Source organism: Lipophrys pholis (genome assembly GCF_963383615.2).
Source record: "Lipophrys pholis genome assembly, chromosome: 17".
NCBI classification, from domain to species: Eukaryota; Metazoa; Chordata; class Actinopteri; order Blenniiformes; family Blenniidae; genus Lipophrys; species Lipophrys pholis.
Genome location: NC_137643.1, coordinates 8,932,565 through 9,004,653, shown reverse-complemented (window position 1 = coordinate 9,004,653; position 72,089 = coordinate 8,932,565). Strand labels below are relative to the sequence as shown.

Here is a 72,089-nt window from a genome sequence, read left to right as displayed (position 1 = left end):
TACATTGCACACATTCTCAGTCAATTTCGTGTACGTTGTTGTCCTGTATTTGTGAAAACATTTAAGATAATTACAGATAATAATGAAAACTATCAGATATTTTAAATTGGACAGGGTTTGTCTATTTGTGCTGCTCAAGTAAAAACATATGAAATTCAAAAGAAGTGCTTCTAAACATGTTTCATGCATAGAAATCATTCAACAGGTCTAATCTGTTGAAGGTAGGATATGCTGTGGTTTAGCAATGTGTGATTGTATGGATGTCCATTCAATTAATGATTGAAAGAATTAAAAGAATTCCTTGACCATTTGTTAACCTGAATTTGTTGAATGCTTTCAGGACTTGTTCTGATGGTAGGACCCGAGGCTGAGTGGTGCATTTAAAGCTGTCAGTGAAGCTCCAACAGGGGGATGAGGCATGGAGAAGGAGTTTAGGGGATGACATAGAGGAGCGCGGGGTAGCCATATGGCCGCTGACAAGGAGAGGGGGCAAAGCTGACAGGGCAGAGGGAAAAGAGATGGCAGGAGGGAGGCAGAAGGAGGAAATCACACTGGAAGGACAACATGCTCCCCTTCTGCCAAGGAGGAAAAGCAGCACCAGCCTGTGCACGCACTGTTAGTGCATGCACCATTGAGTGACAATGCTGCTGATTGAATCCAACGTGGAGGCCTGTGTCCTGACAGCACTGATGCCACAAGCCTGGACACGGCCTGGAGTGTGCGAGTGACTGAGAGGGAGAAAGTGTGTGTGTGTGTGTGTGTGTGTGTGTGTGTGTGTGTGTGTGTGTGTGTGTGTGTGTGTGTGTGTGTGTGTGTGTGTGTGTGTGTGGCCCAGCATGGGTGTCAGCCAACTAGCCAGTCAGAGTCCTCTGTATGCCTAAGGAGCCTCTCTACCAGCTGGGTAAGCCAGGTGCTTGGTTGCCCCCTCACGCCCCCTGGCCCTCCCATTACTGCTGCCCCCCAGGCCTGCTCAGTCAACTGCCACTTGCTACCAGATCAATATTATCTCACACTGAGGACAACATGTCATTCCACCACTGAGGGGTCAGACGACCCACATTGTTCTGCAGCATCAGGTACAAACTGTTGGGAGAGGACGTTGTATCTTTATTGCCTCCCTGCAGATGAGACATTTGCATTCAGTCTCAACCCCACTTTTAATAGATTAAATTAAAAATATATACAATTAACATTGCTTTAATCATGCTAGACATACATTATTTATGAGTAAACTAAATGTATTGAATTTGTGTATTGTGTCTCTGGCTTTCCAATATTGACAATGAGAAAGTGCTTCTTCCTTTCTTGTGTCTAATCGTCCTTTATTAGCAGGCACACGATGGCAGTTAATCAATGCTTCACACAGCTGCAGATCCTGACAAGAATGTGTGCTTTTAGCTGCAGTGTTTGCATTAATTGATTAGCAACAAACACGGCCATATATGCGTTTTCCATAATAATAACTGTACCGTCTCATTGAGAGCGACTTGGCTGCAGGAACACTTTTGCTGACAAAGCTCCAAGGACACAGATGAGCTGTATGCTGAATGTGCACACCGGCAGTTCTGTACAGGAACGGCAATTCCAGCACCAAGATTGTTTTCATTCCTGCTTAAGTAGTGGCACAAAAGTGATAAGTAGGTAATGACTTCTAATTAGCGATGTCCCAAAAACATATCAACAATAATCAACGACATTCCATAATGTTTCTGAACATCTGCGTGTGGCTGAGCATTTCATCAGTGCACATTGAATGATGGCCTGTTTTAATGCGGCATCAAACTCTTAATAGCTGCTTTGTACCTTTTCACGTGCGGGTTCACTTTAGAGCCATCTAATTCAAAACAGGGATTCTCAATTATGCAACGTCCCATTTACATATGCTAATTAGGATCATATTAATTATCTTGAAATTGGGTAATTAGCCAATCTCAATTAAGGCATTGTTCATTACACTAAATGCACAGGAAAGGTGTTTGAAGTTTTTCCCCGTGCCTTCATTCATTTCTGCCCGTGTGTCTATGTGTGTGCGTGTGAGAGAGAACTGGGCTGCCTGCCACATCTGAATCAAGCCTCAGTGGTGTATTTAATAATTTAAGCATCCCAGCTCATACAAGGGATGCACCCACAGCTTTCATCGTTACCAAGCATATGGTTCTGTAATGAGCCTGCTTGCTTGTAAAATAGTAATGCCAGTACAGAGCAGAATAGAAGAGACAACAGCCAGCCTTTTCTCTTTTTAGCCACTCAAGCTACGGTGCCAGCGGTGGCCAATGCATTATACAAGCTTGTTTGGGTTCCCATGTTGCTAAGCTGACACTAGGAAGGCCAATTTGCAATAACCATGAAAGGAAATGGAGAAAAAAAAAAAGAGAAAGAAAAAAGAAAGAAGCATTGGAAGAAGTAATGGCACAGCAACAAAAGATGTCAAATGCATCTTTCTCCACCCAAAACAAACAGTTTACCTGGGGGGGGGGTGGGGTTAAATAAGGCTGTAAACTGGCTCACAGCTGTCAGTTGCATGCACAGCCAAGGTAAACATTTTATCATGCTACCTGACGGCTCGACATGTTTTGTTTGTTTGGCAGACAGATACACTTAACGGAACTGCGTGTGGATTTTAGATTCAAATGAAAAAAAAAAGATTAATAAGTAGCTCACGTGCCACTGTTAATGTCGCTGTGCTTTCCAGAGCGTTGTGTGAGTACCCTGTGCCCACCAGCACAGCTGGATTTTTACTTCCAGTTGGACGTCTGAAGGCGCTTCCTGTTACAGAGCCTCTGGCGTTTTGGGACATGAGCTCCCTTTCTCACTTATCTCAGTCTTCTCTGCCCCTTCTTCTAAACTCCTACAGAGATGCAGCATCCTGAATGAGTGTGTGTGTGTACATGCATGGTTCTGCGAGCTTGTGCATGCGCGCATGTGTGTGCTTTAGTCACAGTCACTGCGGGGGATATCATCTTTTGAGCACGAAGGAAAGATGATGAATGATGTTCTGCCCTTCAACTGTACTTGAATAGTAAATTACCTCTCAAACGGCTCCGGATAGAAAGAGAAGTCCTCATTCAGTGATGCTGAATAACAGGCGCGATGCAAGCAAGGTCAAAGGTTTAAATGCAGCGACCTTACATTCTTGCACATGTCTATAGGTGACGGCTGAATAATTAAATAATAAAATACAGCACTGATTGACTTTCAAGGCTTAAGGCTTTTGTGTGTGTGTGTGTGTGTGTGTGTGTGTGTGTGTGTGTGTGTGTGTGTGTGTGTGTGTGTGTGTGTGTGTGTGTGTGTGTGTGTGTGTGTGTGTGTGTGTGTGTGTGTGTGTGTGTGTGTGTGTGTGTGTGTGTGTGTGTGTGTGTGTGTGTGTGCCAAACAGAAAATAAAGCAAAAACTGATCCCAGCCTTGTCACATCAGACACAAACAACCTCTGAACATAAAGCAGCACATGTAGCAGAGCGGGAAGTCATTTTCTCACGCGAGTGCCGAAGTGTTCTATTTTGAAAAAGCTTATTTAACCTGGAAATGTCTCTGACCTGCTGGGACTCTTTCATTTTGTAATATTTGCCCTTGTGTCAAACTAGAGCGGCACTCCAGATAGCCGAGTGTCCCTCTGACTCCGGGCCCCTCTTGTTTGTCCAAGTATCCCTCTGATCTGTCGAAGTGCCCTTCTGCTTGTCCCAAATGTCCCTGTATTTAATGCAAGTGCCACTTTGGTGTCACCCCTCAGGGCAAAATTGAACCCTGTACATGGAAGAAGCACTCTTATGTGTTTCCCTCTCTGCTCTTCATAAAGCCTGGGAGTGAAGAGTTGTAGTGATGACAGTTTTTATTTATACGCAGTTTGAGTGCGGAAAATTATGTTCTGTTAAAATGTGCAATTTTGAATTTTTGATATTGAAATGTTGAATGCTCCCTTCAACAGTTTCAGCTTTAACTTTTCTAGAATTTTCAGTTAAGACTGATGATCTCTGCTGATTCACATTAGTAAATAATCTATCTCAGCACGTTAACAGCCAACTGTCACCAACATTTGAGCAAGTTGTGTGTGAACCCAAGAAGACTACTGCAGATACAGTTGACTAGATTTGTCCCCTCCACTAGGGGGAGCTGTGGTATACCATTACAGGGTATACGTGGTAATTTGGCAGTCTAATCAAGGCCTGGGAACTGCTTGGGGAGTCTTGAAACATAACACAACATAACATAACATAACATAACATAACATAACATAACATAACTAATAATTACATTACTTATATTGTACATGTATCTTCTAGTATAACACAATAAACATGCATGTGAGTGCTTACTGCCTTGTGGAAATAGGCCTTGTTCTGTTTTCCATAATTGCTGTTTCTGTACAGCTATCCAGTGGAGCTGGACCAGTGTTTACCTTTTGATCTGTGGGTTTTAACAATAGGAGAGGGAAAAAGATGGAGAAAGTGAACTCCGAGGTAACATTTGTCAGTGGCAGTCTGTCGCTCGCCTGATTGACTTCATGGAGAAAAACGCCGAGACTCCACTGAGGTGATGCTTGAGTGCTTCTGATCTTCATTTTCCACCGCCCCTGTTATTCTCCCTTTTCCATTTTTCTTTTCTCTCCCTCTCTCTCTCTCTCTCTCTCTTTCTGTCTTGTCCCTCTCATTTCATTGGACTCAGATCTCCTCATAGCTCTAACCTTTCATTATGACAAGACAAAGCTTTAATCTTTCACAAGCCATTTCCCCTTGTGACAGGCAGAGTGAGCGGTGACAGCTATGACACACACACACACTCACACACACACACACACACACACACACACACACACACACACACACACACACACACACACACACACACACACACACACACACACACACACACACACACACACACACACACACACACACACACACACACACACACACACACACACACAGAGGAGGTGTGTACATTTGATGCAGGTATGCCCACAAGTGACTCGAGGCAATGTGCCACATCGTGACAAAAGAAGAAATCGAGAGGAGGAAGTGATAAAGAGAAGGTGGTGGAGGAGAAATGTGCTGCACTGCAGGAAAACCTTATTCAGTTCTTTTTTTTTTTTTTTTTAGAGGAATAAAATACATTTCAAGCATATTAAAATGTCTTCCCTCAATATATCGCTCGAATTAGATACATTTTGAAAAACAAACAAAAAACATTCAGTCTGCCTTGGTCAAGTTAAACAATAATCCTTTTTTTTCTGTTCTGAGAGATGAAAGCCTGGAAAAAAATCTATGAACTGGTTAAGTTCAAAGCAAGCAGTACAGAGGTGTTATCAGTCATCATATAAAGATTACATGCACATGTACATCTCCTAATGTGATACATCAAACAATAAGCGGTCATTCAAACAGTGTGCCATCCTGTCCCGAGCTTGCCCCGTCCCTTATTTTGCATAGCAGCCTAAGAGCCACACTTCATAGGGACTTCATAATCACACCCCCTGCTGAGATGACAGCCTGATTGGATATCTGAGGGAGGCACCCGCATTAATTTGCATACTAATTGACAAATATGTCCCCCTCCCCTCCTTCACGCATACACACCCTTATCCTTTTGTCTCCTTTCCTACCACTCAGTAAGTTAACGTCATGGCGATGAGGTGCACAATCATCTTGTTATATATACACGTTTGATATCGAAGCAAGGCTCGCACTGGGGCCAAATATGAATGAAGATAAAGGTGAAATGAAAACGTGCAAACACAGTGAGGCCGAGGCAGAAAGCACGAGGCAGAGATAGGGCATTTTTTTTTATTGCTCTTTCATGCTGATCTGAGAGATGGTGGCAAAGAACATGTTGGGAACGTGTTAAGTTAGCAAAACAAGCCACCCTGGGACTTGACACCGAGCTGATCTGCCGCAGCCCGAGCAGACATTCACATCAGTGTGCTCCCACGCCGGCGGAGGACATACAGCACAATAAACGTGCACACATTCATACGATATCTGATGTGTTGTTGTCAACATACACTGAACCTCTCATGTTCAGTAATCCCCTGCGTATGCATTCACAGAAACACACACGTGCACACATACCTGATTTCCATTTCAACAGCCTCGGCTCTCTCACAGCTTGCCTGTGCTTTCTGCAGTTTTAATAGCATGTAGTGAGAGTGTCTGACCACGCGGCATCAAACTTCACCGTAGTTTGCATGTGTAAATAGCCCACAGTATGAAATGGGCAGTATGCAACAGAATTCTTTGGGCCCGATGCCAACAGGATTTTAGTTGTATTATGAAACAAAGCTGCAGAGAGGTGTGGAGGGGAAAAGCAGCAAAGTGAGGCAGAGCGGTGGAGTGAAACTTGGGGGAGATTTAATTATTTTTAACCAGAGGCACTTGGATAAAAAAAGGCCACAGACTTAATGACTTAATTTAGACGTTTAATTAGTTGAGCACGTATCTCTTTGGCTTCTGCCCTGCGCAATGTGTGATGAAGACTGTTGTTGAATGGTGTCAAACCTGTCTCCCTGCCTCTGTCTCTCTCCTTATCCCTCTTTTCCTTTATCTCCTGCATTTCTCGGACCACATAAATAATTCCCATTGCTTCTCTGAGCATGCACAGAGCAATAGAGATGAAATATGTATGGATACACGCCATGGTGCTTTTGAAAAGAACTATTTCAAAGGTACTGAGGTCTGCTGAAATCTTCATGAGTGCCTCCTCTCCCTCCCTTTTCCCTGCCAGACAGAATGGATTCTCTGCAAGGCTGCATCAGCTCCGCACCCTCGATAAATAACAGCACAGATATGAGAGCATGTTCCCCAAGATCAACTACATTTCCCGTGAAAAATACCTAGAAAGCCAAATGTCCATAAACAATATGTATATCACAAACTACAAGGTTTCCAACGACCGTGACACAGTGCAAACATTCTAGTATCTAAAACTGTATAAAAATGTCAAGAACAACATCTGGAGGAGACGGAAACAGTGGAATTCATTGTAGACGTTGAAATGGAAGGAAAAATATATATATAGGAAAGACTTGGATGTGTGATCTTGTGCACCACCCTTCACACATCTGCTGCAGCGAGCTAAAGATAAATCACAAGTGTTTCTGTTTACTATGAGCACAATGTTTAGATGGCATCCAGTTCAGGGAAGCTGATCGCAGCTGACTGGGTTAAGGCAGGATACAGCCTGGACGGTCCACCGCTCCATGACACTGACGACACACAATCACTAGTTACTCCAGTGACCAGAGAAAACCCAGAGAGAACATACAAATTCCACACAAAATATTAGAATATGGTATATTAAAGAGAGAAGAAACAGTCTATTTGGTGTTTGACACCTTTCAAGTTTATATATTGCTCTCAGCACATTCTCCTTTTGCATTCTACACTTAGATTACCTTATATCTTAAAAGTACTGAAAGAAAAAGTAGCTGATGAACTCGCACGACCATCCCAAACAAGTGTGACTTATAGTCCAGAAAACAAGGCAATTCAAGTGCGTGTTCCCTCCTCAAGAGTTTATTATTTTGAATCATGTTTCTTGACGTATTGTCTGAATTGATGAAATGACCGTATGTCGATATAGTTTTTAAAGTCCAAGCAAACCGTTGTGTGTATCGGCAAATTGGCCATCAAGCAAAAAGCAGAGGTCTGGTTGTGTAGAAAATAATAAAACAAGGCCGGGATTACATTTGATCATCGGTTTTTGAGGAAAATGTGTTTTGGGAGAAGTTTCTTAATGTATAACATGTCGATTAGGCTCAGGTATTTCAACTCTCCCACCAGATAGGATTTGAACCCAAGTTCTTGCATTTATAAAGTAAACTTTATAAACCTCCACATACCCACTGCTCACCTATAGTATAGTTTTTCCATTTTCTTTGCAGTCTTTCTTCCTCGTTCTAATCCTGCTGAGTTGAACTGTGCTGTAAGAAAAAACCTACAGTAAGACCCTTTTTTCAATAAACGGCTTTCATCCTTTCAGCTACCACTACATTTTATTGCATTCACATTCTTGAAGACCTTGACAACAAACAAGCCCCCATCTTCATCATCACCTCCTATATCCACTCGGCGGTTCATCTCCCTTCCCTGACCTCTCTCTCCTCGCTCCCCTGCGCCTCCTGTACTGCTACTTCTTTCTCCTTGTCCCACTCTCAGGGGAGCGGCAAGAATTGATGTGAACCTTTGTGTCACATCTCCCCTACAGGCTTTTTTTTTCTGCCTTGTTATTTGTTTTCGTCACTTCATTTCACAAGGTAAAGGAATGTTTTATAAAATAGGACACTTGATAATGGGAGGGGGAAAAAAAATAAAAAATGTTGAAGCATGGTGCGGCAGTTTCTCTCAGCGCTGTCACAGAGTGCAGTGTCCTTGAACCTCAAAAGAGAGGAAGAGACGGAGACAGAGACAGATGTAAACAGACGCATACTTTTTGCACAACACAAATGCCTTTGGCTAACAGCAAAATATCTCTTTTTATAATAAACAAATGCGAATAGTGTGGAATTCTCAATATTCCTCTGAGCAGGCAGCAGGCTTGAGGAGCGAGCTCGAGTTGTTGGTGTTTGGTGTGTGAGCAGAATGCTAAACACTTCCTGGGTCATGGGGGGGCTGGCGAAAGCATGTTGAATTTTAATGGTGCCCTCTGACTTGGCTGCAGGTAATGCTGCAGGGGGCCAACATCCTATCCACACTAGAGAGAGAGAGAGAGAGAGAGAGAGAGAGAGAGAGAGAGAGAGAGAGAGAGAGAGAGAGAGAGAGAGAGAGAGAGAGAGTTTTCTCATCACACTTGAGCTCCAGTCCGTGTGGTCTTGTGTCTGAGTGGGTTGTCGACACTCAAGTTACAGTGTTTTCAGTAATGAGACTTCTGCAACTCTGCAGTATACAGTACACACACACACACACACACACACACACACACACACACACACACACACACACACACACACACACACACTGGACTGTTGTTTTGGTGTTGGGAGGAGGTAAACAGGACTGCAGGCTGATGTCTGGAGGAAAACGGTAACTTATTCATCTCCACCTCAGTGGAAGTAGCTGTCGATGTGAATGCATCTCCAAAGAACCAAACATGCATGAGATGTATTCATCTAAATCAGACTATTACCAATTTTGTTCACAAGAGTGGAAGGAATCTGTCGAGGATATAAAATAAAATGAGTACAAAAACTGAGTAATATGTGTTTTATTTTTTTATTTCTTACTTTATTTTTTTTGAGATGGGGAATACTTTTTGCATTTGTGGGATGAGCATGTGGGTCATCCCCGCAAAGGATTGGCCAGATTTTCAGTAAACAAATATGAAATTAGGTGGAGGATGGTGTGTTCGATGAATCTGCCAGTGGAATTTGGACGGAGAACAAGAATGATGGTATTGCTGCACCTTTTTAGTAACATTTGAAAATCTCATGTGATGCTGAGTTTAAAAAAAACTGTCAGCAATTATGTTGATTAAATCGCATTCACTTTAGTTAGTGTTTGAGTTTATACTCAAATAAAGTGGTACAGACTTCAATAATTCATGATTTCTGTATCATTACTGGCATTCGTTTTTTTTTTTAAAAGATGTGCCTACTGAATCTGATTTGAAATGCAGATAGATAAAGATAAGAAAACAGATACAGCAGTGATCAAATTATTTACACTGATGCAGTTTAATAGTGTCTCTAATTGGAGCTTTTCAGAGACATTTATGCTAAAAATCTGACGTTTGAACCCTGGGGCAATATAATAACTCAAATTTTAACACCCCCTCCCCCCCACTGCGGGAGACACTAACTTTAAGACAGATTTAATCAATTTGGGAAACTTTGACGGCAAGAACTTGTACAGCAGTCTTGGAGTTGTATTGCCTCCGTTTCCACATTATAACAGCCTCAGGGAAATTTTGTTGTTGTTGTTGTTGTCGTTGCTGTTACCTCGCTGAGTTAAAATAATGATCTCAACGCCGAATAGGACTGTTTTAAATGGTTACTCATGTCCCAGGTGAGGAATCTCTTGACAGATTTCTGTTTTTATTTTCAGTTTTGGAATCTTTTTTCTAATACAATCCTTCTAAATTGTGTCCAGTCATTCCTGTATGACTAGTTAGGCAATATCCTGGTTTAGATTGTGGTAACTGCAACAGGGGTCTTCAATGTGAGGTGCTGAAGCCAGTTTATCTGAAATGGATCTCTGTGGCTTTCACAAAGTCGCATGTTAAAAAGCAGGTATTGTTGCTTTGTTTTGATTTCTCATTTCTTTCACTGGCAGGCAATCTTTCAAAGTGACTCGAGGTTACAAATGCAAGACATATGTTTTATTATTTCATTGACTAAAAAGTGTGTCACATTGAGTTATCTCACCTGTGGGACACTGTTCTCTGCCAGGGATTGATGTTGAATCTTTAACTCCAGCCCTGGGGAGATTAACCATGGGAAAACCCTAAAAAAGTAAATTCTCTGAATAGAATAAAGTTGTTCTGCACTGTAGTGTCGTGGCTTGCAGTCAGACAATATCCCAGGTTCCAGGGCATGTGTGGGTTTTTCCCCAAGGTATTCCAGTTTTCTCTCACGGTCCCAAAACGTACATTTCAGGCTATTTTTTTCCCCTGTAAATTACTGGTAGAAGTGAATCTGAGTGTGTGTGTGTGTGTGTGGATGTGTATCTTTATTTGTTTTGTGATGGACTGGCAACCTGTTCAGGATGTCTCCTACTTTCACCAGCAGTCAGCTGGATGAGGCGGATAAAACTGGAAACATCGATTCAATATGGCAAAACATTTTTTATTATTTCATGCTCAACAATGTTGGCTCACCTGTTGTTACATTCAAAACAATAATGTAATAGCAGTCATTTTTAATCGTGTTTTTAAAAGAAAAAATGTATTCTTCCTCATACAGTTTCATTTTGCGGGTTGAATGTGATTTGTTTCTCCGGAAAAGTTTTGATCCTTTTAATTGAGATGAGCTGCCCAACTTTTCAAACTTTATTCCAACTTAATACTGACTGGATAGACAAAATCTCTCACCTGAGTTAATCTCCAAAGTGTTTTCCTCATCTCTCCCTCTCTCTCTCTCTGACTCTGTGTGTGTGTGTGTGTGTACTTTAATGTCTGATGCTCATGAGGGTGTGCGTACGTGCACATGTCTCCTGCTCCTCTCTTTTATATTAGAAATTCAGCGGCTCGACATGATATTGTTCCCCCGCTTGGAGCTCTGGGGCTTTTGGGGAGAGGGGGGAGGTCGGCGTTGTGTTTGCATAGCAGAGGCTGTACTCTCACTCATGTAGGCCCCACGGGGATTTTCTTTGACACTGTCAGCCCTTTGAACTCCCTGTGACATCAAGCATCAGGTCACTTGTGTACAACCTCCACACAAAAGCGCTCGCACTAATTGGCCCGCGCGCACCTGAGAGACAGGCGGGACATCAAAGTGCCCGGCGGCCCGGTTGATAGCAGCTTTGATGGGGTGACTTTGAGACCGCAGATTTGTGGTTTGTACACTAAAGAGCTGCTGCACGATAGCTGTTAGCTGTGCCTTGCTGTTTGTGTGATCTTGAGGAGGAATTAGTTATGTATGCTGCTGTGAGTCTGTAATCAACTTCAATAAGTTTACAGCAGAGCCCGATGGGAGAATGACACGTGGTTATAATACAATACTGTCTGTGTGACTCCATCCCGTGTCTGTGTCCTTTTGCATCACATATTAATTAAAAATTCTGCATTATACACATTAAAGAAACAGACTCACAGCTTGTTAAAAAAAAAAAAAAAAAAAAGTGTGAAAAATCAATTTCGCACAGAAACCAGAGCAGCCTCTTAGGGTCACATTTTGCCTTCCAGACTTCTGGAAGTCCACTGTGTCTTTGTCTGACCCTTCATCAACTGGAAGGTGGACAGGTGGCGGCTACTGGTGGGCCTGGAGGGTCCTGTCAACCTCATACAGGCCGGCAGCTGACCACAGAGAGAGAGCGTTGGAGAGGAGTGGCCGGAAGACAAAGAAGCTTAGAAAATGAGAGGGTAAATAGATGAGAAGTGATGGATGTGGAGAGAGCTGAACGGGAGAGCCTCATGTCCCGAGCAGGAGCGAGCGATGCCCGCTGCCCGGAGTTTCAACAGGAGGCTCCGTCCCCTCTTGACTCCAACAGGCATGGCAAAGCGATTGGTCTCGCTCCAGTATAATGGCCGACTATGAATGCTGAGTGCGACTGCGGGGGACCATTAGGCCCACAATGGTCGACAAGACACTAAGCACTCCCCAGAGGTCTGAGGGGCCCTTTCATGCCTGTCCTGGGGCTGGGAGGGCTACTCGGAGCTGGTGGCCAGCTGGGTCTCTGGCCCCAGTGCAGCCTAATGCCACAGGGGTGCAAGGTCTGTGCGACAGATGTTTGCAAAAACAGACATAAACGGCTGCACCTGTTTTTCAAGTTTAACCAGAGCGGTGCTGGATGGTCCTGATGCTGCAGCAGGAAGCTGTTGAGATAAAAAACGTTTTATTATACGTTCGGATACCAGAGTTTATTAATATAATTGATATTCTTTAAACAATTTGAATTCCATTTTCTTCCTGATTTGAACATTTTGTTGAAGGACTCACGATTCCACAGATCGGACTGCCCCCCGCAGAAATAAACAGGTTCAGAGGTTATGTCCAGAGCACCACGAGGGGGAAAAGACCCACTGATGCAAATGCTGTCACACTTAATTGAAGTTGTTTCAGAAAGATGCTGTGACTGCCATGTCTTCCTCCCTCTCGGGTCCTAAATAGCGCGCTACTGCAGGCGGAAAACTTGTTTTGTCGACAGCCTGTTTGAAAGGCAAGCGTAATAAAAGGCTTTTCTTTTTGTGCCGGGCGGTGGCAATTTCACAGAGCCTTTCAGAGCTGAAAGAGGGCAAGATAAAGAAAAGTTTTACTAATTGACGTGGTAGCAGAAATTTAGCCGCTATTTCAGTCAGCCACGTTGAAAAGCCTATTAAGGGACGTTTTGTCAATTACTTCTGCTCACTTCTATACGCCGTGGCTCTTTTTAGAGGAACTCATTTGTGTCTTATTTATTTTCCTTGCTGGCATGTTTTGCTGGCACCGCACACAATGACAAATTAAAGCTTTAGTTTCATGGCAATGACATGGAAGGCCTCACGCTTTATTGCAGGCTTTGAAAGAACACCAGCAAAGTCAGTAGTTGATAGCTCGTCCTTGCCTCACCGGCTCAATTTTGCTTCGATTCATTAAAACATCCATTGAGTTCCAGTCGAGGCTTTTGCTCGAGCCCACGTTTACTTCAGAACACAGCTGTATAAAAAAATTATAGTTAAAAGTAAAATGATCCAACTCGAGGCATCTGCCAATGCAATTAATCTTGTTTACTGCCATACCTAAACAAAACTAGTAATTTACAATAAGAAATAAGTCCTTTGATTCAAACACATGCATTCATAAAAAGAAAACCTTCAATGCTCCACAGCAAAAGAAATCGTCATCAAATGTTTTACACAATAGTGCTTTGCACACTGAACTCTGACAAATGTGTTACTTTTCGTTTTTGCCGATTCACATGCAAATTCATTCTAAAGGAGAGTAATTTCGGTTGAATTTGTCAAAAACGGGTACGCGGCAGTCGACTCCGACGAAGGAACGCAGAGATCAGCAGTTTACTTGAAATAGTATCTTATTTCGTCTGGGTCTGCCTTGTCAGGATTGACTTGATTATATATCATTGGTTCCCACTCTGGCACACACTGACAAGTATCACTTAACCCCACCATTCTCATTTTAAAGAAATATTTTTCAGAGCTTTTATAGTGGAGTTTCTTTGAGTCTCCCTCTTTGCTTCTATTGTGAAATCCATCCCCCCTTGAAAACACCTCAATAGAAAATTTTCTGCAGGAAAATTGATTCCTGGCTGTCCTTCAAACATATGATCAGTTTCCTGTGAGAAACCTTGTGAATACACAAAAAAAAAAAAAAAAAAATGGCCTTTTCACTGCGATGCATTTTTGGGGAGACTGAATGAGACATGATGGTTGATAAAAAATAATCATGCCTGAGTACAGTTGGAGAAGAGCGCTCGCTAAATGTATCAGAGAAAGCATCAGCAGACAGACTGATCTGACAGAGGTCAGCTGATGTCGAGGCACATTGGTTTTATGAACCCCCATCCACCCCCCAACCCCCCCGCGAGCTCACTGCCACTCATGTGTTAAATGGGTCTTGTAGACAGAAGAAAATGCCTTTGTGCTGGAATAAATGGTGGGGAGAAAATGGGGTTAAGATGAGTCCTTTGAGGTGCATCAACCTACATCTGTTCACCTCCTCTCTGTCGCTTCAGTCCATTTTCTCGCCGAAAAAAAAAAAAAATAAAATCTTTATTGATAAGAAAAACGGACACAAAATTCCAAAGCATTTGTGATATTTGTTACAACTTCCTGTGTTTCTCCCTTCACCACTGAGAGGCATCGACATGCAACTTTCTCCTAAAAAGAAATCCTTAGAACATTCGTGGTGTCTTGATATTCAAAAATATTTAAAAAATACCATATACATATACCAACCATGACATTGGCACTAAACACCTCAGCAGCACAACCGTCCAACCACGGATATAACTCACCAGCATGTCACACATTTGGAAATAAGCTTCTCATTGTAAAAAACACACAGTAACATTGCCAGATACTCACTGCATGTTGCTATACAATAAAGAAATAAATCCCAGTGTCCATGTTGTAAGAGGGTTTAACTATCTAAAACAGTTGACTGTCAGTTGATTTCAGTGATAGCAAAGATTTAAAGATGTGGCATGATGTTCGTGCTTGTGTAAAATGTCACTCTTCTGCTAAAAAGCTGAATATAAGATAAATAAAAAAAAATAAAAAATCAATTTTCATTCCAGAAGAGATGAGTCGACCTGAGAGCAGGCTGTTGTGACAGATGTTGAGCGGAGAAAAACAAGGACGGTAGCAACACACACTCACAGACGCGCAGCACGGACACTTATGTATTTTTTCCTTTCCTTTTTTTTTTTTTTTTTTTTGAAAAACATAATTTTGTGCACACAACCGCTGTGTGAAAGACCACAACCCTGCAGGCACAAAAACACACACATGCAGGAGTCTGAACAAACGTCCTAATTTACTCTCTGTCCTCCTTCATGTGCACACTTTCTTCTCTTTCTCTGTCTCTGTAACACACACACACACACACACACACACACACACACACACACACACACACACACACACACACACACAGACACACACACACACACACACACACACACACACACACACACACACACACACACACACACACACACACACACACACACAGACAGAAGAAATTACTTTGAACTTGGTGTCAGGCAGCATGAATGCAGCTGGGAGCAACAGGGTCACAAAGCTCTTTGAGAGGTGAAATGAGGTCCAGCCTTTCCACTGTCCACTGTCTGCCTCCGCCCTGATGTGCTGATGGCCGACAGGGGTCGGGCAGCCTTTTTTTTTTTTTTGGGGGGGGGGGGGTGTTATATGTTAGATCAGCCCTGGCCATAAAGCTCCCTTTGTTACTGGCGGCACTTTGCCACTGCAGAAGGCTTTGATGCAGAACGCATTTACTGTTGCTAAGTTTCCAAAAACCTTTCAAATCGGACCGTTTTACTTTTGGAATTACCATGTTTCAAGGTTTTATTTTTATTTTTATTTTTATATTTATTTATTTATTTTTTGCTTTTTAAATGGCTAAAGTTGTCAGATGTGGGTTACTTTGGGGGTATTTTCATGACACATAAACAAAACATCTCCAGTCCACCGCAGGGCAGACAACCACTCACACTCACATTCAACCAGTGCATGTTTTTGGACCTTTTTTTTCCTTTTCTTCTTCTTCGAAAAAATCGGAGTAAATAAACTAAACCCACAAGCCGTTTTGTGAACCTATAATCTTCTTCCGATGGGTTGAGAGCGCTAACAAATACTTCATTGTGTATATCCTGAAAATCTATATAACATTTATTTCCCCTTCATTTATATTTGTATAATCGTCTCATGAAACACTTCAACACTGTGTGGCCGTCTTCTGATTGTAAAAACTTAAAATGTTTCCTAATGGTGGGTTCTCGATCATAAATATTTACTTATATACAATATTTGCCAATATCAAAGTAATTCTTCTAAGTGACAACAATACATGATAAAAGATGCTGCTGCCTGGTGCAACAAGAAACGTAAGACTTGGCTGTTCTGTGAGTTACCATACATTAACCACGACTTTTAATTACAGGATTGTAACAAACAAAAATACAATCAAATTGATGACTTAATTGATTTCAACTGTGAAAAGTTAGAGTGTGTCGTTCCAGGGTTGGTTAGCGGAGCTGCAACTGCTGCCAAGACATGTAATCATGTTTAATAAATTGCGGCAGACAAGACTGTATCTAATCTATTAATAGGCCCACATCATTGCATTGTGATTTGCAACTGGAAAGAGTCCAACCACGGACACACTGCTGTTGAACTGAGCTGAAATCCAATGTAAAAGCGAGCAGCCTTATCTCAAGGAGTGGTGATATGTTACCAACCAAGGGGGGGATGGAAGCCTGATTAAAAATAGCAGACTCCTAATGCATTATCTGCTGTAAGAGTAGCATTTAAAATTAACCCACATTGCCTCTGTCTGTTTATGCATATGCAAAACTGTAAGCGTGCAAATAGCCGATTTTATAGAACAATGTTGTCGAATGAAAACACAAGGCTGAAGATTAGTGGGGCCAAAACCAAAGGGAGCATCAATAATATAAAAAAAAAAAAAATGGAAGAGGCACGCATATGTGAGACACACACACACACACATACACACACACACACACACACACACACACACACACACACACACACACACACACACACACACACACACACACACACACACACACACACACACACACACACACACACCGTGATTAATTGTATTCTTCATTCATTGTGAGGCAGCCTGCTGCTAATTAGCTTAGGCATGGTTTTGCATATTGTATTTATTTAATTTCTCCACGAGCTGCACCAAAAGAAGGTGCAATTTGGGCCGAGAAAGGGGCCATTTCTTCCCATGGTTTGTACACACAAAGGGCTGGAAGTGCTGCGGCTGATTGCCGTTGCTGCGAGGATGCTTTAAATCGGTGCCAAATGTAAAACAAAACCCTAACAACATCCCACTGCTGTTTCACTCGTGATTCTTGGCATAAAAACAATACTATAAATCTAATGAACAGATTATGTTTACAGTTTCTATTTCATTGCATTTCAGATTAATTTTAACTACACAGTTCTTTTTTTTCCTTCCTCTCTTTGGTCTCTTTGTGAAGTTGCATTTCAATAACATTTGAGAGGAGAGACGGAGCAGGACTCTTTGGAGGTGCATATGAATTTGAAACAGCAGCAAGCAGAGCATCAGAAGATGGAATATTTTTTCGTGGATATGGAAAATCAGTCCTTAAAAGTTATTTCTCTGGCTGAAGTTGACAGTTTTGCTGAGGCATGAGCAGACACCTTCAGGTGATTGGGCATCCAGCTGAGTTTGGGTGAAAACACATTCCATATGTATTGAGTCTTTTCACTGCGTACGCTAAGCTGCTCCCATTTCTACCAGATTGCAGACATCAGACGTCAACTCCTGTTGAAGCGCGACTTTGCATCACTGCGTACGTGTGTTTTCTTGAGTGCATTTCTTTGTTTGACATATGCGCATACTTTGCAAGCATGTTTCTGAGCACCGCGTATACTTATAGATGTTCGCTGACATTTATACATGTATCAGGTGTTTGTTGTCTGAGTAACATCTAATTGAGAAAAAAAATTTTCCCCAGTCATGCTCACATCCTGCTGAAAGCAAGCAACAGATGGCAGGACCGGGCGCAGTGGCCGATTTAGTCTAGTTGTGTTTGCTAGGAAGTAATTGTGTTTTAACCTGGAGAAAAACTGAATATTACAGTCGTGCAGGCAAACAAATTATAGTCACCTCGCTGGCCGGCAGATGACTCTATTTGTCTCATGTCCAGATGGAGTTTGAAGAAAAATAAATTGGTCTGTGCTGCTGAATGGGCAGGGTGTGTATATATGTGTGGATCTCACTGTTTGCCCGGCTGTTTGCCTACTTCTCTACCTGTTTCCTTACTTGTTTATCTCCTCGGCAGCTGCATGTCTGTTTCTCTCATACATCAGCTTGTCTGTTTCTGTGTCGTGGCATATGTTTCAATGCTGCAGGTCCTAATACCCCCCCCCCCAAAAAAAAAAAAAAAAAAACTGCGGAAGTGGATTAGAGCCATACACTCACTTAGCATTGTGGCACAGATTGGCTTTTGATGCCAGACACTGGCCTGCGGGGACGTAAATACTCACTAGAGATTCATATGGTTACGTTGTAAGCGTTCATTAGCATGAGCATCAACGAAAAAAGTCTGCCACACTGATCTCTCCCCAAATGAAGTCACTTCGTCTGTGTCACACGTCTCCCCGATCTTCAACACTCGCTGCTTATGCGAAACATTCCTGAATGAAAATCTTCATTCACTGTCAATTCCCGCCCCACGTGCCAAATGTGCGCGTCAGAAAAATCCCCTGCAATCATTGTTTTGGCTAGTGTGAGGCGGGAAGTGATTACCCAGAGTGCTTTGGGAAGTTAATGTTCATGGTCTGCACAGCGGGATTCTCGGAGCGATGACAGAGGAAGTGCCTGAGGGCGAGCGTCTCTTCCCTGCCATCTCACTTTCACTGTTTCTGACAACACGTTTACCCCAACAGATGGCTCCAGCGCTCACACGGAGACACTGCGAGGCGACGAGGAACTCGTGTGGGCCGATGCAACACAAAGATGTGCGAAGAATCCAAGACCAACCGGTGTGTATTAATGTAAAATCCACTAATGAGATCTTAAAAAAAAAAGAAATAAAATAAAACAGATAACGTGTTGAATGACTTGGTCAGAGGGCTCCTTTATGCTCAGTTTTAAATGAAAGCAAAATCGGAGATCATGTCCCTCATTTCCTGATTGGTGCGTCACCTGTTTATTACCTTTGTTACTTCATCATTTTCACTTTTTGAAGTGGCTAAAAACTGTTAAAAGATGTCACTGGAGGCCAAACAATCTGCAGGAAATGAAACAAGGCGTGCAACACATCTCAATGTCCAGGAAGAATATGTGTCTGCAGGAGAATTTTTGTTGTTGGAGAATGAATCCATCCATCCATCCATCCATCCATTGCTTATCCTAGTCGGCAGCATCACATGGCGCGAGAGCAAATCCCTACTGACTATAGGGGAAGAGACCAGAATACCCAGAGAGACTTCATGCACAAGAAAAACATACAACTCCCACACAGAAAGGAACCCAAGTCCCGTTGCTCAATATGGACTCCAGCTGAAGCCCGTCTGGCTGCGAGGAGAGAACGTCAACCACTACACCTCTGTACAGGCCTAACTCATATTGTAAACATCATAATGATGGATTGCAGGATTTAGATTTTCCTAACAGATATACGATCCAAGAAACGCTCCAGTTGATAAATCAAAGTGTGCGATGTTCATATTAGGTGTATTTGTGCTGGTCCAGGAGATAATAGAGACGGTGCAGGTGTGACTCTCAACATCTCATAGCACTGGCTTAGAGTTTCTGTTTGCAGGTTGCATGTCCTCCGGGCCTCTTTTGGGTTTTCTCAGGGAAACTGATGTCAAAGACATGCATTTCTGGTTAATTATAAAAGGACCATTGTTGTGAAAGTGTGAGTGTGTGATTGAACATTTTCAACGCAACAAAAGCTGCAATATTAATTATTTTGGTCTATTTCTCAACATTTCCTATAATTGAAGCTACAATCTGCTTCTTTTACCTGTGTAATGCAATTATAGTGAAGGGTAGCAGATGTAATGTACCGAGGATTCAAAGTGAATGTGGGCAACATCGGCCTGCTGCGAGTTGCAGTCTGTTTAATTGGAGCAGACATCATGTCAACGCAGATAAAGAATGACACATTTTGAATCTATTGGGGTTTTACAGTAAGAATAAGAATAATAGCTTTGATATGTTACGCTGTTTAAATTGAACCTTTTATGACTATATTGAATGAACTTTATCGCAATGGCATGCGGTCAACCATGTCCAATGAGTGTTTCTGTCCCTTTATCCAAGATAACATCAACTTTCAACATCCGATGGTTCGACTGAGTTTTTACTGCTCCCCACAAACTGTTCCTGTGGGGCATAGTCTATTACCTCTTACTACTTTCTGGTAGTTGTTACATTTACATCTACAAGTTCCCTTCTTGGAAGTGGGCGTATCAAACCCTGTCAGGAGCAACAGATAAGAGGATATCAAAAAAAATATAACGTATATAAACAAAGTCTGCAAAAATGTAAAATGGATCCTTCAAAAATGCTATCATTTTGTTATTGTTATTCATCACAAATGGCCACAAATTAACCTCTTGTTCAGTTATCCAGGAGACAAAAAGTTAGTACCCAGACAAATGGAGCTATTTTTGTCTGTGTGTCTCTCCAGGATTTAGTTTAGTTTTATTTTTTTTTTACAAAACAAACAGAAATCAGACAAGGTGACATTTTTCTCCTGTATGGTTGATTGATCATCGCTGTGTGTGTGTGTGTGTGTGTGTGTGTGTGTGTGTGTGTGTGTGTGTGTGTGTGTGTGTGTGTGTGTGTGTGTGTGTGTGTGTGTGTGTGTGTGTGTGTGTGTGTGTGTGTGTGTGTGTGTGTGTGTGTGTGTGTGTGTAAGCAGGTAAGTGGACATCCAGGTTATTGGCTTGCAGCAATGCCAGCAACAGCGCATCATTACCTGTGCACTTTGATGGGGGTGACATTCTACACACACACACACACACACACACACACACACACACACACACACACACACACACACACACACACACACACACACACACACACACACACACACACACACACACACACACACACCCCGAGTCCCTCAGGCTTTCACACTAACCTGGAATCCTTTCACAGGGCCCAGTGGAGCGTGCTGGTGTGACTCTACTCTCGGGCTCTACTGACGGAGGAAAATGCTGCAGAGAGTGAAAAAGAGAGAAGGTGGGTGGCGGGGGTGTTAAAGGTTATGGTTTGCACATGCAGAAACATTGGCAGCATTATCATTTCCCATTGGCATTTATATTTGGTTCATTGTGGACTTCAATTTCAGCGTCTCTGAAAAACATCACTGCTCTAGCCGTTATACGTAAAGTTATCAAATTACTACTTGTCTTCTAAAACATATATAGATGTGTCACTGGACCATCAATCAACATTAGAGTTTATTTCCTCATGTTTCCTTTCCATGACTGGAAAAGCCCGTATGAAAACGCTCAGGTGTGGGCAAACCAAATAAGTACTGCCTAATGATTCAGATTAAAATCCTTTAGGAAAGGGATCTGACTGTTAAAAAAGTAACATCTTGTTAAAGAATCCACAGTGAAGATGTGTAGACACAAACACAAGTAATGCACATTAAAAACAGGAAGCGTCTACTTTTAAAGCACAAGCACAGTAGTATGCATACATCATGGGAACAGACATTCAGTTGATTCACCTGGGTGTTTCACCTGGGTCAGTCAGGGACAGTCCATATGCAGTTTGCGGCCGAGAGGCAGTAAATTGTCCAGGTGTTTATGCGACTGTAACATATCCATCTGACTTAAGGTCAGCTGGGCGAAAGCAAAAGGTCATGAATCCACCACATACACACCGATTGGCGTCAAAACTACCTGAAAGAACTCTACATAGGTTTGTGGAGAAACATGCAAAGATGCAGTAAAAGCCTCTCAAGGCCAGAGATGAATTGGGGGTAAGTCATGCAGACTGAACATTACATAATGTTAAAAAAAATCCCCAAATCAACAGATTAATACATTTGATTTCCAAACGACCACGAATGTTATTATCGTCTTTCTTCATCTGGGCTTTAATAGACAAATATTTTTTTGATGTTTTCTCGAGGCTTTTCTGCGTGGAGTTTACATGTTCTTCCCTTTTTGGTTAGGGAATCTCCCACAGCTCCAAAACATACGTTTAAGGCTAATTGGTGATTGTGAAACTGGCCATAGGTGTTCAAATGAACGTGTGTGTTTGTGTGTTTGTTGCCTCTACAATGGTACATGATTATCTGCTTGTGGTGCATGACTTCAGAAGAGGAAATCACTCTCAATTGACCCTCTCGAGAGCGAAAACAAAAAAGGGGGAATAATTAATCTTGTACTTCTGACAAAATCACGCAGCGGTGCGAAGCGGCGAGAAACAAGACCTACGTACTACAGAAAGTGGACATTCGCTAAAGAATGTTTGAGCTGTAATTGTTCTGCTGTGCACTCTCGCTGTGTGCGGCTATCGCAGGAGGGTCAGTGGCAGCTGTAATTATTATACCTCAGCTCTTTGTACTCAGTACCATTTTAGATCATTATTGTTACTTGCTGTGGTGGAATTGTTCACATCTCAGTATGGCCACATTACATTATATATATTGCTTGTGAGTGGAGTAGTGACATTAAAAAAAAAGAAAAAAAAAAGGCAGTATTAAATGAGCTGCGGAGACAGAGACTTTACTGACTGTGTTATGAATTTACTTATTATTGACTGTTTTTTGTTGATCACGCACAACTGATTTCAATTCCATTCTGGATTACATTTTTTTTAACATATGCTTTACCACGTGCACATTACAATTCCTAAAAAAATATTTATTTCTTATATTGCAGCCAAGTTCACATTCTATTAATTTCTGTTTTTTTCTTCTTTTTTTTTTGCATGACTAAATAAGCCTTCGAACTGGTTAACCGGCCTGAAAACATGGCCTATTATGGTAAACAAGATTGTACTTTCTCCTATCTCCCACATGTCTCTGCCCCTAACCAAATTAAGACCGTCATTTGCATAAGCGAGATGGATGAGATAGGAGGAAAATACTTTCTCTCTGGAAAAAGGGAGCACTGTTATACGAAGTGGGAATCTCAGATGAGACGTCGCAGCCTATTAAACTGGCCATTCTTCATCATTTTTTTTCATATATTGTATTAATGGAATAGGTCTTAAGTGTTCATAGCTTCTGATAAAAAGACTTGACTGATAAAATTGTTATTGTACTATAGTTAGTGTACATGGTTTGTCTTGGTTTACTTACGGGAAAGCACTTTGCGAAATCACAATTTCCATGTATTTGAAGTAGGTTTTTTTTAGTGCAGTATTTCAAAGGAACACTTCTACTACACCCAAAGCTTCCCAAACATATTTTGCAACAAAATATAAGCATTAAGCAAAAATAGATCCACCCATTTCCCGGTACCATTTATCTATTTTGAGGTGGCGGAGCCGATCCGAGCAGGTTACAGATGAAGGGTACAACATGGACCACACACCAGGACGTTCACATTCACATCTCGAGTCCCCATTTAACCTACCTGGAGAAAATCCATGTATGCACAGTGAGAACATGCAAGCTCCAAACAGAAAGGACTCCAATTATGAGGCGAGAGTGTGTGAACTGCGCGACCCGAAAACAGATAAAACACTAAAATCTATCTTGTCCTGTTCTCTGTACATTTAAACCATAAACCCAGCACACACACACACACACACACACACACACACACACACACACACACACACACACACACACACACACACACACACACACACACACACACACACACACACACACACACGCACACACACGCACACACACACGCACACGCACACTGCCTGTGTTTTCCACAGTCCCACTCAGTGGACAGAGCAGCCAGACACACAGTAAGGTTTGTTTGTGTACTAAAAACAGCACCACAATTTACTGCAATCAGACACTGTGTATGGGCCAGGGCACCTGGGGTGCTCTGTGTGTGCTCCCACCCTGCAGTGAAATTGCTGTCAACACTTTCACCCCCCCCCCCCCCCCCACCCCCACCACCCACCCCCTCCTTTCAGCGATAGTAGCGATGCCCTGTCCACTATCCGCCCCGCCCCCACCGAGACAAACACCAGGCTACAACTCACAGCTCCACATTTACAACCCTCAGATCTCGAATGCTGGTTGAGAAAACTGCAGTGGTTTTCTTTATGTTGTGTCTTTGTCTTCGCACCATGCCGTCTTTCATTTCAGTTTATCGCTCGCGCTCGCTTGGCCCCGACTGCACTAAACTGGGTTTGGGGTTGGAGCAAATTGCTTTGACAGCTTGGCTTTAGTTTGCAAGTAAATTTGTAAGAGATGTCCTGTAAAATCTGACACATGATTTTTCTTTTTCATTTTCTTTTTTTTTTTTTATATCGGAGCGTGTCGGAGCAGGTGCAGCCACTTCTACCAGAAGAGCAAAGCAAATGTGGGAAGATGTTGTGTTTTGACCGCAGCAGCTTGCTTGAATTTGATGTCATTAAGAGACAATTATTTGCTGCTAACTTTGACTCGACAACCTGTACGAGTCTGTGGCTTTGACATGTTTAAGAGCAACCCATTGATTCAGACCATTAGTGATAATGTACAGCAGACAGCTGTCGAGAGAGAGAGCGAGCGAGAGAGAGAGAGCGATGGAGACATATAGGAGGAGAGGAAGAGAGAGCTCCCCATTTTGCAGAGCACCCGGCCCCCCTCCCTCAGGAGGGCAGAAGCTGTGTCATGAATAATGCATCACTGCTTAATTTATGGCCAAACTTTAAATAGCGCTAAAACACAGGAGGTGCCACAATATGAAAATCCATCTTGCTAGGTTATTTGCTCAGCTGGTACGCTTTGAAAACTCATCTAAGACACTGTAATTAAACGATGCCCGGCCATTCATAAACAGAATGACTTTGCATGCGGCGCGTGTCTTGTCCTGACAACTCATAGCTGAGATATGGAGGCCTTAATATTATTCAGCTATTCTATACATCACTTTATGTTCACCGGCGTTTTCCTGAGAGGCCCGCCGAGTCAAAACACTGAAACAACCAATAGACTGCGGGCTGTAGTGACAAACATCTAAGAGACCTAGTGTGCATACCAACACACAGCATCCTTGTCAAATCACCACTAATTCCCTCACCTGTCAAGTCAAGGTTACGATTCAAACCGCCCTCGTCGAAATAAGTGTTTTTGTAATTTACACGTCGGCTTATAGGTAACTTTCATTACCGGAGACTGCGGAGCATGTGAAAAAACCTAAAATGTGATATGTGGTGCGTGACAAACAGCAACAGGGAGCTGATTGCAGTCTGTGCAGACTACCTTCACCCAAACCCGGCTCCTCTCCTCCATGGTAATGAGGCGATGAATGGCAGCATGTCTACAGGCAGGGGAAGCAGATGCGGCATGCAGCTGTGGACTCCTACGCCTGAGACACGCACACACATTTCTTTCCATCCCTCGGGCTCCCACCTGAGGGCCTGGTGCTTAAATGGCAGAGAGGTGGAAGTAGGTAGACCGGATAGGTCGAGACGCCGATTTCCTACAGCAAGGAGGAAGACGAGGAAGAGGAGGACGAGGTGCGGTCGTGTTATTATGATACTTCACCTGGCGTGTTTCCATGATGCTGAACAATTATTCCTAACACGTGTGCGTGTGCGTGTGATAGATTGCGAGGCAGATGCACTAAAGCAGCATTTGAGCCCTGATAAGACTGTGATTTTATTTACCTCATGCTTGATACAATTAAAACGATGAATGCTCTCAGAATTTCAACTCAAATCAGTCATGAAGTCCAGCACTGAGTGGAGGGAATTTACAGTCCTCTATCTTTTCTGTCACTTCAGGGTTTCCTATAGCGGCGGTGTTCAGCCTGTTTTTCTGTGAAGATTGTCATTAAATTCTACTTTAGTTTTTTTGTCCGAGGATAACCCGGTTTGACTGGCAGCAAATCTTCAATGAGAAATTAGGAAAGTGAAAATTGGTCTACACATGCATTAGTTTCAACTGTTGTGTTTTTATTCTGCATGTGACCGCATTGCAGTTTTCCCTTTTCAGCGTACACACAGTAGTTTATGATTGTTCCGTTACGCTGGAGACCACAATCTGAATCACCATCAGCCAAAACTTGTTCATATTGAGCAGAGAATGAGTTCAAAGATATGGTTTGTTTCCTCGGGAGAATCTATTGCTCAGCAACAGCTTCAGGAGACATTTCATATTTTTCTTTTCGGAGGAAAAGATGAAACACAAAATAAATATGTAGAGTGATGATTTTAATCATCCACATTGGAGAGGCATCAGAAGGAAGCTTAATCCGTTGAACACTGAACATATCAGAAAGAACTAATACAATACGAAAAGAGATAATCAGGGTCCAAAGTGACAGTTTTTTTTTACTTTAGCTCCCTCAGCTGTTGGTATTGTAATAAACGAACTCTGATTCTTGTTTTGACCTCTTGTTCATTCAAACTCATTTCTTTCTTTGCTTTAACATTGCTGTGTTCAGTTGCTGTAGGTGGAGCGGAAAATGTAAGCAGCACATTGTGTGACAGCTTTCTGCGTGGATGCAAACGGTCCGTCGCAAATGCTAAATTCAATTCTTTTTCTTGTTTATTTTGAAATGTTTGTGTGCTGTCATGATGTACGATAAAAAAACTAAATAAAAAAAAAAAAACCTTTGAAAATGTATCTTCCCCAGCTTGACACATCTTTTATTGAACTTGGTGTTGAATATGTGTGAATTGAATTATATTCCAGAACATCCTGAAAGATCTTTTGACTACATCACATTAGTTTTATTGGATTACTGTAAAAGTTAAAGACAAAAATATAATGAATGAAGGAGTGTGCTGCCTTCAGTTTCTTCCCACAGTCCAAAAATATGCATTACAGATTAACTATGACAAATTGCCCGTTGGTATGAATGTGAGTGTGTGTGACTGTCTGACTCTGACCTGTATGTCCTGCTGTCGCCCGTAGTCAGCCGGGATCAGCGCCGGCTGTATAGAAGATGGATGAATACAGAACTGAACAAGCCTCAAGTGTTTAGCATTAAACATTTGTATATTTTAAGAGGCGCAAAGCTTCGTCAGACAAATGGAAACATTAACGCAACCAATCAATTCCTAACAAACAAAACTTGTGTTATTTGCTCACAATCAACCCACAAACAGCTTGAACTTGCAGAATATGAAGCCGGGCAGATGTTGAATCTGAATGATCTTTCTTTTTTTTTTTTTTCCAGGGAGTGTTGATAAAGGGATGAGTTACTTCTTCTTCTGACAAACACTGCATTATGGCATCGGCTGCGAGTGCTGGGATGACAGGCAAATCAAAGAAACAGATGGAAACTTCAACAGTTCAACAATAAATACATTGATAAGGAGAGATTCATGACAAACCTGTCTGTCAGGGAGAAAAAAAAAAAAAAAAAAGCCCTCTTATCTCACAGGCACTCTTTTAGGTAAATATTGCATCAAAAGCTACACCCACCATAAATCAAACATTTCAGAAGTCATCATATTTTATACACAGCTCACCCCCCCCCCCCCCCCCCCCCCCCCGCCCCTCTGTCTTCCTGTGATGCATTAAAACACAGGATTCTCTGAGGGGAAACCTGTGATCTCAAAGAAATATTTATTTTCTCGTGCTGCGAAGCAGTTCATCTGAGATGCTTCAGAAAATTGCTTCTATTCCCCCTCAGTGAGAGAAATCTGAAGACCATATACAGCTTGCTGCATTTCAAACTCTATCCCCTGTGGGCTTTTTGACCACTCCTAGATCCCTTAGTTACTTTCATTGTTTGTGTTGGCGTTAATATTTCATAAAGACGTTTCAATATTTATTCATCTTTTTTTTTTTTTTTTTTTGCTTCCTCCACATAGATAACCGTCTCACTAACTCCCTCGTATCATACATTTTAATGCACTGAGTGATCGCGTCCCACAAGCGGTGTGTGAGAGTTTCTCTACCCCTCCCTCTGTAGTACAAGCTTCTTCATTAATAAAACATAACAGATGCCACTGCCAAGACACACTCCAAATGTTCAATGATTGTTCTGTACAATAGACAGGCATAAATGCTTGCATCTTTTTAAAGTGATAATGACAGCCATCTTCTGCCTATTGCCATCACACAATCAAATAACTCCTGGAGTTGCTTTAATTGAATATTTTGTTGGTTTTATGAAATCACAAAGTATATTATCAAAATTCTGCTCTTGATGTAATGCGATGGGAGACGAATATTAAGCACACAGTTCGTCAATGTTAGTAATAATACTGTTGTTTTGCAAAGACATACTTTACAAATTGTAAATGAGCAAATTGATTGAAGATGAATGATCCGTTGTGAGTTTTCCGTCGTATTTATACTTTTAGTAGTTCTAATAATGAGCTGAGATAATTGGGTAAGAATAATCTTAACAGTCTTTTTGGACTGATTTCACACTAAAATGTGTTTTTGTTGGTGTCTGTTGGAAACCAAAGGCAAGTAAAAGTCAGAGCAGTGCTTTAAAAGTTGAATCAGGTTAGTAAATCCTTATAAATAGACCTGCAACTGTCATACCAGTAACACCAGTAACTGTTTGTTTGATTGACTGAGTGATATTTATTTCAAATATGTAGTTAACAGAAAATGAACCCATTTCTTTTTAACACATCGCCAAGTCTAATAGTTAGATATAACATAAAGTATGGTAAAGTCATCATTATAAAATCTATTTACAAGATGTTTGCCTGTAAGCGTGTGCACGAGTTATTTATAAAAGCCTTAATTCAATCATGTTTTCATCATTGACGTTGCGTTCATTAAAAAAAAAATCCCCGTTTTGATCAAATAGTCCAAATTTACTCAATACATTCTCATTATATTACAAAAAAATCATTTGTTCTGTCTTACTAGCGTTTCATCAGTTAGGTTCCAGAATTACTTCAACATTAAATTGATGTTTTTCTTTCAGTTTTCAAGTTGATGTGTGTATTCCAGTAGAGACGCAACAGCCACGCTATTTGTCTGCATGAGACAGCTGCTCCAGGCGTAGCCAGAGGAGGCACACAGGACAGATATTGTACTTGTTTGCATTTTCGCACAGTCCCGAATTATCTCTGCATCTTCCTCTGCCTTCCACCTCTCCACTCCCCCACCCCCCCCACCCTCTCTCTGCTCCTCTATTCAACCACCACAGGACTCACTCATGGTTTGTTGTGTTGTGTAAAACACACCTGGCTGCTGGATAAAAACAACTATTCCCGCTTGTTGAAAGGCAACACAACAGCACATCTTCCAACGTAGCTTTACTATCTCTTCAATATTTAACTTGTTGCCCTCATACGTGGCTTGTTGGAGCTAAATCTTTCATACGTGCTCAAAAACGCACGGCGCAACGTCTCGCACAGGTTTACAACCAAATATAGCTGAGCTGCATGTCATGTGATGAATCATTAATCCTCATAATCCCGCCCCCCCCCCCCAAAAAAAATGAAGGCACATCTTTTGTAAAGAGTAGAAAAAGTCAGAAACAGTCTTGGATGAATTATATTTTCCGGACCAAACCGAACAGTGTAAGTTTAAATAATGGAATTTGGACAAATCTGAAATTAGGTCTTAATAGGTGAGGAGAAATACCTACCTTTTTCTAAATGAATGGTTGTCAAATTCAGCTAAGAACCCTTTTGATTACCACTCTTATTAAATCTTTAAAAAAAAATCAAGATTATAATGACAGGCTCATTGTTAAGAATTAATCCCTTTAATGCCTAAGCACTAATCATGCAGGAAACTTTTGACACAAATGGTCACTCTCTTGACACAATGGTTATTGGAGAACAGAAAAGGAGCTGATTGTAAATTATCTGCGGCCACTATAGTTTAAATCAAAGGGGACTCAATCATTTTGTTTATTCGAGCAGTCTCCAGCGGTCACCAGCTCCCGCACGGTTCCCTGGCCATTAGCCTAAGAAATGTGCTCTGACCTCCTCCGCTCTGTAAAAACTTCAGGAAACTGAAGTGTGAGCACTCAAGGAGGAGAGAAGTTTTTCTGCTCCATGCCAGTCAGGCAGTGTGAAGGAAAGGCAGACCCTCGGGGGCTGGAGGCAGCAGCAGCAGCGTTACCCTGCTGTTTCCTCCAAACAATCGGCTGCTGAGGGATTATTTTGTGCTGGATGTGGATTGTTGAACAGGTCAGTCTGGCATATTTTCTTCTCAGATAAGTGAGACGGTAATGTTTTTATTTGTTGGGGCTTCATCATGCAGTAGAGTGCCTATCTATTTTTGTTGTACGGCAGTAAAATCATCTTAATTTTACAACCTTTGTGGTATCACAATATCTGCTGACTTGAAAAAGCAGGTGCAGTCATTGTTGAGTTAATGTTGTAAGCAACACGAGGCATGAAAAAGTTTAAAGGTTTTATCTGTTTCGTCGCACACGAGTTAATGGGTTTATTTTCCTTTGAATGGTAGACTTCCTAATGTAATTCACTTTATAAGATGTTGAATCCCATCATATAAAATATGGTGTGCCTCAGGAGTCAGTCCTTGGACCAAAGCTAATTATTTTATAAATTAATGACCTCATTTCTGTGTCTAAACTGCTCAAATGTATTCTATTTGCAGATGATACCACTTTATTTAATTCTGTGGAAAGTCTAACACAGGCGTTGGATGTGGTCAAAAAAGAAGAATTAAATTAGTTTTTAATGTAAATAAATTGTCACTAATTGTGGATAAATATGAATATTTAATAACCGAGGGAAAGACGCTGATTGTTCAATTATTATAGACGGTATTGAAATTAAGAGTGAGGGAAAATACTTGTTCTGTATTGTGTTGCATTGAATTGTTTTGTTATTTTTACAATGTAACTCACTAAATAACTAATTAATGGTTTGATGGGCCCACACATGCATTGGTTCTCCTGCCACACAGTGAGAAGCTCCCCAAGTTGGAGTCCAGTTGGTTGGGCTCTCTTGACCAAAACCCTCTTTGTATCATTTTAATTAGAAATTCAGTTTCAAAAAATGTTGTAGTTTTCCAATAACTAAACATAGTCAGAAAAGGTACCCCCATTGTCTCTACATTCCTCTCCTATTCCGACTCTCTGTAGTGTTTTCACACGGGAGACGGCGCACAGTTAGAAAATCTCTCATATTCACATTTTGAATTAAAGATGATTATTTCATTCATATTCCTCAATGTTGGAGTTTGTTAATTTGGGCTTGGCCTCCTGCAACAGACAATAAAGCACACTTTAATAAAACACAGTCAATAAATCTTTTTTTTCCCCTCCGTGAGACTATAATTAACCAAAGTTCAAACCAATCAGACTGAGACCCAAAAAAGAGGACATTAATATTTCAATTTTTCTCTTATTAATTTAATCACATTTCATATGCTGATTTGAATTGGCCACGCTCCACCACTCAGAGTTGACTCTAGTCCCAATCTAATTACTAATTATACGGTTGGAGGTTGATTGGCCCAATCCTCCCAGCCAAGGCCAATTTGACTCCCTCTGATGTTGAGCACCTTTCATGTGCGATGTCTCTCAGGTTTTGAGGACACAGTGTTTGTGCACCCCCTCCCCCGCGTGTGTGTGTGTGTGTGTGTGTGTGTGTGTGTGTGTGTGTGTGTGTGTGTGTGTGTGTGTGTGTGTGTGTAGATATAGCTTGTGTGTATGGCTGCCTGTGTTTTAATCAAATCATTATTCAGCACCCTCAGCAAAGGAAAATATTTTCCCACCGCTTCTGGCTGACTGAAATCTAAACAACAAACTGAAAGATCTGACTCCAGGTCGTTCTCCTTAATGACATAAACATGGGTTTGTGCTGTAGTTAGTTTTTTTCTTACCAAGAAATAAATGATTCATACAAATCCTCAACAAAGTGTTGTTCTGTGACCTTAGAGAGAATATTTTTTTAGATTGTAGTCAGACATACGCATTGCTGTGTTTATTTAGTTAATTGGAGATTTGTGAGCCAAGTCAATAGATGCAATGCTTTGAATAATAATTTAAAGTGAAACATGATTAATACACTAATTTAAGATGAGTTTGCAGTGTATGATAATGCATTCTACCTGTGGTCTGTTCCAGCATTGAGGTCAGGGTCTCTGATCAGTCATGTTTCTGGCAAGATCTTTTTTTTCTAATTTGACTGCAACAAATAGGCTTTTCCACAGATAAGAAGACCAATGAACTCTCATATACCTGATAATTAAAGCATATTTCTACCACTATCTCCCACTGATCCTCTGTTCACTTACGTTGAACCAAGAGAAGCATATTCACCAACCGACACATTGATTTAAATGAAATCTGCCCTCACATGTCCAGCCATGTTAATTAAATCCAAGCTTGCTGGACCCGTATAGGTGCAGTGATCAGCAGTGTCTCTAGTGTTTTCTTCTCGCCTTCATCTCAGTTGACCTGTGTTTTTACCCATAATAAGCACTAATCAACTCAGTGGCATTAATTTCTGTTTTTGGCTTTGGTTAACGAATAAAATAGAAAAATTCAAAAAAAAAATTATTCAAAAAGCATGTTTCCTGCCTCTGGCTCTCTCCTTCTGTTGATGGCTGTACGAACCAGGAACACTGCGGCGCGATCGCAGTGTCTGGTGTGCCAACCTGCAACTGTGACACCGTGAAACACGTTTGAGCAGCGACGCAGACTCCTGGGAGCTGTGCTCACTGCAAAGCAGCCTGGAGAAGTGTGGCGAATACCTTATGGTGAAAGTGTGAAATGTGAACGATAGCAGGAAGCCAGGGGACAACAAATGTTTGTTGTTTTTTTTATTTTATTTACATTATTGTAAGAGAAAGAATATCAGTATTTCTTCATCTTTGGATGTTTGGATGTGTATATGATTTCATAATACGAATTGCATGCAAGAAATAATTTGTTCAATTTTTAATGAATATTTATTTTCATGTACATCCATTGGCGTGTTTGGCTGACTTGCATAGACGGCTGTGAATGATACGACAGAAACTAATTGGGTGTAATCATCTAAATGTGTATGACACTAAAGCTGTATGTATTTCCTCATCTCTTCTTGTCAAATTGCATGCATAATGTACACAAACATGTAAAGTATATCTGGCCTGATACGGTTAAAATACAAACTTCTAGCTAAAATGATAGGATAGGATAGAGACGTAGAATCCTGCTCGAACTGGATGCAGTTAGAACAACACATCCCCCACAAAATAGGCCAATTTGCACTGACTCCATGAAGGACATACAAACAGCTTAAGGAAACATGAATGACAGAGGAGGTAATTTGACCGTTGGAGAGCACCAGCAACAGGTGCAGCTCTTTGTTGTCATGGCAACCAGTAAAAAAATAAAAGGTATGGTTAACGCGCCTTCAAACTTACATTATTTGGGTGGAAATGACAAGTATTGTAAAATGTGAAAAAATATATATATATATATATTTTAGGAGGGCGGAAATGTTTCCATTATTGTATTGCCACCCCAACAATGACCTGCATTTTACTCCTGCAGATCCTGCCTCTTTTATGCTTACTTTGATATTAGTGGCGGCAGTGAATCTATCAAAAATGGAATTAAATGTTTGTCAGTTATTTCTAGACGCTAGACGTATAATCACAGTAGGAAAAAAAATAACTTGTGTTTCAAAACGTAGGAAAAACATCTCATCTTATGACGTGTTAAAATATTAGTATTGTTTTAATCAAGAATGAGGAATTAAACAAAAAAGATTTAAAATCAGTTTAAAAAGTTTCATTGGATCAATCCAAATTATAACAGTTTGAGAATACAGAAATATATATATATATATATATATATATTTTTTTTTTTTATAATAGAGGGATTTTGCTCCGAGCTTTGATTTTAAAATACCTCCGATTTCTTTTTTTAAATTTTTTATTTTTTAATATAGATTTTACTGCAGGATCAAATCTGGAACACCTTAATCAAAATAAAAGTTTAAAAAATAAATAGCAGAGAATAACAGCTACACATCTGCACCTGGAGCCAACTTTGTTGACACAACCTCTGATCAACATTTTATATAACTCTTTGAGTCTATACGGCTCTACGTGTGTGTGCGTGCGTGCGCGAGTGTGTGAATGTGTATAACTGCTTGTAGCTCGTAGCAGTGTGTGTATTTGAAAATGTCATCTCAATTAGTTGCTGAGCCTCGAGTCGTGAGAGCTCTGGCAGGGCAGTAATGAACGGCATCGCACTGGGACTAAAAGACACCACAGCAACCGGGAGGAATGACTAGAATATTCTGTTGCCCCTTAACAACTTTCCTGCCTTGGCAACCGTGTGCAGGACACGGTGAAAACTGTTTGGCCGTTTCACTGGAAAAACAGAAAAAACCAGAGCAGCAGCTGTTGTTGTTGCTGAAAAATGTACATTACATCTCCATCACGCGTTATCGTCGCTGGCGTTTCCAGGTTCAGAGGTTTGCTCCGACAACCGCTCTCTCTCACTCTCTCTTTACAACTTCCTCCCGTTTGCTATTTTGAATTTCTACCTACAAATCCTCATTGCTTGTGGCCTCAGAGGCAACATTCACCTCACAATTTTAGGCCACTGCAACATCTGCAATCAGACAAAGACTTCAAATTATGCTCATTTGCTCTGGATGATGGTATAGATGCACGGCTGCTGTAATGGTGGCTTTGCGCGCAAACAATTAGGGTCTAGTATAATTAAACTGTCTTTTATCTATCACAGTCATTACATAGACCACATCTGAAGACAGAATGTGGACATTAGGCGAGTCACATTAAAATGTAATTGACTGGTAAATAAAGTAAACAAATAAATTATCTCCACAGCTGTGCAGCTCCAGTCAAAGAATACGCAAGAAAAAGACTGTTGCCATAGCCTTGACTGCAGACGCATTAGCATTCAGTTTTGATGCTTGTTTTGAAATCAGCGGCGTACCTTTAAAGCTCATTTATTCTGATGCTCTCTTGTTATTGTCACAATGATTGCCACCTCTTGTATTTTTGTGTTTTTTGTCCTGTACGGCGAGGGTTTGAGCCCACCGCGTGCCTCGACTTCTCCCGACTTTGTCCCCTGCAGCTTTAACTGGCGGTGACGTCAGCATGTGAAGGAGAGAGGTTGCCAGAGGAAACTGTCAGTAGTGACTTTTGACAGCCTGCGTGATGGAGGCTTCCAACAGAGTCATGGTCTTGTTAATGACTGCACCGCACAATGGGCCTGATTTAAATGCACCAATCAACCCTTATCTAAATATCAGACCTGATTATTAAGTAGCTGCATATCAGTAGCACTGATTGAAGACATTTTATTATTAATTATTCTCACTAGTGTCTTTTTTTTTTTTTTAAAGGGCTATCACATCCCTTGTCTTTTTTTTTTTTTTTTCCTGGAATTTAATTAAAGTTAGCCAAACTACAATCGTAACTTAAACATTTTAACAGTTTTTTTTTTATTATTATTATAGTGTAAAGATGTAGCAGTGGATATATGCGTTTTCCTGTTGGGTAAAAAAAGTGGTTAAATTTTACCCAATTTCATGATTAAAACATGATACAGTAATAATGAGCTGGTTTAAACCAGGTCTTTAATATATGCAAATGCTCTCTTTCTTCTGTTGTTTTTAGCTTGTTTGCATGTTCAAATAAATTTCATTTAATCATGATATTTAAAAAAAAAAAGAAAAATTAAATGCCAGACTGAACATGGTGTATGGCCACATTTTAACGAAGATAGAATGTTTTACCTGAACGACTCTTCATACATCTGAATTAGTTTGAATATCATTATAAATAATAAATGCAATTGTGATGCTTGCCTGTACTATTTGAACAAATATAAGAATCAATCTGATGTAGTGGTGACAACATATTCTTATATTGTTTCAGAACGGTGTATATTCTATTTCAATATTGTGTGTCTTCAATGTTTTACATTTTTGATAGATTTGTGACTTTATATCCCGTTTCTCCGTAGAAGCTTGATTTATTCATCGTTCACGTTTCGGTGGCAGAGATAAAAACACCATCGCTGCCTGTATATCTTCCCTCCCTGCTGTGGTCGGGCTCTGCTCCCTCACACGATGCTGGCCCCAGCGAAACTGATCTGACATCTCTAAATTGCATGGCGATGAAACCATATCACAGTGTTCAGATTTCAATTCTGCTCCTTGGGGAAATATTGTTTCAAGCCATTACTCTTCATCAAGAGGACGTCATACCCACTCTACGGAGCTATTGTCCTCCATGGCCCATGTTTTCAGCTGTGCCCCTGAGACAATAGCATACGTGATGTACAAGCTGCTGAACTCCTGTCACGCAGCCACAAAGAAACCACAGTGCAATGATCAAAACCCGTAAACGGTCCTTGCATAGAAATTTCATCATTATTTTGAGACTGAGATGCATCAAACAGCGTTCCCTTGATGAGATGATCATATGCTGAAATGGTGTAGCTCACAAAGTATTTATTAAAAGGCAGAGTGTCATGAATCACTTGGATGCCGTGATCTTCCCCACTGTCTGTGTTGAATATGCTCAGTTGCAGTGCGACTGGCACGGCACCAATGATCCGTGCCTGTTCCCCATTCATCTTTGCTGCTCGCTCTGTGTACAGAATGCCACAAATTACAGCCCTGGTGGAGTCACGCTGCTCTAATCCTCAGCAGAACTGTGAGGGGTTCTGTGGGGAACCCTGCCAGTTACCTTGGGGGGGCGAATGATCTCCGCGACCTACCCCTACTAACCCCAGTGGTCGTACCGCAACAGGAAAAGATCTATCTCTGCTTATTATGACTTGCACCTCCCACCAGTGCCACAGAAGATGAATCATACCTGTCAATCCTTATCCCTGGTGCAGGGAGGCCGTGTTTGTTTATATTGATCGGCAGCATATGTGGCACAGCTGTTGCTGGAGGAGGCTGATGCTGGCAGAGGTTCGTTCACGCTTCCCCTTGGCAACAGTACAGTTGGCAGGCAAGACAGCAAACGGTACGCACTCGACTAATCAATACAAACAATGAGGCAGCAAATCAAGAATAATGTTGGAGCAGACAGAATTGAGGAATTATTTTGTGTTATTTCTGTTTTTTTCCCCCCCTCTGCATCTGTTTAAGTCAACTCAAACCGTATTGTGCTGTCATAATTTACACATTCTCTTTAATTGTGTCTCTGTCATCTCAAGGTTGTTTGGAGGCATATCTGTGCCTTGTTTATCTGTACAGTAATTGCACACTAAAAATTGGACACAGTGGCTGTTGCATTATCCACATTTTTTTGTATTGGAAGACCTTCAAGTTTAGTTTCCCATGAAATAAAAATGAGCTCTGTAAAAATGGGACTATTATACCCATGTGGATATGGCACATAAAAAATACAGCGGAGGGACTCATCGGTGCACAAACTTTCAGAGTTAATTGTCTGCATGCCGGCTCAACACCCCAAAGAAATCCAGAGTCGCATTCTGTGTGAAATCATAAGAGCAAGTGAAGGCAAATTATTACTCAAGCTACAGCATCTGGCAATGATTAGTGGCCATTAATTGGTGTTAACTGGTGCTACTAGTGTTTACAGAGTTGAAGGATAATTAGCTGGGGGTCAACTCAATGCTGAAATTAACATGTCAGAACTCTGCAGTCGCCTCATGACAACTAGACGGGTTTAGGGTGAGGTGTACCGGGTTTTGTTGGCAGGGCAGCGTCGGATTTTATGTATCGCTGCGTGTGTGCGTGACTGCGTGTGTGGATGTGTGCATGTTTAGGGACAAATATAAATTGAGTGTTTATGAAACTGGGCTGCTGTGGATCACTGCACGAGTGAGCGTGACAAAAATCACACATTCCAAGAATAGCTCTCAGCAGGAGCAACATCCGACGTGCCAAAGCAAACGGTAAAAAGAAATACTTTGAATGGGTCGACGAGTCTGCAGTGTGACCAGTGGAGGACCTCGCAGAGACCCAGCTGCAGCACCTGTACAAACACCAGAGCTGAGCAGTTACCGCACACAGTTCATGACTTAGGAAAGGACCATGAACTTCACAAACCTCTGGAGTTTATCGTGAGATGTGTCGAGTGTGTTCCACAAACAGCTGACATTATCAGTTATCTAGAACCCATCAGCACGCTGGCATGTGCCACCTGAGAAGAATTACTGTTGGTTATGCTCACATCCCAGCTCTTTTTCACTCTAAGTGGATAAATAATCCAACAATGGAATTCTGCTGGGTGAATTTTGCCCATGGATACTGAACCAACCAACCAACCAACCAAAATGGAGCCAAGGTCAATCCATTAGGATCTAGAGGGTGCACACCTTTCTATCCCAACCAAATGTGACTTGAAAAGGTTTTAGATTATATGGATTATACAGAAATACATTGCACAGTGAATATAGGTATGCATTGTGACCAATAAAAAAAAAATCCCATTGTTTCAAAATCTATACCAGCTTGAACTCCAGAGTAGATCCCAGGTGACTCTGGGTGTAAGACAGGGTGCAACCAGGATGCATAACAGGGCAAACACAGAGGGACACACAATCACTCACACTTGCACCTGTGAGCAACTTCGATTGGCCGATTCTCGAGGCAGTACAAGGAAGCTAAATCACCTGCAGAAAAACACATGCATGTACCGAGGGAGAACATGCAAACTCAGAGAAGGACCTCGAGCCATCAATGTGGTCTTCTTGCTGTGAGGCAAGAGTGCTTACCACTGCACCACCGCATGGCAAAGGAAACCCCATCTAATTTTAAAGAGGGAAGCAAACGATGCAGACACAAAGAGGTTCATGCATGTGGTTCATCAGTTCTTAGTTGTAACACACTTGAAAGCTACATGCACGATCCTTCTGGTATTAAACTCCTCTGTTTCATTTTATTACAAAGACATCCAGACAGATTCAAACAAGTCTCTGTGTCACTTTTTGGTATTTGTTGAAATTCAAATGGATTTCTTTGTGAGCCTTTGACAACCGTTGCACGTCATAAAGTAGGTTCTGCTGTGATCGCCCTGACACATCCGAACTCTGCCCACACTTGGGGATAACCGCTAACCATCAGAGTCGCTGGGCTCCGATACAGGATAATGACTGGAGCGAGACGGGACTAAATCCATTGTACGATAACGTATCTCTCTAGGTCTGTGTGACTTTTTTTTTTTTCTTCTTTTCTTATAGGAGGGCCCGCGTTTCATAAACCCTAAATTCATTTCACTCTGTATCAGTGCTGATACAGTTCCCCCATCAGTGACGGGGAACTCTGGGGCTGCGAGATAGAGAGGGGAGAGAATTCACCGCACACTGCAGACAGTGCCGGGAAAGGGAGATAAGAATATTAAACAGGAGGAAGAATTGTGTCTTCTCCTGCAAACCAATAACATGACTGAGGATGGAAATGAAAAGGGAGCACTCAACTTCAGTCTCCAAGAATCCATGTGACAAGTTTTAGAGGGCACAGTGTGTTTCTCGGTATTTCTGGATTGAATTGGAAGACACTATTTCATGAAATGCTATTTCACCTCAATCACACGGCCTCTTTTGATCAACATATCTATCAAAGTAATCTGAATACATCACTGCATCAGACTTGTGACAAGTTTGATTGAAAACACACACAAATAAAAATGCATGGTCAGAAATGTAATTCTCAGAATGCAACTGCTGCCTTGAACCACTTCTACAAACATGCCTGCTTTAGATACACACATTTGAAAGACATCAGAGAAGATGAATGACAGAAGCTATTGACGACTCTGCAAATTCAAAATGAATTCCATTTTTTTTTTTTCTCCCCATACGACGAGACATCCAACAAATTTAATAAATATCCATCTATCTTCCGTACGGCTATCTAGCTTATTGCCACGGGGTACCGGAGCCCCTCCCAGCTGACTATAGGTGAAGGCACAGTTCAGTCATAATCATGATTTTACTTTTGAAGCATTTCACATACGCACAAGGCAGTTCAGAGTAATTCATAAGGAAGAAAAAAATAAAGATTTTTAAATCATCAAAGCCATCAGAGACATGATAAAAACATAAACAGACATGAACAACTGCGAGAAAGCAGTGGATACTCAAGTGAATACTAATCCATATCAGAAGGTTTTCTGTTGCTTTTCCAAGCTGCAATCAGTCGATACCAGGTAAATATAAAGATCCATATTTTTGGGGCACATGAACATAAATCTGCTTTTAATTTTTACCCGTTTCATTAGAGGAATATTCAATCGAGTGGGATTTGCATATCCTTAAGTGCTATACAATTAATAATATTATTCTACAGTGCGTAGGGACCCTAAAGCCATCAACACCAAACAAGCAGAGAGAAAAAAGACGGTCTATTATGTTCAGTTAAAAGCAATTGTAACAGGTGGATTAATATACACGTCCACATGAATACATTGATTGTTAATCACTACTCTGCTTTCAGACGTTTCAACCAAGAAGTGAAAATGCAGAAAGACAATTTCACTGTTTACAACTGACAGTCAGAAAATTAATCAGTCCCCCTGATGATGACTGCAAATTGCCCAAGATTATGTTGACACGTCTTCAATGCGGCATGTAGGAGGAGGCGACGGCGGCAGAGCTGCCATTTAGCCCGCCAATGGCCCCGGGGGGATTCTTCTTCTCTAGCATTCCTTTTAATGTCTGGCAATTAAAGGCCGCCTAACTGCCGGAGAGAAGGAGTGATGGAGGGAGAGAGGGATAGAGGGATAGAGGGACTGAGTGACGGGGTGTTAAAGAGTGAGGTTCAAAGAGACAGACAGGGAGTGAAGCACTGGGAAGACGCAGCGCAGGCATCCACGCAAATGGATTTAAATGCACACAGAGTGAAAGTTCGATGGACACGTTAGATAAACAGCCCGGTCCGAGCTCTTTGTCATATTGTCTTTGCGGCGTGGTCACTTTTAATTGCGGCCATTTCTACAACTCAAACACTTTTTCATGGGTCAATTGGAAAATGTTAAGTTTTTTAAAGTGAAAAAACATACAGAGATATCCACAGAGTGAAATAAGGACATATAATGGGTTTCATCTTCAGAAAGTTTGTGGATATAAAAACAAGCCTAAACTTCCTGAGACCCTTCAGTAGAGATGCTGTTATTATGGTGAGAATCATTTCCTTTAGCTGGCTCCCAAAGACTCTTATTTCCAGACTTTAATAAGGGATATTCCCCCTTGAACCTCTTCTGAAGTCTTGCAGTCTTTATTCCATGCTTTATTCCCGTCAGGTTTAAGTTTAGGTGTACTTGTAATGGTATAATGACAGATGGAAACCGTACACGATGGTTGACGTCACGCAGGATCAATGCAGACGGTGGCAAATGAGATTACAGGAAAAGCTCCACTACAGAACATAATTGAATTCTTGTTCATTTTACACTAACAGATCCTCGGGGATGATCCCATCGTCTCTTTAAAACGTTGTTTATACATTTCAGTGATGGGCACGAGCCATACATTTCAAATGTTCATCATGCAAATCCATCCTGCCTCGTTTCCAGCAGCAGTAGCAGTTGATGCTAATGCTTTCCATATCTATCAGTGTGACAGGCACAGCACGTTGGTTTGTTTCACTCAACGGGAGAAATTAATCACACACATTTAGTATAACAAGAGAACATTTGAGCTCTGCATTAACTGCACTCATGCTGGTTCTGATGGCCATATTAAGACAATAGTTTCCGGCTTCTTATTGAGGCTATTTGTTAACAGGTTTAACTTAACTGTCATAGCAGCTTTTCGGGCAGGAGCATTGGGCCGTACACTCTGACTGTATGTGATTCTGATATAGAAGATTAAAAGTGCAAAATCGTTCTTGTAATTTCAGGATCATGCTTAGAAAACCCTTTTTATTTTCCTGTACAGTTGTATTTTTTTTTTCTTTTATCAATACAAATGATCATTGATGATGAATGCCTTTGAAATACTTGTTCAAATGACAGGAGACGGTGTTAAAGTGCCCGCTTTGAATGGCAGCTTTGTGGAAAGTCACGCATAATACAGGCATAATACAGGCACATTATAGACAGATTACATCTATTAGTTACTGCTGTGCAGCATGCAAATGGCATGCCCATGGGAGAGCACAAAATCATTTTAAACTTCAATAAGTTACAAGCGGTGGCAAGTCTACCCATAATCTGCACGAAGCCCCAGGCAGCAATGAGGCTGAATGCAATTAGGAGGAAATAAAATTCTACACAGTAAACAAAGAAAAAAAAAAATGTTAAAAGGGAAAAAAAAAAAAAAAAAAGAGACTGATGAAAGAGAAAGGAACATTGTAGAGTGAGATTGCCTCATCATTGACGAGGTCGGCTGTTGCTTTAATTGTCACAGCACAGAGCTATTGTTTCCAACAAGGAGCCACTGGTGATAATCTTGCAAGGAAACAATGACTTGAGGCCAACATGTCAAAATAATTTCACAATTTAATTAATTTCTGATATACACACACACAATGCCGCTCTGGATAATTGTTAAATTTTATGAAAATGTTAATAGTGCGGTCATTGTTGGATCTGATAATTATGTGTACACTCAGGTCTTTGTGAATGTAGTTTGATTTGAGTATTTAAATCACATAGATTTACACCTCTAAGCTAAAAAAAAAAGATTGTTTAAATTAATTTGTGTTGAAGTATTAGCAACACTACATGTTTAGTATTTAAATGCATGTTTTAGTGTCTGTAAGAATGTTTGAATAAGAAATGCACTGATGAACTAACTTCGAGAAGCAGCTGCAACACTAGTGAGATAAACTCCACTGACATGTAAAGGTAAGACTTAATGAATGCTTCGAATCCAACACTGATCTAAGTGCAAGAAAAACTTTGTCTTCCATGCTCCAGTCAGTCGAACTGACCTGAGGCCTTTCTGTGGGGAGTTTTCATGTTACCTGTGTGTGAATGGATTTCCTCCCAAAGTCCAAAAACATGCAGGTGAGTTTAATTGGTGACCCTAAATTGCTCCTCGGTCTATTTGTGTGTGTGTGATTTTCTGTCTCTGTGTTTGCCCTGTGATGGACTGGCGACCTGTCCAGGGTGTGTCCTGACCTCGCCCACAGTAAGCTGGCACTGGCTCCTGTGACCCTGCACAGCATAAAGCAGTATAGAAGACGGATGGATGGAGGATGAGATGTGATGACACTTTATTCTTTCCACATGGGGAAATTCAGTTATTGAAGCAGCTTGGTGAGCAGATTGGACAAAAAGAGCCTCCTGCAGCACTCCAAGTAACGGATAACAAGTCTTCTTAATCTTTCTCAAATGTAAATGTGTTAGTTGTTTCAGCAATAAGCTTCTTGCTCCTGAAAGTTAGGGCCTTACAGTGACATGCACTTGACAGATATAAACCAAGCCCAGTTGATTCACCTGCTTTGAGAGTAATGGCAAAAGCCGAAACTTGTGTCAAATGATCACGGTTGTTCTCAAGGTAGCACCTTCATATTCAGTGGACTAAATTAAATCCTATTCTTTGTAGTAGTTGTAGATATATCATCTTGTAATTGCAATTTCTTTTATGCCAAACTTTATAAATGCATTTCTATATTGTGAGCATCGCTCAGAGCAGTCACAGTGTTAATAACCAAATTTCAAAGAGCCATAACTTCCTAAAATAACACAGTGTGCCAGAAATACAAAACATATATAACTGTAACAGAAACTATTTAAATTGTTAAACAACCTAGCAGTAACAATTCATGAGCATCATTGAAACAAAGTTGGACATTTTTAGAGCCACTCATTTGTACAATCCACATATTTCTCTATAAAATTGATTAATATACACAATGGTAGTTAAAGGCATTTACTCTGAATCAATAAAACTCTTGTCCCCTCACTTCAGGTCTTGGGAGCCTTATTGTGCAGAGTTTGCATGTTTTCCCTGAGTGTGTGTGTGGGTTTCCTTCGGGCACTCCGGTTTCCTCCCACAGTCCAAAAACATGTGTGTATGTATGTGAAGTTAAATAGTGAGTGTGTGTGTGGTTGTCTGTCTCTGTGTGTTTGTCCCATGATGGACTGGCGATCTGTGCAGGGTGTACACTGTGTATTTGGTTGTTTGCTCTATAGCAATCAAAAGTACCCTTTTCTGTATTGCGTTGTTCATCAATAGGTTTGTCCGCCCTGACATTTAATGACAAATATCTTTTGTGTATTTTGAGGATCATGATGACCTGGGTTGACGACGATAAAATGATGTTCCGCTGGCAGCTTGTCACATGCTTCGCAGTATTTTGGTCACTTTACCCCGCCCACTTACCCGCTATTCGCCAGCTGTCACTTTGTCCCTCCTACTTCACTGCTATTGGCCAGCTCTCTGTGAGTTCTGCGTCTGATTGGAGCGGATCGTTGCTCGTCATACATGTTGGCGTTCAAACCAGGAAGCGTTTCCAAAAGAAGTGGTGTGTTGGCGTTCTGCTGAAATTTGGATCAAAGTACCACAAAAAGTCAATTCCGCAGCCGGACGTTTCGTAATGCAGAAACAGCTTCAGTGAACGACGAGTTTTACCGAAAAACACGAGCAGTGTGAGTACCTTTGGATGCAATGAATGCAATCTGCCTGCACTGTTCCACATTTCCATTTGCACAGTGGCATTAAATATGACATTTCATCAGAGTCCAGTATCCGTCCTGCGGTGACATCTCCATGTCCTGCAGAGAGGAACAGGAAAGTGTGTGCATTGTTCGGTTTCGTTATTATCTGCAATGCTTATATGCTAAATTTCAAAAGACTCACTGATACAAATCTATTTCAAATGTATTTAGACACCAAGCGATGCTGTTTGGAGCTGAAACTAATCCTTCTGCTCCGAAATGCGTCGTGATGTTGTATTGATGTCGTGCCCAGTGTTTTGTTTACACGTTTTCATGTGACAGGGAGATTGCTATCATGCGTGTCCCCTTTAAGTTAATCGGTTGTTCGACCAAGAGCTAAAAATAATCATATAACATATATATTATTTCATAATAACCATTTACCATGTCGTATCTTTACTGATGTTCTGCATTTGTTATGAGCATGTAAAGTTTTATTGTTCCAAATGGTAAGCCACTGAAGTAGATTCAGGGAGTGTCATAGAAAAGCAAGCAGACAAGAGGGCTTGTGTTTGATCTCTTCCTTTCCTGCGTCGCCACAGAAGATCATGTGATTCACTTGTTTTGATTTGGAACAAGTTTCACCCCCAGGTGCCCCTCCTGGCTCAACCTCAGCAGTTCAGGCTGAATTGTTTTGTATAAGAAACGGAGAGTTGGTACATATAATGTAATGTAACTTCTCTTGTAATCTTGCTCTTCCTCCAGGTACTCATGAATGCACGAGCAGTCAAAAAATTGAGTGATGGATCATTAAAGCCCTAAGAGGATTTCAGTAAAAAAGAAAGAAAGATATATTTCAATTTGAGGTAGAATTTACAGATGAACCGTGCTTCATTCTGACATTCAGCGTGTCCAGCAAAATCATTTTTTCCTTTTAAAAATCATGTTTAATTGGAGCGCATTCACATTCACATTCACAATCTAGTAGAGGAAAACTACTGTATGTCTATATATTAGATCATTCTGTGTTGAATATCCCCTCAAAAAAAGCACCAACACAATATGAAAACAGAGGATTCCCTGCCGACCGAGAGAACGTGTTCCTCGATAAAGAATTGAATCGTTAATCGGAATCGAAAATGGAATCGGTATCGGAAAAATCTTATCAATTCCCATCCAAACCTCTGAATACTGCAGATGTACCACTCAGTGCTTTTCTTTGGGAATGTGTTGTACTTGTACAATCTGGATTGTACCATTTCTTTCTCACCAATGTCTATGTCACTCTTTTGGTCTTTCTCTGTCTTAAAATCTGTGTTTTCAGGCTGATCTGGTGTGAGTCTGCAGTAAGTCGGATAAATGTGCTCTAATGTGTAGAGATAAACATGAAGGGATTCTTCTTCGTCTTTGTGTTCTAGTGCATGAGACTGTTGTTATTGTATCAATACCGTCACCGAATCTGTCAATCGGTGTAAAAATTCATTGTGCTGCTCGTGGACAGTTTTCCTCTGTCTTCATATGAAGCAAATAGAAAACATGATAATGTGCTGAAATAAATGGACTTCACGTAGTGCAGTCAAGTGGGCTGTTTAGCCATAATGTAATGCTCTTATGTCACAGTTTAACATAGCCCGTAGCTCTGAAAGCCTACTGCGTCCGATTGTAAACATCACATTTGAACAATTTCTTCTCTTCCTTTTGTCTTCCCTCGCGCTTCCTTTTAATTTGCTGACTGTGGTTTCCAGCCACTGGAGAACAATAGCAGTGCATACATCCTCCTCCGCCTCTGCCAGCACTAACCGGGTTTGAAATGTAGCTGAAGACAATGTTTTTAGTGCACGGTAAAATTCAGGCATCCCAAGGCGGCGGCGGCAGCCTCCCATGAGAAAGCATCAGTCAGCAGCGGCAGCCAGCCACGCTCTGTGAACATGCTAATTCAGTCTCTCGCCTCTATTCCCCTGCCGCTGTCCCAGCCTCTCCCCTGCGCTTGTTCTTCTTGGTTACACACAGATACTTTTTCCTATTCACCCCTCTGTTCCCCCATGTGCACACCTGCATCCATATTTTTCTCTCTGTCACACTTAAAGATTGTCTTTTTTTTATTTTTTTTTGTCGTAATCAATTACCATTAGTCGAGCATGGCGCGGTGGTGGATGCTGGGTGTTATTAGTCAAAGCCAAGCCATGGGTGGGTGCAGCTCTTTTTTTTAACATTCAGAAAACCTCCAGCCAGAGAACATGTTAGATATTTTACTCTCATCAGAAAGAGCAGGTATGTCTTTTGACTGGTGCTTGTTTTTTTTCCCCCCACTGTGTTTAAACAAAGGGCCACATTGATTGATGCAGCGTGTTGTGAGCGAGCCTGTGTGGAATATAGAGCACAGAGCTCATGGTGAAAACAAGAGTTTTAGCACTTTGTTTAAAATATATAAGTTGGGATTTTCTCGAAGTGTCTTATAGACGGATATATTTTTTCTATAATACATGTGACATCCTACACTTCCATTGTCACATGTGGCACCTAAGTATAGTACCCGCATTTCTATAATTATATAATTCTTTCTCTCCGTAAGTTACCTCGGAGCTTTCAGGGTAATCAAAGAGAGCTCATGGTGTGAAGGGAAATGGTGTTAGACTAAATGAGATGGAGAGAAAGTGCACACACTGCGAACGTAACACACTCCGGAAGGTGGTGAGAATTAATTTAGTTATGTCTCGCAGATGTATGTGAAAGATAAACCATCTGCCTGATCAAAACTGACTACTCCTCTGTATGTGTGATTGTGTATTAACTTGAATCCTTCCTGCAGATTCTGCAAGTTATCCGGGGCCGCGCTAACGGGAACGGCGCTATATTTGATTAAACTAAGTGATCAGGTGTTGCAGCGAGACTCAGCTGTGAAATTCTCGTCACTGAAATGCTTTTTTTTCCTCCCCCCTCCTCCTTGTTTGCTGTCAGGCTGAGGAAGCAGAATGGGGAAGAAGGATGCCAGTGCGACCAAATTACCAGTCGATCAGTACAGAAAACAGATTGGTGAGTCTTCTGTCATTCCTACGCTGGTGAATCAGTTTGTTTACAGACAGGAAATTAGTTGACCCTCACATGACTACAGTCACACCATTACAGCCGCCTGGATGCTGCTGTAGGATTGTAAATAAAATGTGCCGTGAGCAAGTACTTCTGGGCATTTTTCCAAGATGCTTTAAACCTTGTCTGGCAGTTGTCAGGAGGTTGCTGTGATGATGGTAATGATTATTGTGATTAGTGGTAGTATCGGGGTGGAAAGCTCCTGTTTCTCTCCTTTCTGGTAGATTTAAAGTCTTCTGGATACGTTGAATGGATTAGGAGTTAGACTTGTCAGATCCTGTCAGTGGACTTGGAGTGACCAGTTCCCTTCAGCCAGTTTATTGGGACTGTTGGAGGAAATCAGTGAAAACACACAGGCACATAGAAAAGCCTCCACCAGGACTGGATATTCTCCCTGTGATGGATCACTGGTTGGAAACGCTTCTTTAAAATATGCTTGATGAAGGAAATGGACTTTTGCCACTTATATAGCAGTTTGTGTCCCAGATGACTCATAGTTCAATCAGTACAATCAATATATTGACTTACAAGTAAAAGACTCACTTGTGTAAATGAGTTCCTGATGTTTTTGACATTTGAGTTGTTGTTAGTGTAACTCTATTTCAACAACAAGGGAACATCATGTTCTCTAATAAAACAACAAGCTTATATTATATGCAATAAATCACAGATGATACTTTGTGAAAAGGAGGTATTCAGCTGGAGTTGGCCGGCCAGCTCTTTTGAAGACCTTTATTGGCGGTGTGGGTGGAAAAACACAAAACATCATGTCTAATGCAAAATGTACAACCTGTGGAAATGATTACGCTCGGAGTCGAATGAGCAGCAACTCAGGTGAAGAGCAGCGAAAGCACGGCAGCTCAGTGATTTCATGTTCGAAGCTTTCCTGTCAAAGTTTAAAGCCACTGCAATCCTGCAGTATTTGGTTTCCCCCCGTCTTTCCACTTACATCATGACGGCCTAAGTGAAGCAACATGGTTGGAATCAATCAGAAGTTTGGTTGCCTTTAGCGTCCCAGTTGTGGCTGCTTGCAAGATCACAGCTCATATCACGTCTTTCTGTTTTTGTTTTTCTCTTCTGAAGAAAAACCAAAATGATTGCCAGTGGCTTATTTTGGTAATTGTCTGCAGCTTTGACTGACGTAAAAACAAAAGGGAAATGGAAAGGTTTTACTTTATATCCCAGGACTTGCATATTGTTAGCAATATGGCTTTTTGCCATTTTCTCACCAAACGGAGACATAAAATGAAACTGAGTAAAGTTGTTAGCCCCCATCAGGAGATGGGGGCTCTGTGCTGTTTGTTGTGCAAGAGTTCTCTTTAACAACATTTAGATGTAAATATACAAACCTTTTTTAAAATCAATCCTTCTTCCACATTATATTCACCCAGATCAGGCCCTTATGAAGCTACAGCACACTTTGTTGAACGGTTTGCCAGTTCTCCACAGGGCAAAAAGCATTCAGGCACATCATTATTATTATTATTATTATTATTATTATTATTATTTTTACATTATTTAAGCTTTAACTCTCGGCCAAACTTCAAGATCTGATTTTGGCCCCAGGTTTTCTATTGATAATATTCACTTAATTGTTTTTTTTCTGCATGTGGGCTGCGCCTTATTAAACAAACATTGTATATCCAAGAATGTTGAGTACTGTGATAAATAAACACTTTTAACCAATTGCACCACATTTGTTTTCCTTGTTTTGTTACATCACATGTACACTGTTCTTGCCTCCTTTGTTAAATTTGTTGTTTTTAGTACATATTCCAATACTTTTGTGCAATGATGTGATGTTGCAATAATGCAGTGACAAACAATCCCTTGCTCACTAAATCTAGCAGCCTGTTAGGAATCACATCTTTCCTTTTAACTCTACCAAGCTATGGTGGGGGGGCCGAGGAGATGTTGCATATGTTTTCATTATAGTACAGTAGAATCGCATTACTTAGCCTGCAGATATCCTTTAACCATCTGCCATTATGTAAAAAGTGGCTGGTTCAACAAATGAGAGAGAGAGAGATGTAACATAACAAGCTCATTTCCCACTGTCACATCCCTTACCAGGAGTGGAGAAAATCAATTTTATTTTATTTTTTGGTCCCACTCCAGTTTGTGTTTTCCTTTTCAGCACATCTCATCAATTCAGAAATATATGTAACACTCTTGTCAGAGACACTTTGGTCCCCGTCTCTGCCTCTGCCTCCTTTCAACCCCTCAATTTCTATCGTCTTTCTTTCTTTCTTTCTTGAAAAGAATGGCCATCAGGCAGTTTTCAGCCAAACACTGTTTAACAGCAAAGGTAGAAAACACAGAGCGGGGCGAAAGGTGGAGAAAAATGAAGTCTTCAAAAATAGCATGGGGCTTGGTCTTCTGCGAGCTGGAATTGGCCACACATGGTAATTTGAAATCGTAATAGGAGGCTTATTCATGGCACATCAGCAGTAGTCCGGGCTGGTTGTTGAGCTGTACCATCATCTCTGCTGGAGTGCTTTTGTCATGTCAGATGGCCATCAAAGGGCCACTGTTGACACCCACTATTATTAAAGCCATTATAATTGACTGCTCTCGGGATAGGTAAAGATATAGCTTTCTTACCTGGACGTGAACGTGTTCAGGAAATGATTGCCGCTGCCTGACAAAAACCAGCGTAAAGTGCCTGCACAGATAATGACACTCAAAATGTTAAACACAGAATGACAAGCTGGAAATTATCAGCGTCAGAAACAATTATTATAAAACAAGTTTACTCCTGTGATACTCCAATGAAATGCTTGACTTCTATCTGTGACACCGACGTACAATTGCTTGCATTCATTTACTTGCTTTTACCTTAAGCCTTGCATAGATGGCACAGTTCCGCCGCTCTTCCACTCTACCAACAAGGAATAAATCTCTCCCACGTGTCTGGCACCGGTTCTCCAGCTCAGCCGCCCTTCATTCTGGCAGATGCCAGTGATCCGCACCATGTGGTCACTGACTATTTGGCTGCCATACCAGATCGACAAAAAAGCAAAGCACAGGATGAGAAACTGTCAGACACGCTGTCAGTGTGTTTCCTGAGTCGTCCCAGGGCGCTCAGACGGTAGTGGACAGTCTTTCCAAAGCAGTTTGTCTCTCTGAATTTGTTGCCTATGTAGGAAGCCTTGTACCCACGGACGAAAACAGACACAAGCAGGTTCCCTAATGTGTGCTTCTTTTTTTAGGCGCACTCATTGCTTAAGTGAATCAGCGTGCATTTATTGTTCACCTGTTTGCAGCAGTACATCTCTTTCAGGCAGCGGTGCAAAAAATAGCATCAGATGGGAGCAAAAGTTTCAAAAGCCACTTTGGAAATCTATGTAAAAAGGAATAAATTGTCATTACCCTCAAGGTCTCTCAGTTTCAAAGGCATTTTTTTTTTCTCTCTCTCCAAAAATGCTTTCAGAAACTGGATCGGTTCTATCCAAAATATGGACGGGTAGAACAAAACAGAGGACATAATCAGAAGTGCAATACAAGAAGCTTTGGTCACAGGGAGATAGAAAAGCAATTCAATCAAAGGTACGGAATTCGTTAAAAAGGAAACAAGACCCCAATTAGACCAGAACAAGGCAGCTGTTTCTGAAAGTACTTTTCTGAGAGGATGAACATCATTTCTAAACTACCTCTCAGGAGAGGAGATAATGACAAAAGTTCAAGCTGCAGAAACAAACCAGTGTTACTCAATGAATGACTCATCTATTGGCAAATCCGAGCTCGTGGCAGTAACAGATGACTGTTCAGGGTTTCAAGAAAGAAAATCCCCTAAATTGTCACCAACAAGCGGTCGGACTGTTTTTGTTTTGAGAAGTATCACCCCTTCCAGTTTTACCACTGTGAATAAGAAGTCAAACCACAACAGGATAAAGTCAATTGAAAGCATTGTCAAAACTACTTGTGGACCAAATAGAACTCCGAAGTCATGAACTTCCTTTCACAGTAACCTGAGTAAATACTCCTTCAACAATTATCGAAGTGCTCCAAGATTATAAAGACAATCTTTCCTGAGATCAGAAGAGACTCTTGAGATAATGGCTCAATTTCAAACAAAACTACCTGGACCTTTTTGGTTCTCTGTAGAAAGGAAGAAGTTTTATGCCTACTGACCTGTGGTGTAGGGAAATGAAATGGTGGCGGTGCATTAAGAAGAAAGCCAATTTATAAGCAAAGTGGTGTTCGACATCCTTGTTTGACGGACTGTAAACATTGAGGAGGTTAAGCTTGGAATGTTTTTGATCGTGCTTGATTGCATTGGAAATCGGTTCCGAGAGACAACACTGGAAAAGGAGACGAGCTCGAGTAGGAAGGCGGGTTAAAAAAGCTCCAAAAAATAGTTGAGTACTTGAGTTTGATCAAAGCACAATGGAGATAAATGAAGAAGGCAGCATTTTTTTTTTTTTTCTCAATACAATGGATGAAATGCGATGGAGCCAGTCGTCATCCAATCACATATGTCCTCTTGCTATAGTTCCTTGTGTTTGGGGGGAATTTCCTGTGCTTGAACTGCAGCTATAATACACATTGTCTTTGTTTCAATTACTTTTTTTTGTAAATTGACACTACTGAAGTTTCTTGTGATTCAGACAAACTGATAATCTTCGTTGTCTGCCGCTCCACTATCTTCAATTTAATGGCCAATTTGCATGACACACAAATCACATACCTTTCCCCTCTTCCTTCTCCTGAGTGCTCAATCACATGTGACTAATTTGAGCTAATACCCCCTACCTGTCTCATTATGCTAAGCAGAATAATAGCTCAAGATAAAAAGTAGTTTCTCCCGACTCTTCATCAGATGCCATTCATCGGTAAATGCAGTGACAAACAAGCAGGGATAATCCATGAAACACTGTGACCATTCCCTCTAATGGAATTCACACTAAGTGGTGTTGGGGACACGGCTGTTTTCACTTCCTCTTGACATAAAATCAGTGATGACGCCAATAAAAGGCCCAGTCGGAGAAACCCTCCCAGTCAGGCACCCGAGGCCGCCTTCCAAGGGTTAACGTTCCTCCGAGACGACGTGGCATTGTTGTTGCCGTACAGGACTACAGTGATGGCTTTTCGCTGTGGCAGGCAGAAGCAGGATGGGAGGACAGTGTGCGGCCCAGCTCAGGGAGATAATTGGTGACAGAAAGTGTCTACAGCACTGATGCGCCGTGGGGACCTGCAATGACAAATAGGGGGTGCTCATAAGCCCAATGCAATATCATATACTATGTGTGCGCGGGAGTTTTTTCGAGGCCCACACAAACAAGCATCACTCAGGAAAAAGCCAACGTGAAGCTTCCAAAACGAACAATGCTATAGCGGCAACATCACGATGCATTACACCGTCTGATGTAATTCTCTATTGTACGGATTCATAGCCTTACTTGGTGTAATTATTGTGATTTACCTCCAGTTAAGTGCTGATTTTTACCAGATGGTTGTGCATGTATTGGGGGGTGTAATGAGTTACTGCATGCTGACGTAATTTATCCCACAAATTTAAATCAAATTGCAGCAGGTGTAATATTTTTAGAGGGAGTCTGTAGAAGACATTATTATTGCTCAGAAAAATATCTAACTTTATAAGTTTAAAGCTTGCTTGGATGACTTCGGTTGTTTTTCACTTTTTGTATATTGTTAGTTGCGCTGCAGAAAGGGCACCCCGAGGACACAGAGCACAAAATAATGTGAAGACTGTTTGTGGGCTTTTAGAAGTGCACAACTTGTTGAACGGAGCTGGGTAGGGGGATTGTGGTGAAATAAAGATCATGGGCTTTTACACTTTTCTTCAGAGGTGAACTTTGTTTGCATATTAGATCCTCAGCATCTCATGCAGAAATAATAATACAGCAATCTGTCAGTTTTTGATAGTTTGGCCAAACAGAAATATGTGTATACGATTATCTGTTCAGGCTGTACATTTCTAATTGGATTCCATAATCTGAGCTGTTTTGTATCATTTCTCGGTGTTATGAATGCTGTACTGGTATACGTCCCGCCAGCAATTTTCATGTGATTATTCATAAAATGTAAAATAATTTTCACTGTTCTTTGACTATACCTGTGCTTGTTTTGTCTTTCGAGTTCTGGTTTTGTGGAATTCAGTGTCACATCTCTCGCTGCTTCTACACTGAAAATCCATGCACATTTGAATGGCAAGCAACCTGGGGTACCCTCCAATCAAATTTCCCTTCTCCACTTTTTGACAAGTGGAGGAGACATCCAGTAATGAATTCCCACTTGCTCACTGTCTGCTCCTGGCAACACGCTCCTCATTTCTATTTGGCTCCATAGAGTCAGTGGGAGGTGAAGGAGGAGCTCAGGATCCGGGGGCGGGGGGGGGAGTGGGGGGTGGAGGGAGCGCAAGAGAAGAGACAGCAACTGAATATGAGATCTTATGAAGGGGTGGGGTGGAGAAAAGACAAAGAGTGCAGTGACACTCGTGTTTAATTCCAGGTTAATGATGATCTCCTCTTTCCTCTGGCGGCTGGGAGAAAACCTTTCTCGTGGTATTCAGAAAAAAGTAGCTGTTTGTTTTCAGACGTCCCTCTTTACCCTCCGCTCAGGGTGACTTCAGCTGGTTGGTTGTTGCATCTCGATCTCTTGTGACTTACTGAACGTGGAATTGTTCCCACTTGAGGGCGAGCGCCTTGTACAGCAGCTTGGTCGCCATTGTTGTTTGAGTGTGAGAGTGAAAGTAAGTGACCTTGTAAAGCAGAGCTGTGAAAGGACACTATTTACTGAAAGGGAACCACTTACTTTCTCTCAAGTTCAGTTCTTTATCGTTCCCTTAAAGGGGTCAGATTATGCTAAATTCACTTCCTCATGGTTTTTCCAACAGTAGTATGTGTCCCCATACATGGAATCACGCCCCAGAAGTGAAGAAAATATGTCTTCTCTCTCCCTGGCTTGTTTCAGTTTTTAAAAAGTGTCTTGCTCATATGAGCCAATCAGAACTCAAACCCTATATTGTGTCATTGGGGGTTTAGCCAATCACAATCAAGGTAGGGCCTCTTTTTGACCCTCCCACCATTAGGCAGCTCTGCTCTGGCATATGGCACCACGAAAGGAAGTACTTCCTCCTCTTCCCAAGATGGGCATGTGTGGGTGGAGCCAGTCCAGCTCACACAGACACAGCAGATTCTGAACGTAGCTAGTATGATCCAACATTGAAATGGCTGAAAATCAAAGAAAAGCTGGATTTGGGGAAACAAACTTAGGTTTTTTGACCAATGAGGCCCATGTGAAAGTGTTGAAAAGCTGTATAATATTACTCCTTTTAAACTCCTTGTAGATATTTACACAACTCACGTAATGTTCGGGTTTCAGGTGAATTTTCAGGATGAACCTAAAATGCTCTATAACCTTTTCAGGTAAACTTAATGTGACCTTCATCTAAACCTTTTAATGCAGATGTCCACCTGTTCAATGTTCGAGTAGTTTTTCCACAACTTGCTGTTTTTTTAACAAGAAGCTTAACCGCAAAATTCACGGGAGGTGTTTGATCCATGAATGCCATTCAGACATCGGCTCTATTTTTGGTTAGTGATTGTTCATTTTGATATTTTTGTTTGTAGCGTGTTGACGGAGTGTACGTCGAAGCAGACGCCACCTCTTATTTAGAGGAGGGTGACATTGTGCAGGCAAACTTGACGTCATACTTGCCGATATTACCGGCGAAGAATTTCTCTGTTGAATAACAAAAAGATTTTAATTAAGACTAGTCAACTATAAAACTAAAGGCAGCTTTTAGCGCAGTTTAAGCTTAAGCATTTTAAATATTAGAATGGAAATATGCTTTAAGAGTGACTCAAAGCCTTTAATCACAATCTTCAACAACTGTAATTGATTTTAAATTCCTTTTGATGTATTTGAGGCACTTTGCACTGTGCAGCACTCTGGAGGTTAAGCGTCTTCGCTCAGATTATTCAGGTTCAACATCCATCATTAACTTCCCGAAGCCTTCAACAGTCAAGATGGAACCTGTCTTGCAGGGTCATTGTCACGCGGTATTATTTTATTAGACCGGGCAGCATAAGAAATGAATTAGAACTTAAACAATGTAGGATGTTGAAGGATGTTGCAAATTGCTCTCATGAAGCAGTACGAGTATTTATGCTTTACCTCTCTCCTTATAAAATACAATTAAGTCCTCGTCCTCAGTTTGATTGATCAGAACAATCATAAACTCTTCTCCATCTTTATGGCTCTCACTAATTTTGACCCAATCATATCTGGCTATAACTTTAAAGAAATGGTCCAGAATAACCTCTTCAAGGACTCTACTGTGACCACAGTCTGTGTACAGGAATCTATTCTCACACAGTCAAAAGTAACACACACACACACACACACACACACACACACACACACACACACACACACACACACACACACACACACACACACACACACACACACACACACACACACACACACACACTGTTCAGCAAGCTGTTGCCTTTCTACCCTATTGTTAGCAAAGTTCCTTTTCCTGCAGTGTGTTGTTTCTAATTAGACCAAGACAGCCGGCTCTGCCTCATGTGAAACACACACACACACACACAAACACACACACACACACACACACACACACACACACACACACACACACACACACACACACACACACACACACACACACACACACACACACACACACACACACACACACACACACACACACACACTTTGCCAGGTGGCCGGTTTGCCCACAACACTCACCCTTGAGAGTTGAGCCCATGGGAAGTCAAGTAAGCACAGGTGAACTGTGCAGCGCAGGCCACAAACAACATTTATCGCTTGCTGAAGACTGATATTTGAAGGTTGCTTGTAGAAATTCCTCCATTTCAGTGCTACATTTAGCTGCATTTCTATTTTCCCTGTCTTGTTTTGTCAGATGTCCGTTCCAAACTGCGGCTATACTTTAAGGAATAGTTTTGTTAAATGCTGTCTGTTTTCTTTTTTTCTTTTTTTCTGCTGCAGCAGCAGAGATTTAGATGCAAAGATCAATAAAACTCTCACATCAACTAAATATGAAGCTACGGGCAGGAGGAGATCAATTAAAAAAAAACAGGGAAACGGGAAGAAATATCCAGCCTGCTCCTCTCCAACCGAACAACATCTGCTGAGCAGCAACATCACGTGTTGTCCTGTTTGTTTAATCGCTACAAAAACTTCGCAGTGAAATCCTCGCATAGTTTTCCAGGAAGTACCTGGACCCGTGGCTTGATTTTAACACATCAATTTCATGTTTCATTGTTTTCAGGTAAGCAGGACTACAAAAAGACAAAGGGTGCATTGAAGGCAACTCGGCTGAAAGCCGAAGCGAAGAAGAGTTCTTCAGGATTCAGGGTGAGTACGACCGGGCCATCAACTGAGATTATACTGGATTGTTTTTTTTTTTACTTAAATCTTTATCAGAAGACACATTTTTCATCTACAAACTAAAAACCTAAGAACCACTAAGACACACCTTCATGTTATATTAGCCTTAAAGGCAGGTTTGGACTATTGCTCATTCATAATCCAGTATCGTCCACTTTTTTCCAGCTGTTGGAGTCTGAGTGCGTGTAGATTTTTCGTCTTCCACAAACTTAAGCCACTGATTCTTTGTTGCCGGTGTTTCCTTACCTCAGTTTCTCAAGAGAGTAAGACTTATTTTAGCTCGCAGTGTACAGACGAGTGCTCGAACCAGGTGTCATGACAGCTGATCGACAGTTCTAAGATGATTGATATTTTCTTTGGCTGTCGTACGCTGCCCACACAATTGAATTTGGGTCATTATTACCTAAAGCCCCTGGTCTGTGTTCTCGCTTTGCTCATGTGAACAGAGAACACTGACGACTACACTGGCAAATTTGCTTATTTTTACATTTCTTCCTTCTTGTATTACAGCCAGTGCCTTTATTTCTCACGTTCCGGTGGAAAGGTTAGAACTAATGTTCAAGGCAACACTCCTTGACCTTGCACTGCAGCATCCCTGAAAAGAGGAAAGCGACAACAGATCATCAGCTGCAGTGACCCAGACTAATGCACACGAGTGCTGCACAATAGTAGTTAAACATGTGATATGCAATAATGTTATCAAATGTAGAAAAACATCTGCGTATCTCAGTGTGCAGGATGGATCTCTGCATTAAGCCACTTAAAAAAAACAACCCAAAAACTATATATTTATAAAAAAAAAAAAAATCAATTCTACCATCTCATTTTCAATCATTTAATTTTGTATTATAACATTGTTTAAATAAACTTATAACTAACATATCATTGCTATATTTATTCAAGCGCAGCTACATTTTCTCTAGTTTTTATTGGTAGTTGATCAGTTTCCAGGCACACACACACACACACACACACAGAGGAGTTGCTTTTTCCCAATGTACAGCGTGTATACTCCGAGTTTTCAGCTTGACAGTCAAACTTTAAAGTGCAAGTACCTGAATTGTGTGCTTCGGTTTTATATCACAAACAATATCTTTTGTATGGAGTGAGTCAAAGGCTGCGACAAGATGTCTGAAGCCACGCGCTGTATGCCAGGCTTTACTTTCTCTGCAGGTTTACTGGAGTCTGTATCCACTTCAATCTCTGTTTTCGCTTCCTTGCCTGTGCGGCTTTGCCCATCTGTGATTCAGCTCGTCTGTATGTCTGCCAACCATCTTCCCCCCCATTTTTCTGTCTGTTTGAAATCGTGTCTCACTAGATCACTTTTAATATCCCAGACACTTGGCTGTCTCGGAGTAGGAACTTACTGTACGCCCCTTGATAATATAGCAATCTGCTGGATAAGCTACCTGCAATAATGAGATGTGACTCGCTCCCCCTTCTTCTGGAAAAATCTGTGCACGGAATTGAAAAAGAAGAGGTGGTCGTCGACTAATGACGCTTACCGTTGTGCTTTGTGTCGAGAAACATAAAAGGTTTAAATCACAACTTTTCGACATGTAATAAAACTTGTAAATTGAATAACCAATGAGAACAGAAGCGCTAGAAAGAGTATGTTTAACGCAAGTAAGATGAGATGTTACTTGGTGTGGTACAGGGAACAGGACACCAGTTAAATAGCTTCTTGAGTTTACTGCCATAGGTTTATGAAAGCTCTTTAAAAGTACAAATACAATTAGATACATGCATGTTTTGTACATTCTGTAGTTGGTGTGAAGTTCATGTTTTGTGTGTAGACGTATGATTCATTGTTTGCGTGTTAATTTCCCTTTCTGGGTGTGTGTTTGCTGTACAGTAAAGCCCAAAAGGCTTCACTTCCTCAATTAAGCCCGGGTTGCCACAACGTGTGCAGCGATGGACAAATTACAGGAAGGATTAAACACTGGGTGAAATGGTCAGCTTTTAAAATATGCATCTCTTAGACATGCAAGGCCTCATTAAACACATCTTTAATCCAATTAGATTAGTCCATATCTTGAAATATTGATATTGGACATGAATAATTCATGTTCTTTCATGCCCAAGACGAGAGGAATTTTCAGAGGTCGGATTAAAAATACCTCCGGGACGAGGATATTAAACTGACTTAGACCTTTTGGCCCCGGGTTCGATTGAAATTCAGCCCAAATGTAATGGATATTTGGACACGCTTGCTTCCCCATCCAGTCCTTTTCGACGCGATATGAAGTTTGAAGAAGTGATTTTTACACATTCGTGTGATGACAGTAGAAAGCCCTCCGGTCGGTCGGAGAAGCTTCGGTTGACGGCAAACATTTGGCTTTTTGCGAGTCCTCTTCTCTTCTCTTCTCTTCTCTTCTCTTCTCTTCTCTTCTCTTCTCTTCTCTTCTCTTCTCTTCTCTTCTCTTCTCTTCTCTTCTCTTCTCTTCTCTTCTCTTCTCTTCTCTTCTCTTCTCTTCTCTTCTCTTCTCTTCTCTTCTCTTCTCTTCTCTTCCTGTCCCCGGTTGCGATGCCGCTCTCGGAGGCAGCTGGCGGCTCAGAAGGGCCAGCAGACATGCGGGCACAGAGACTCTGGCAGCTGCCAGGGCAGCCTGTCTCGGGGCTGTCCTAGTAACAGGGCAGTCTGGATAAGTTGGCACAGAAAAAGGATGGAGAGGCTGCGGAGGAAGAAGCGAGGGAGGGAGAACTTCTGTTCCCACATCAGCGATCAGTTGTCGGGGTTGCTTGGGGGAGGAAAAAAAAAAAAAAACGACAACAAAAAACCCCACCGCCACCTGTTGCATGTGTACTCGATGAGTCACGGTGTGTTTTCACGGAAGTTGAGCGTTTTTCGCCCGAACGCACGTCCGCGGCTCCTCCACACGGCGGCCGGCGTGGGGCCGCTGCAGCAGACACAACGACACCGGGCAGGAAGTTCGAGTCCGCCGCTTCTCCTCAGGTCGCCGAGAGAAGGAGCAGCGCCTTTCAAAGTAGCTCCAGCACATTATCTTGCAGCACAGGAAACAAGCCTGCTGCCTTTTCTAATTGGCACACTAGCCTTCTGTTCAGTTCTGCACTGTTTTCCCTCGGTCTTATTTAGCCGATGAGCCCAGAAAGTTGGGGGAGAATTGCTTATGGAATTGGCAGAGGATAGAGACTCCAGATAATGACTCTGGGTATCCTCCAGCTGTCGTCGGTGAATGTGTGTTGTGTAAGCGGGTACGACTATATAGAACAGGAGTTTCAAGCATTATGTGCTCGTTTTGCACTGGAGAAAGACGGAAGGAGTGAGTGAGGTTAGGAGGATCTAACCTTCAGCCTTTTTGAATGAAATTATAACATTGATTCAGAAGTCTTTGGGCGCAACAATTTATATGCTCGCACCAAAACAACTGGAGTCACGAAGCGGATATCTTTTGTCTCGGGGCAGTTTTGAATAACTTGAGTTGTACTTCAGGAGTGGCACTCAGGGTCACTGTGAATGTATTCTTGAGTTTTCAAAACAATCATCCCTCCAAACCATGAAGGATGTCGAGCTGAAAATCTGGATCCCCAGCATCTGACTTTTCTATCTGTTCGTCATGCTCCTGCAGCCTGGAGCTTTATGAGGCTCCATGACACAGTTGAGTTTGTCAGGAGGAGCCGACAGATATTGAGGGTGGGAGGCTTTTTTAATGTGCAGTAAATTTTATAACCCAGAGAGTTGTGATGGTGTTGATAAGGCTCTTCCTGTGAAATGTTTGCAGGAAGAAAAAAAAAAAGAAAATAATTCAGAAAAGACAAAACTGTATAAGGAAAAACAAGGGTTTGGTTCTGTATTTCTTGTTCTCACTTGGTTCCTGCAGCTTGTATACACTGCAGTATGGAAAATCACCATCACATAAATGAGTCAGTCATTTCCAAAATAATTCAATAATTCATTTCAGAATGATTGTGGTGATTTCAAAGATAAGTGCGTATTCACAGAAATGGCATTTATTTATTTATTTATTTAATTTATTTTTTAAAGACGAGCTCAAAGCATCAAGTGTTCTCGCATTTTAAGTGAAAACTCTAATCAGAGTCGCAGCGATCAATCGAGTTGATCAATACATGATGCGGTGAGTGAGAAGAAGTCACATCTGGACTTTAAAGCGTTGATAATGTTGTCATTTATAATGACTTTGCCACATTACCCACAAATGTAGTAATAATCATCCTGCCAAATACTAATAATCCAAAACACTTGTAAAGTCAGTAGCATGAGCTATTAAACTATTAAGACGCTCGACTCGTTTCTTTCACTCTCAATGTGGTTGGCCTCGGCTTAAATTGAAACTGAAGGTAAAACTTAGTCTTTGGGTTGCAGGTTCGACCCCCGTCATCTGTCCAACACATAAGATGACCAGCAAGTCGAATAACGCTTAAAAACAGTTGATGCTCCACAGATGATCCATAATTGTATTTGGAGGTATGTCCACGATGTGATGATTGTCAGAGAAAAGGGCGTCTTACCTATTAAAAAAACCAAAATAAATAAAGCTCTTTTATCTAACGATTCATTACACACCCTCTGATGGCTGGGTGTTCACCACTGTGACTGGTGCAGATAAGATGTGCTCGGTTTCCGCAGCCCAACAGTTGTTTGTGGCCGGCGTCGGTCTCCCACCCACGTACAGCCACAAACCCGCCGGATCCAACTCGGCGCATCGGTGCGTGCAGACCGACTTGCACAAGCACTCGCACACGCGCTCGCAAACAAACCCGGGAGGAGAATAAAAATCGGACCAGATGAGGGGATGTCTGCTGAGCCGTGGCTTGTCGCCAGGGTGACGGGGACCGGGCTCCCAGCATGCCGAGTGTGCTGCAGCTGCCGGTGGTGCTGAGAGAGCCGCATGATGAAGATGATGATGTGTTTGGGCCCCATCCAGAGGTCTCCATCAAAATGTGGGCAGAGAGGCTGTGTGTGTGTGTGTGTGTGTGTGTTTGCGTGTGTGTGCGCGCGCGCACAAAATGTGTCTGTGAGGCGAGGCAAGAGTCAACACAGTGGGCTACTCTCCTCGAAAACAATGATCTCAATCAAGTGCAGGTGCTTTCTACAACTCAAGTGTTTTCACTGAAACCCCTCCAGCTTGTTTTCATAGACAAGTCACTGTAACCAGCTGTTCTCTTTCTCTCTGAAACCTGATGCTAAGAAGCAGGAGAGGGGGAAAAAACAAAACAAAGCCTGGATTCCATTTTTTTTTTCTGCGTCGTTTTGTTTCACCAGCGATTTGGTGAATTGCTTACCTGTGTCACAAGCGCGACATTTTCTCTGTGATATCGTCGTCGGAATTACAAACACTTCTCTTTGTCATATTTTTTCAAAGCTGCGAGAGAACACACACACACAAAAAAAAACAACCCCAAAAAAAACAAAACAATCAAGCCTTCCTGATTTGATAACGTTTCCCTTTTCTCTGAGGCCCGGGCAAAATAGAAAAGTAAATCAAGCGGTGGAAGCCTGGCGGTTAATATATGAAACTAAAGTGCATGAAATTTAAAAGTTTTCCAATTAAGCGAGGAGTTTAAGCTGTTTGGTGGCTGCTGGGATGTAGATAAATGTTGGCTGACGCTAATGAAGACCAATGCCGCTGATGACTAGGCACTACAACAAGTACACAGATAGCTGTGGATGCTGTGACGCCTTTTAATTGTCACCCCAGCCCCCTTCCACTTTGTCAGAGAGGAATTATTATTAGTGCCCCCCCCCCCCCCCCCTTCCCCCCCAATAACCACCACCACCATCCTTCATTTGTGCCGTGGCTTATCTCTGTTTTCGCTTTCATACTCACTCTTGTTTTCCATTGTGTGGTTTCCCTCTGCCGTTTGGCCACTGGCCTGAATTTGCCGTCCTGTGCAGACACGAGCGCGACATGCGGAAATTAGTCCGACGATATTATCTCAAGTTGTAATTTTTTTATTGTTCAAAAGTTTGCGTCTGTTTATTTTACTGCATCCGTTGTGTTGCTTTTTTTTGTTTGTTTTTTTTGTGTTCATTATAAAAAAATTTGCATGAAAAGGACAATCTTGACTAAATTACCGTGGAAGTATTTTTGATTTTACAGGACTAAATAAGAGATTTAAACGGTCATGGTATGTGCGACTCGTATGTCTTGAGTTTCACTTGCAGCCTTTCGTTGTTGTGGCTCAGTTTGCCACCAAGGACTCGTCTCCACTTGGAAATCAAATATTTCTTTTTGAATAACCTCCAATCAGACTGTACTCTGCACTCTTTTAAAGCCCTCAAAGCTCTCCAGTGTTGATTAGAAAGTTTGCCGCTAATGAGTTCTCTTGATAAAGAATAACTGGCATTGTTCAATACTCTGAGTGGCCCTAATGAAACTCCAGCTGATGAAGATTGTAATCGTGTGAGCGCCACATAATGAACGAGCTCCAAATTCCCCATTTTCAAGTTGAATACCACTCCTTTGGAAAGCCTCAATTTGTTTGACAATTAACCAATAGAAGATCTAAATTAGGGGGGGGAAAGGAAAAATAGGCCATTTTGTAGAAGAAAGTTTAACCTCTTGATAAAAATGACCAGAATACGGTGAAAGGTGAGCACAAATAGGTTTTAATCAGTCGGACCCTCTGTTTGCCTTGAAACATTGTGGCGAAAAGGTGTTTATCTGAGACGCTGCTCCACTTTTACTCTCCAGTGGCTTTTCTTTTCTTTCACTTTATAATCCCATTATTTGTGAAAACGTGGTGGTTAAACTGACCAAATCAAACCATCTAAATAAAGCATTTATAGCTTAGCAGATATTCTCCATTAGCCTTTCCTTGTTAATGTCTCCTTATGTCAGGTCGGCTCTTTAATGGCAGCGACCTTGAGCGGGGCATCGTTCAAACGCGCGCTCAGAGACTGCATCTTCACCCCGCAACGGCAACATGTTCAGTTCTGCATAAAGGTTTTTAAAAAAATACGCTTCATTCTACCGTCTGAAACCACTTTCCTCGTGGGGCTGCCCTGCGAGTCAACGTGCAGCTCTGGAGCCTCGTGTGACTCTGTTGACCCTCTGTAGTGGCTCGCCTCACGCTTTCAGAAAACAACATGTAAATGTACTTTTTATTTGTCTTGTTTCTTTTGTTATTTTTTCAATAATAATCTTATGTCCTGGCTCGAAAAGGATTTAAAGGTCAAATTTAGGAAATGCCCCAAATGGCAAAAAAACAAGTAAAATAGCTTAAACCACAAAAAAAATAAGAGATTAAATAAAAAAATTTTAATCCAGCTAAATATAAAGAAAATGACTAAAATAGTTAAAAATGCCAAAAGCAGCTAAAATTGCTGAAAAAAGATTAAAATCACTTAAAAGGTAAAAAAAACTAAAAAAACAGCAAAAATGACCAAAACTGCTAAAATAGAAACTATAAAACAGTTTAAACTACTCGATTAAATCATTGGAGCCGATAAATCTGTTAAAAAAAAATAAATAAAAAATAGTAAAAACTGCTACAAAGCTGAAAATATGTGATTGGTACCTTAAACACGGTTTTTGTAGATATTTAACTCTATTTTAAAGGTGAAGAACGTTTCACGTCTCCAGATGAATTTTATTTGGTGAAAAGTGGTTTAAAAACGTCTCTTTTGGCCATGAGTACTGCAGACGCCGGTACTAGGCTTGTTTCCATGTTTTACCTTTAGAAAAGTTTCACTAACTGAAACAAATCCATAGAGTCAGCTCACACATAAAAAGTCGTTTCATTTAGATGTCGGTAAAATGACGCCTGCTAATTACAGGAGGAAATTACAAAAATGGATCTAGTATGAATGATTCTGGCCAGCGTGATGTTTTATGACCAGATTGTAGATTAAACACAAAACAAGCAGGAGATTTGAGCGTTTCCATGAGGGAAAGGATCATCTGGACTTTAATAGGAGAAGCTAATTAAAACAAAAAAAGAAGTTTGGTGTTTTTTTTGTAAATTAACTTCTATAATTTTAGATTTGCTTTTGTCTTTTTTTTTTTTTTTTTTTAGATACCATTAAATCCCAGTGCCATGTCAGAAGGTTTAGATAATTACTGAAGTACTTCCCCCACATTACTGCTGCTGTGCAGAACAATATGAGAAATGTTTAAACGTTCGCTCCTGCCAGTTTTCTGAGCGGGCAAAAAAACCACAAATGAATAGAATCCTGAGTTGGGGGGGGGGGGGGGGGGGGGGGTGGGGGTGCCGGGGGGGGGGGGGGGGGGGGGGGGGGGGGGTTACAGCTGCCTGCGGTAGCCCCCCCCCCAAAAAAAAGCCTCTGGTCTTTTCCGATTCTCCGAGGGAGGAAGTCGAGTGTATTTATTTCCCGGAGCCATTGTGCGGCACAGCGCATGGCAGCTTGTGCCAGCAGTCATCAAAGGTTTACATTAACACCAGTTCAAGTGGATGTGGAATCTGTTTACATGTTATTATGCACAGTAGTCCTGGTGAGTTTGTTAAACTGGCTATAAAAATTTTTTTTCATTTTTTTTTTTTCATTTGCTTTTAACTGTGAGCCACGTTCCCAAACCTATATGAGAACGACCCTCTCCATGTTCTCTGTGTCCTTCCTTTGGCTCTGTCACTTGCAGGATTGAAGCAACTTCGCTAGAAAAACAAATAAAACATCAAATCAAAGTAGTTTGAATTCTTAAAGTAAAGCAGAGCTGCCGACTCGGATCCAGTGGAAGAGAAACGAGAAATGCAGCTCTGTTAAATATTGAGTTGATTTCCTGTTTTTATTTTTACAGTTTTCAACTTTTATTGTCCATCTAGTTGCACATGTGGAACAGAACTCTTGACTATGGTCGTGGTGTGGAGAAGCAATGTTTGCTTCCAGAGTGTCATGACTCCCCGTCCATATTCTCCTGGGACTTGGTAGTTTTATAATTGAGAGTCAATCTAACTTGGTCGTCCGTCCATGCGAATGTCCCGTGTCCCCCGTCATTGATAATGTTTGTTGAACTTCAAAAGCTTTCCTTTACTGTCCCTTTTTTTAATTTCACAAACATAATCCAAATGAACTGTATTCACTTTCAGAGGGGGAACACTTTGACTGTCACACCTGGAACCTTCTCTCTTCCTCTTTCAGGATGCTTTCCTGGTCGTGGCTGCCATCCTGGTCTTTGTGCTCTGCGTTTACGCCTTCTTCTACCTCAACCTGAGCACTGAACTCGATCTGGACGCCGACTAACAGACTTAGACTGTCTTCATGAGGAAATGCTCTCACATGGTGAAGGTGGCTGGTCAACACAATCTACATGTCGTCGTTTTGTTTTTTTACCCTGATGAACTTTCAAGTTGTGAAAAAAAAAGAAATTGCTGTTATCACAATGTTTTGATATTTCCATGTATAATCCCAGAATGGTCCTCCTGCCCAAACTCCAGTGCATATCTTGCTTCCTGTTGATTGTTTTGCGTTCAGCTGCAAAAACTACTTTCAGGGGAGGAAAGGAGCCTCTTTTTTCTTAAACAAGAAATCCAAACTACAGTGGCGCCTAAGCTCCGTTAATCATATTCTGCAGAGTCACGTCCCACTGTTTTTCCCCACTAATAGAAAAATGTAAATCCCCCGCCGAGGCTCCCGTCACATTGAGACAAACGCTTGCCTCACATTCCAGTGCACAAACCTCTCCTCCCAGATATCTGGAGATCACAAAGTGTGAGATTAGAATCCACAAAGCCCCTCGTCCTGATTGAACATGTGTGCGGAATACAGAACAACACATTGCGTCTGCTGCAGCAGCGAGACGGGCGTCCTCAGGATAAGCTCTGTAAGAATGATATGCTTGTTTCTTTCAGCAGAAATTATGGAGATGGCATGGAGGCTGAAAAGAGATAAGCCTACGTCTTCCTCAAAAGGAATACCTTGATGTTATTCCATTTAGTGTACATTACTGTCCTCTTCACCACATGATGCGTTTCTATAGAGAAGAAATGGTTTGAGGGCGTCTCCGTTCTTTTTTTCTTTTCTCTTTTTTTTATTGCATGGCTCTTTGTGCACGAGGCCTGCGAAGTGCAAAGACTGACCTTCTATCAACCATTTATGTCCAAGTGCTATTTGAGGGATTATTTGTAAGCAAGAGAGTCAAGGGCTTTTATTGTCGTACATATGCAGTTTTTTTTTTTTTTTAAATTTAGTTTGAAATGGTGATTATTTTTGTTCATGCTGTCCTCACTTTCCAGCTGCCCTTCAAAGGCAATATTCTCGTCTTGTAGATATGACAATGTTTGTATTACTATGATGAACAAAAGGCCAATACCAAATACACATGAGGCCTTGTGACTCATTTAATTCCTGACGTGTATTTTTTTTTCTCTTCTTTTGATCAAAGCATAAATGTGTCTTAAGTGTGTGTCTCTGACTGCTCTGTCGTTACGAGACAGAGTTCCAGCTCTCAGTTTTCTGCCTCTTTCTCCTCGTTTCTCCCATGACCTCCCGACCTCTCGTAAAAGACTACATCTCAAAGAAACCATTATGATAAGCGTACACCCATATCCTCGCCCAGTGGCTTTTATCTGACCCCTCCCCCCCCACAAACACTGCAAGTCACTCACATGTGTAACAATAGATCGCCCGGACTAATAGACCGCCATACATGACACTTGTTATCTTATAGGTCACCATTACCAGCCACAAGAGCCTTGACATCATCACAATGGAAAGGATCTGCCAGCAGAACCTGTTTATTCAGACCCATATTTGACTCCATGAAACATGAGATACTTCTCACAATAGTGCAAAAGTTTGTTTGAACGGTCTATAAACATTTTACAGCCCCCTTTGTCACAACTGAGATGTGATGTTTTTTCCCCCTTTTATATTTGATATAAAAATTTCCATGTGTGTTGATGATAAACTGTGTTATCCATTTTATGAATAAGATTGTCGGATATTGGAATTTTTCAGTAAATTCATTTGAATACGAACTTCATGGCCTTCATTTCAAAAATGCATGTACACGACAAACATTTGTCTTTTGTGTCAGAGGTCTCAGGCTCATTTTAGGTCCGAATTTGATCTTAAAGTATCACATTATACCAGACAACTAATGTTTTCCCCTCAGATTTAAAGCAAAGTAATAATGTATATTCTGACAATGTTGACATTCTTACACTTTTCATGAACAACCTTACATTCTCCGACAAGAAAATAGAAAATTCATACTTGCGACTCTTTTCAGACGACTGTGGGTAAAACAATACGGCAGGTTTTATCGTAACTCACCTTCACACAAGGGTTTTGATGCTGGTGCTGTGTTGGTGACCATAACAAAAGTTCCCATTTCTGAAAACTTTCACACAAGCGGCAATTGTTGGAATAAAGTAACATGTTATTGTAACGCCATTCAATTTAGCTGATATGGGCTAGTAATTGATAAAAATGATGAAATTAATGACGGCATTAAGACAGTTTCCATGAGTTTCCCTTTATACGTTCTCGCTGATGTGTTTTTTTTCACATATTATTAATTTCTCCGAACTGTTTTGTCGCGTCTTACTCTCATCATCCGAGAAGATCGCTTCCCACTTGGAGTGGCAGAAAAAGAAAAAAACAGACTTTAGTAATGACTTATTAACGCAAACATACCAGATGAACAGGTGCGCACAACCATTTCCCCTCCAAATAACTGAGGTTTTTCCAGCTGATTGTAGTGACGCGGTGCTGACAGCTCAGCTGATGCAGCAAAGCGAAACCACCAGTATTAATGATAGTATTAATAATAAACGTTCAAAATGAGAGAGTTTTTTTGTTTGTAAGTAACCAAAAAACTTTCTTTTTTTGGTAAATTGCACAACTCTAATGAGAATGCCGTCCATAAAGAGCCAGTGGTTCGAGAAATAATGTAAAATGAAGTAAAAATGAGATCAATTCGATAAAGCAGTTCTTCCGTTTGAACACAATGAAAGCCGATCGCGCAGTTTTGACTTTAGGTGACACGACTTCATGCATCCTTTTCCTGACGGTTTATATTTAGCTGTTAAATGTAGGTGTAGTCGTTACTCCCAGCCCTAAAAGTTAATGAATAAAAAAAAATGCTCGCGTCGATTTACTTTTATGTGGTAAAAGCTCACCGTTATTTCTTTTTAGATTGCTTCAATTTCCAGCTATAAACAACTGCGTTCTATCAGTAACGGGTTATTAAATAGTATCGACTGTGTCGTCATTGGTCTCCAGTGCCTGTCGCCGCCCCGGTAACGGTCGCCTTCCAGGCTGAAGCGCGTGGGCGAGACGCTACATGAGCTCGGATCAGGGTTAACATGGAGGTATTGTTTCTTACAGTTATTCAGACCAATGACAAAAGGGACACGGGTGCCTGACGTCAGCGCGCGACATTTCTCTGCTAATTGACAGTGCTCACTGACTTGTGTTTGCACGGGAAATTAATCAGGCGGCGGCGGCGTCGTGTGAGCGTTTAGCATGACCTTAGCAGAATTCCTCGGGAGCCGAACGCACCGAAGTTTTACCTACCATCCTGTGACAAATGAGCCGGACGCCTCGCGCTCAAACTCCGCTCATTAGTCATGTAAGGCATGTCACCAAGAGTAATTATGCTCCGGCTGAGCTTGCAAACGCACCAACACACATCCACACCGGTTTGTAATATCTTGCTGCACTTTCCCACACTTGAGGCGATAGGAAACGTTTTCATACATGTACCAATGTGTACTGAGACATGAATCATAATTATGACTGCAGGAGAAGCGGCGCAGAGCACGTGGTCTGCTTGGTATTTGCTCTTGACATAAACAAATGTTTATTTTATCACGTATTCCCTCCTTCTTTTTTTTTTTTTTTTACCCCATGAAATCATGTGAACATAACGGCACATTGACCTCAGAGTTTTTTCCCATCAGTTTCTAAGATGGCCTCTTTTATTATGGTGCCATTTCGCCGCAAGTTTTGAATTTTTTTGGTGTACACGTGCATACTGAGGAACTCTGCATTCGTAGTTTGTCCATCGCTCTTCCTCTCAGCCGCTCTCTCCGTTTCTCTGTCTGGGTGGTGTAGTGGTGTGTTTTCAGTATGCAGCGCTGTGCCTGCCTGTGGCCATGCTCCAGTGGAGCGCTCAGTCTCTCTGACGGACCGGTGAGAAGTGAGGAGGGTCAGTCCCACCAGAAGCTCATTTAGTCCCTATCACACACACACACACACACACACACACACACACACACACACACACACACACACACACACACACACACACACACACACACACACACACACACTCTGCTGTGCTCCCATTAGGGAGGTATAGTGAGAGACAGGACTGATGATGCATGTCACACAGTACTACTGCCGGTCCCACACATAATGTCCCTCCCCCCCCCCCTCTTTCTCTTTCCTCACCCTCCTGCTTTTCTCACAGAGTTGCTAACCTGCTGCATATCTTCCGTTTGCTTTTACAGTTCTGCTTAGAAAAATATCAATATGTCGATAAGGCCACGTGAGAAATGAGGATATACTGGAGGCTTGTAATTTTCCGAGGATGCAAATGGAAAATGTTGCATTGCATGGAGCTCATCTATTCGGCTGTGCATCACCCTGCATGCAGTGTGTGGTAAAGACTCATGTTTGTTCCTCACAGTGTTCCACCAATGCTCCTCTGCACGCCAAATTCCCAATCAAAATGCGGATATCAGCAAACGGCAATGTCAAAAACAAACATGTCAATGACAAACTTGACAGTAATACTTTTGGTGTTTAATTCTCGGCCGACCTCGGTTGTCTGCGGGTCTGATATGAATGCATTAGCAGGATTGTGCTGTGCTGTGGATTAGAAACTCCCTCGTGCTTTGTGAGGTGTGTGGTAATGCCAGACTTAGTGGATTCTGCTGCAAATCACATCCTCCCATCGCCCTCTTAATCCCTGATGCGCTGCCTAATGACACAGAGACTGAAGAACTCGGCAGGAGATGAGAGAGAGGCGCGGGGTGGGGGTGGTGGTGGTGGTGATGGGGGGGGGGGGGGTGACAGAAAAGTTGCAAAGACTCAAAACTAGTTGTAGAAAACTGCTGCATATTCACAGAGTGACATTGTCCCTGCATGGCCACATTTGTTTGTGTGTGTGTTTGTGTGTGTGTGTGATTTGAAGGTGATGCGCAAAATTTGGCTGTGTGCTTGTGTGTGTTTACAACTGCTTCATCTATAATTGGTGTGTTAGAGCAGATAGGGCAGGTGCTCAACAGGTGTGCTCTCTGATACCAATCCCTCTCCATTTGCCTGTCTGTCCCTCCATGTTTGCACGCGCTCATTGTGTTCTTCACAGAGGAACACCTGGGCTCTGCTGCACCTGGGCTTGTTGCCCAGTCTTCTGTTTGACAGCACGCACGCACACACACACACACACACACACACACACACACACACACACACACACACACACACACACACACACACACACACACTGGAACCCAGCCAGTTCCTGTTACTGGCTAAAGCAGGAAGCAGCAGCTGACATCCTATCCTTCAGGTCCCAGGAGACTCAACACCCTGAGTAAACCATCCAGCTCAGCCCCACTTGAGGCTGATCTTACCTGGGAATCAGGTCTCCTGCACGGCGCAGATGAATGTGAAGCCGAGCCCACTGAGGGCTCTGTTAGCACATTAACCAAGAACGAGGGGGTCCTTCCTGATTTGGCCATCCATTTGTTTTGCTTTTCAAGTGTAGTTTAAAAATGCACCAGAGCTTCTGTTCCTTTTAGTGTGTTTTTTTTTTCCACATCTTGCTCGACAATAAACACGAGTTAATTGTCAATGAGCAATGTTCCTGAGAATTTACTATTGTTAGGAACATATGTAGAAATGGTTTTAAATGATCTCAGATGAGTTCCTCTGCATGTGTGGGATTTGTCTGGTCTCGACCCAAAACCAGATGCAATCAAAGAGTAGAAACACTGAACTTTTCTGTCCGAGACATTGTTAGGATGTTATGTTTGAGAGTTCCATGTTCACATTGTAGTTAATACTTTCACTTCAATCCAGAGGTTTTTGGTTTTAGAGCCTTTCTATGTAGAGTTTGCATGGTCTCTCCAGTTTTCTCACTCAGTTCCAAAATGTGCACATTAAGCTACATTCACACTGTCTTGATGCTCAAGTCTGATTTCTTGCTTAGATCTGATTTATTTACGAGGAAGAGAAGAAGAAGGTTGAGGAA

The 72,089-nt window shown here is 41.6% G+C and overlaps 1 protein-coding gene across 1 annotated transcript; it reads left to right on the top strand.

Annotated features, from left to right (window-relative positions):
- Positions 1-44,271: 44,271 nt before the first annotated feature.
- Positions 44,272-67,229, top strand: triqk (triple QxxK/R motif containing). Its single transcript, XM_080484512.1, has 4 exons — positions 44,272-44,439; positions 47,407-47,481; positions 56,822-56,907; positions 66,023-67,229. Exons 2-4 carry the CDS (start codon positions 47,421-47,423, stop codon positions 66,122-66,124), a joined length of 249 nt encoding a protein of 82 aa, XP_080340638.1. The 5' UTR covers positions 44,272-44,439; positions 47,407-47,420; the 3' UTR covers positions 66,125-67,229.
- Positions 67,230-72,089: the final 4,860 nt, after the last annotated feature.

Coding starts and splice junctions, on each gene's coding strand:
- triqk (XM_080484512.1), top strand. CDS start 47,421: ATGGGGAAGAAGGATGCCAGTGCGACCAAATTACCAGTCGATCAGTAC. Junction 47,482..56,821: donor TCAGTACAGAAAACAGATTG/GTGAGTCTTCTG, acceptor CATTGTTTTCAG/GTAAGCAGGACTACAAAAAG. Junction 56,908..66,022: donor AGAGTTCTTCAGGATTCAGG/GTGAGTACGACC, acceptor TTCCTCTTTCAG/GATGCTTTCCTGGTCGTGGC.